Source organism: Ictidomys tridecemlineatus, unplaced genomic scaffold (genome assembly GCF_052094955.1).
Source record: "Ictidomys tridecemlineatus isolate mIctTri1 unplaced genomic scaffold, mIctTri1.hap1 Scaffold_45, whole genome shotgun sequence".
NCBI lineage: Eukaryota > Metazoa > Chordata > Mammalia > Rodentia > Sciuridae > Ictidomys > Ictidomys tridecemlineatus.
The window spans coordinates 1114184-1186272 of NW_027522913.1; the positions used below are offsets into that span (position 1 = coordinate 1114184).

General features: G+C 42.7%; 2 long non-coding RNA genes across 2 annotated transcripts; both read left to right on the plus strand.

The window, feature by feature from the left end:
- The first annotated feature begins 10639 nt into the window (after positions 1–10639).
- LOC144373629 (uncharacterized) lies at positions 10640–12348 on the plus strand. The gene is made up of 2 exons (XR_013433225.1): positions 10640–11302; positions 12014–12348. It is a non-coding gene; the product is annotated as an uncharacterized LOC144373629 (long non-coding RNA).
- Positions 12349–24532: 12184 nt separating this feature from the next.
- On the plus strand, positions 24533–47155 carry LOC144373632 (uncharacterized). The gene is made up of 5 exons (XR_013433227.1): positions 24533–24805; positions 42945–43000; positions 44109–44324; positions 46156–46296; positions 46965–47155. It is a non-coding gene; the product is annotated as an uncharacterized LOC144373632 (long non-coding RNA).
- The last annotated feature ends 24934 nt before the right edge of the window (positions 47156–72089 follow it).

Genomic DNA, 72089 nt, shown 5'->3' on the forward strand with positions numbered 1-72089 from the left:
CTAATCACCTCCCCAAGGCTCACCTCATAATGCCATCACATTAGAGGGTATTATTTCAACATATAGATTTTGGGAGGAGGCAATCCATACAGGTGCCTGTAATAGAAATTCTTATCACATTCAGAGCACACACCAGTCACTGTGCTAGATTCTGCCCCAAATGTCATTCCTGAATTCTCATGATAGGCCTAGGAGGTAGATGGGTATCCCATGGTACATACAAGAATATCACCATTAAAAGCAGTTACATAACTCCCCATGGTCACAGAGCTAATCATTTCTTTGTTCTGATAGACTTAGTTGTAGAGCCTGGCTCTGCTACATCCTAGCTGCATGACCTAAGCCAATGGTTAACTTTTCTATGCTCCAGTTCATTCATTTGTATAATAAGGACATACTACTCACCTAATGGGAGTAATTGGATAGATGTTAGCTCTTATTTTGTATGTGTGTGGTATTGAACCCAGGGGCAATCTATTACTGAACTATATTCTCAGCCATTTTTTATTATTTTTTAATTTTGAGATAGGGCCTTCCTAAATTGCTGAGGCTGGCCTTAAATTTGTGATCCTCCTACCTCAGGCTCCCAAGTCCCTGTGATTACAGGGAGATGCCACCACACCCACTTTAGCTATTACTATTAACTTAGGAAATACAGTAAGTAAAATAATACCAAACATTACACAGTAGTATTTTTAAAGTGCTTTCAGTTTTTCAGATGAGAAAAGTTCAGTGGCTCATTCCAAATCTCCCAGCCTGTACTTGGTAGGAAGGGAACTCAGCCCAGCCTTTTGGCTCCTGGTAGGGCAGAACCGCAAACTTCTCCTTACAGTCACTTCACCAGCCAGTGTACTTAAAATAATTAAGGATCCTGTCTGAGTCTAAAAGTTGTATGTCTATATGAGTTTACATCCTCCCAGAAACATCCAAAATAATGTTTGACAAATATGTAGGCACTTGGGTTCAACACCACCATGTTTTTTGCTCAGCTTCATCAAGAATTTGTTGCAAGATCTTATGCAAGGTGCTGACCCTACCCACTAATCCCTAAGTGCCCTGGAAAGATGAAAAGAGCTGTGGGATGAAGCTGAATCTTTTAACACAGCTCTTTCATCCTTTCTTCTTCAGAAGGAAAATGCTGATATCCAAACAATTTGTTTCATTTTCAGTCTATTCACTTGTTGATATCAGACTACTAAGGTTGTAGGTAAACATTTTTGTCTTTTGTCATTTCTTTTGACATGATTTTAATGTTTTAGTTATATATTAATTGCAAGTTGCATTCAACTTAGCAAATCAGGAAAAATGTGTTTATAATCTTCTCTTTAATTGTACTTGTCTAAGGTTAGGTTAAGTACTACTATTTTTTTTAAAAACTCAATGTCATTGAGGTAAAACTGCTCATTTCGAAAATAGATTTTAAAAACACGTCAAATCTAGCAATGATATATCTAGAAATGATATAAAATCAAAAAGTAAGTTCTCTATAAGAGGAAATATTACCATCTTTAATGTTCGGGAAAGGCACACCTTAGAATCTAGTCTGTGGCACATCACCACCAATTAAGAACTAGGGAAAAATCAACCTCTTAGGCATTGAAACTACAAAACAGAGAGTGTGAGGCAACACATGTGTAAGTATTGATATTATTATAATTATTGGGTAAGTTTTCTAAGATCAATGAGTAGAAATTCTCATCTAGTAACCAATGCAAATAAAAATACTTTAAGTGCTCAGCTGGCCAGATATCTGAAGCACATCAAAGGTAGAATTCTAATAAACTAACCACCTCATATTTATATAGCATGCTAATATTTTAAAAGGTCTTTTATTTATATTAATCCTATCTGATTTGATCTTTAAAACCACCACCCCTATGCCATAGGATAGCCAGATAACATTCTCCCTATTGAGACACAAAGAGGTCCAGAATCACTTATCTGTGCAGGGAACAGAAGAGACAGAGTCAGGTCATCATTCCTTTGCATCACAATCAGTCCTGTGTCTTTGAAGGATGCCTCAGACTCACAGCCAGGGCACAGGGGTGAATGGAGGAGGCAGAAGGACCAAAAGCAGATTACAGCCCTTCTTGATAATTGACCACCTCAAAGAAAAGCAGTCAGTTCGAAACAATATTGTCGGTTTTGAATATGAATTTGGGTTTATATAACTGGGCAGGCTTGACCAGAATTGGTAAAGCTGGAAGATAAAAGAAAGAGGGGATGAACACTTTTAACAATTTATAGATCACTGCCTTTTTTACCCAACAGAATGCCTCCCTAACATTGAAGAATGGGAGTGGAAGAGAGTTAGGGAAGAAGCACTGCTAGGAAGGTTCAGTTCTTTCTGATAGAGGAGGGAGTCATACCATCAGAACTGTGAAAAATGAATCATGTCTTTCTCATCAGAACTTTGCACAGATTTCCTGTAAAACTTGTCACCGAGGATACAATAAAGATGACTGTCCTTTTCGGGAGCTGAGCATTTTCTAGGGAACAACGTAGATCCGTTTGGGGTTGCAAATTAAAATGAACATTAAGGGGCTAGGATGTATCTCAGTGGTAAGGTGCTTGCTTAGCAATAACAAGTTACTTCCCCAGTGTGAGCCTACATGTACACACACACACACACACACACACACACAGATTAGAATAAAGCTGAAAATTGTTGCAACTGTTGTCACATTGTAGCATAATATATTATTCAAGTGTTTGTGGTATTGCTGATGTATACAAACTGCCTATCACATAAAAGAGGCCCTAGGTTCAATCCCCTACACCACCACAACAAAAAAATATATGAAGGAAGGAAGATGGGGGGGCACAAGGAAAGAAGGAAGGAAATTAGATATGTGTCATATGGCTTCTGTGGGCTATGTTCACTTTTCCAGGAAGTCATCGGAATCTGCCTGCTTAAAACATTGAAAGAGCAAATGTCAGACTTGGTTGTGAAAGTACAAAGCCAGTGATGTTTTTGGTTCCACCTTTCATTTCAGAAGTGACACTTCTTGGTTTATAAGGCATTTCCATATGCATCATTACATTTAAGTTTCACTATAGCAGATTTATGGTCCCTATTTTCTAAATGAGATGATAGCTAAAGTGACATATTGGTTAGATTCCAGCTCAAAGCTCATGCCCTCTTCACTGCATCACAAAGTGGATCCACTCAGTTTCCAGGTAGGAGCACAATAGCTAATGTTATCTCTTTTATTTTATTTTATTTTATTTTATTTATTTATTTTTTGCAGCAGCAGCAGTGTTGATTGAAGCCAGGGTCTCATGCACACTAAGCAGATGCTTTACCCTGACATGATCTCTTCTTGACTCTTTCTTATGAAGATGACCAAACACCTAATTGGTCAGCCTGTTCATATATTTCTAATATTTCATGGGAGATTCTCCAAAGACCACATTGAATAATTAGATATTTTTAGGAGAACAGAGCTATATATGCATGAGATTTGTATTCAAATAATATATGTGAACATTTTTAACATTTAGCTATTCTACTAAGATCATCATTTTGAGTTGTTTTTCTTCTTTATTTCTTTTTAGTTTCCATTTTTATTGCTTCAGATCACCAAAAGGGTAGATCAGGAGGAGGGATGAAAGCAGGAAAAAATAAGTGAATAAAGACTTTTAAGTCTAATTTGCAAAATATGGTCTTGGTTGCAATGTGTTGAGGACTGATCTGTAGTAATAATTCTCAAAAGAAAGTGAAGAGGTAGGCAATCTCTACAATGGCATTTTATGAGTTTTGTCTCTCTGTATTATTCTTACTTTTATAATTCTCTTCCCTCCTTTCTTAGGTGGATTTGTGTTGATGGTTCACTTTTATGAACTTGGTCCTACTTCCTCACCCTATTCCCCCTCATTCCTAACTCTGGGAAAGCCAGATGCCGTCCCTATAAAGAGGCTCCTGTGGCAAGAAACAGATGTTTCCAGCCATAACTAGCAAGTACCTGAGACCTGTCAGGGTCCATAGGAGTGAGCTTGGAAGCAGATTCTCTAGCGCCAGTGAAGTCTTGAGATGACTTCGGCCTAAACTAACACCTTGATTGCAGCATCATGGAGGTCCATGAGTCAGAATCATAAAGCTAAATCAGTAAATTTCTCACCCATGGTGGTTTTTAGCTTCAATTTTTAGGGTAATTTGTCCAGAAGCATAGATAATTAATATAAATATGTATTTAAATCACTTATATGACAACTTGAGAAAATGCGTACTGGGGCCCCACCCCAGAGGCATTATTCAGCAGATATAGTCTAGGGTCTTTGCCTTTTCACCAAAAACTACAGGAGAATCAGAACTAAGCAGATTTCTGCTTAATAGTGAGTAGCTTGAATAAACTTTCACCTGGGACCAGGCTTATCCAGAGGGAAGGCTACAAGGGGGATAGAACTGCTGATAAAATAAAAGATGCTCAAATTTATTTAAATTTAGGATAAATCCAAATGTTTTAGTATAAGTATGCTCTCCAGTATTTAGGTCAAATGTATACTGAAAAAGTACCATTTGCTTATCCAAAGTTCAAATTTAAGTGGATGTTTCATATTCCTATTTGCCAAGTACTATCCAGAGAACCCACCAGAAGTGAAAGTCTGACCAGAAGTAAGATGACTTCCATTTCCAGGTGACAAGAAATAGTACCTCCTTACTGGCCCACAGGCCAGGGTTTGTGCTTCCTGTTGGGATGCCTTATTGTCCTTCTGCCTCAGGGGCAGGGGAGCCCACTCCTTATTGTCCAGGTCAGATCCTGCCCCTGCCCACCTGAAGACGGGCCAGCAGACCCACCTGCCCCAGATGCCCGTGAAGTCCCCACACTCTCCTGCCTGACAGGGGCACGAGGTCACCAGTTGCCTTGTGGGGTAAGAGGGCCTGTAGCCCAGAGCCAGAGGAGGTGGGAGGAGTGGATGCTGCTGCCTGGCTAGCTCCTTTTGGCACTGACCGCATAGCCTTTTCCATAACAGTGAACGAAGCCAGTGCTCTCCTATATCCCTCCAGGAGCTCAGACACATGCAGCTGCTCCTAATAAATGTTTGTGTTTTTCATTCTGAGAATCTGAGTCTCTGATGAGTTCTATTTATTGCAGCCCTCAGTCCTTAGAGTAGCATGGTTTTATAGACACCTCTCAGTTCTTGGCTGAAGATTCAAAAATCAGGCTTTTACTTCTTTTGTATGTACTTTCTTGTCTCATGCAATAGCCTTCATTTTGACGTGTTTATTCTGAACTGTGAAATGTCTTTGAAGAATGAGAGAATATGAGTGAGTGTGTGTGAGAGAGAAACAAAGAGAGATGGATTGGCTCTGTAGACTGAAATGCTTATTGCAGGGAAGGAAGATGGACTCAGAAAATATGTGGCTGTGGTAGAATCATAAGCATGCTTTGAAACCAGACCCAAAAGTGAAGTCGCATCAGGGCACTGATGCAAACTGAAAACCCACAGGAGGGGAACTCCGTTCAGTACCTCTCCCTAGAGGAACTGTGGAGGAATCTGAATTCTTGAGAAGGAGGTCTGGAATCAAGTGTTTGTCCTGGAGGATCTCAAAGACTCTAGAACTTCTTGGATTCTGTTTCATAAAATCAGTATGGCTGATACAAAACAAAGTAAACAAAGAAACCAAGAATGATCCTGTTTTCACACCTTCTCCAGGAATCCCACAGTTCTGGACCCCAACCTGGGACTGGCTGACTGGATACAATGGATCTTCATTTATAGAATGGCTTTAGTAATTTAGTCTATTTTCCCCTTTTACAAAGAAGAAGCCAGGCTTTCAGGGTATAATCCCAGAGGCTAGGGAAGCTAAGACAGGAGAATTGGGAGTTCAAAGCCAGCCTCAGCAATTGCGAGGCACTAAGCAACTCAGTGAGACCCTGTCTCCAAATAAAATACAAAATGGTGTTGGAGATGTGGCTCAGTGGCCGAGTGCCCCTGAGTTCAATCCCTGATACCAAAACAACAGAAAAAAGAAGCCAGGCTCTATTTGTCCTCCAACTTGAACTCTCTGGGCAACTGAAAAGTTAATAGCTACTTCACAGATTTATTTTGAGGATTAAGTGCAATGATGTATATAAAACATTCAGCACTTAGCACTCAGTAAATGGGAGCTGTTATTTCACCCCCTTTGTGTGCTTCAGTGGGTGGTAGTAAGACTTGGTTGAGGGAACTGTCTCAGTGAAAAAACCCTAGCTTTTTGAGTCAGACTTCACATCCATTAAGAGTCTTTTTGATAGAAAAGAACAAAAAAGAGCCTTCAATTCAATCTTTTTGTTTTAGAGATAATGAAACAGGTCCAGACAAGTGAAGGCTTGCTCAGGATCCCACAGCAACCTCTTTTCTGGAATCCCACATCCGCCTTACACAGTAGGAAACTGCCACACTTTTAATAGAGGCTTCACTGAGATAGTGTCTCATTCTGCAGATTGGAGTTCCTAATGCACCAGAACCAATGGTCAGTTGTATCTTCCTGGATACCACTGTCACCTCTGTAACCATCATCATGGTGGGTACTTAAACTTTTCATAAATTAATAAAAGCTCTACATTCTCAACTCCTGAGAAAACTAATAATTAACTACAAAGACAAGTCTGAGTTTGAAATTAATGACTGTGGGATCCAGAAATGATTTCATGATAAAATAAGGAGTTTATTTGCATTGCAGTAGACAGCATTGCTTAGGAAAAAATGTTCTATAGAACTTTAAGAGACAAAGATCTTGTCTGTTATTTTAATTAATGGCCTGGGGCAGGGGGACTTGGCTAGAGGAAGAACAGTGAGGGGTTTGAAGCTAAATGCTTGCTCAGCAGAAATATGACTGTTTCTCTTTCTGAAATAGATTTAAATGTGTAGCAATGTCCTGCATGGATTAAGTACTTGTTATATATTTTACTTATATTTATTTGTTTAATCTTTATGACAACTTTAGGAAACAGGTGCTAGAGTTAACTCCATTTTATAGATGAGAAAAACAAGGCCAGAGAGTAGCTTATTCAAGGTCAAATAGCTAGTGAATAGCAGCCTGAGAATCTCATCCTGGTTCTGGCTTCAGAGCTATGTTCTTAACCTGCTGTGTTCTTCTACCTTGGGAGAGTCAAGGGATCAAACCAGTTATACCAGGAAATGTTGAGACATTCCTCATAAATGTATGCTTTCCATCCTAACAATCACTGTCCCAAGATTAGATACTTGGAGCTGAAACATCATGGTTCCCACTATTCTAGTCTGCCTATCAGTGTTGGATTAGAAATTCCCTGGAAACATGAGTGAGATCTTGTATTTTATAATCATCCCTTACTTTATGTAGCTGAAAGAAAATGAGGACCCAGTTCTGCTCTTCAGACCAGAAATGGCATAAGGAGCCAGCATTATTCAACATTATAGATTTTTTTTAAAAAGACACCTACCTCCAACAACATACCAGTACAACCCTAAAGAAAGCAGTATATTTCAGTGAGAAGAATCATGAAGGGATGCCAGGGTAGCAACTCTGTTTCTATGTTTTTTTTACATTATGACATCTATTTTTTATCCCTTTCTCTTTCTCATTTTAATTCAGAAGTGATATCACTCTTGCTTCTTAGAATAACTTAAATTATATAATGAGAATGAGTCTTCTGAAATCTACAATAAACTCAATAGTAAATAAATGTGTGGAGAAGGGGCACTTACCTGTAATTTGATTTTAATAAATAAATGCTTCTGTATCCCTTTTACACCCAAGAAAGAATACTGCACAATACGTATTCTTACACTCTTAAACCCACTCCTCTGGGTTTTTATGTTTTGTAGCACATACCATATTTAGTATTATCACATAAAGAATTACCTCATTTGGGGCTGGGGTTACGGCTCAGTGGTAGAGTGCTCACCTAGCACGTGCAAGGCCTCCTCAGCACCACATAAAAATAAATAAAAGTGTTGTGTCCAACTATAACTAGAAAATAAAGTATCAAAAAGAACCTAACTTAAAAAAAAATAATTACCTCATTTTCTCATGATTTCATCATGAATTTAATTGGATGTATCATAATTTAATTATTACCATTAAAGAATACTTTAATTGGATCTAGCCTTATGCTCTTAAAAATAATGCTGAAATAAATATTTATCTACACATGTAAGTATATTTGTTCCGTCTTTATTATTGTTGTTGCTATTTATTTAAAAAAAAAAACCTAGAAGTGGAACTGTTAGGTCTAAGAATATTTGTATTTTAAATTTTAATCACTTGCAAATGATGCTACAAAGACATTACACCAATTTGTTCTCAATGAGAAGGAACTTTAAATACTTAGTCTAGCTATCCTTTTTATCTGACTAGATTTTCATATACAGCTTTGCTGTATATTGTGATTGAGAAATCACTATGTAACAAATATATTGAACAAATGGGCATATTGATCCAAATATTTTAAACTGCATAGTGGGAGGGAGTGTGGGAGCTGGTGGACCCCTGGCAGTTATACTGTCTTGTCAGAAGAGAAGAATCAGGTGTGATTTTCATATCTGTTGCTTAGAAAATGGTCAGTTGTGCAAAATATTTACCATATTTTATTGGGACCTGCTAACACTATACTCCTTTGATCTAAACGCAGGTTGGTAAAGGAAATATCTGTGATATGAACCTGTACACTTCCCTATATGATAAGATAAGCATATAGAACTCCACTCTATAAAATCCACCTTCCCCCTGAAAGCCACATCTTGAGGTTTCATTCCACCATCAGGCTAAGCTGAAGATACTTACTTTTCTTCATCAAAGCCTCCTGAGAATGCATAATACCTTTACTTGTGGCTTTTACAAACTCCCATCTAGGCTGAAGGATTTAGTGTGTAAGGTAATTAGTGCCTGGGACTTATTTATCTCCATCTGAAGCTGTACAGAGGTAGAGAAAAACTGTTGGCTGCAGACTTATCAGGGGAGAAGATTAATGTTATCATCTATGATAAGCTTTGTAGATTAGCTATGATCTCCCCATGTTAAGTCCTATCCCCATTCTCCATTAGCAAGGATGATAAAAAGCCAACTGTATTATTAACCTAGTCTATATCTATTATGATTTTGCTACTTCTCATCTTTTCAAGGCACACACCAGCAGATAAGACCTAGTCTAATCAAAAATCATATTTAGATGCTTGAAAAATAAATTTCCTATTGAGTCTGGCCCAGACCACTCTATTGACTAAATATCCTGAATCCCTGCCCAAGTCTGGCACTGGACCAGATCAACAGGGGACATAAAGTAAATAGAAAGCAGTCAGACATGGGCAAATTAGAGCAGAAAAGAGTAGACAGGGAATAGCTGGCAAGCAATTGTAGCCATTGAGGAAGAAGGTGGTGAAGGCCTGACCTGGGGTGGTGGTAGAAAAAAGAAGTAGCAAAGTTGGAAGCCACGAAAGAACATTTAGCCATGAAAGGTTAAATGGTCTAGTGTAGTGCACAGAGCACAGGCTGGATTCCCACCTCATATCTGCGTGACCTGAAGGCCCTGAATTGTTGTGAGCCTCCATCTTGCACCTATAGTTAGAAGAGTGACACTGAGCCTACCTCGCAGGATTACTGAGATCAATGAGTTAGCATGCAGCACATGTCTGACTCTTTAGGATGAGCACTAAAAAATGTATATTCCCTTCCTGGTCTCTCCATCTCTGCTCCTGCCTCCTGTCTTGTGGTAAGAAATTGAACATAAAGAACAGAGGAGAGAAGAGTGAACAAGGATGTTTGTTTGGGGGATGGAACCATTAAGCAGATGGAAAAAATGTTAGAAATTCAGAAGGGAAAAATAGGATTGTCTTTGAAATTTGGAGTCTGAGGTGATGGTGGGTTAGTCATGCTGATGGCTGTAAAACAAAGGGCCAGAGTTTCTGAGAGAGAGCAATAGAGGACAGAGAGGCAGGAGTTTTCAGCTGGTTATGTCTGAATTCCTAGGGCACATAGTGTCATGAAGAGAGTAAACAGGAGACCTGGGCTATTGCTCTTTGTTGGGGGTTGTATGATGTCAAATTCACTTGTCCCTAAGTGACAGGTATTTTCATGGGTGCTGCACAAACACATTTGCAGTTGGCCTTCAAGCACTAGTTTTCCCACCAAAGATGCTTGAAATTCACTCTCATCTTCCTTGTGTATAGAGAAGAGGTAGCTACCAGGAAGATCTCAAACCCAGGAAGCTCAGGCAAGAAAGACCCAGAATGAAGGCAGCCACAGTCACATCAGAAATGAACAAGCAAAGCTGGGGCCTTTGGGCTCAGTGATGAAGACCTAGAAATGAAGCATGCATCACATCACTAAACAGACCACACAGAACCCACAGACAGTCAGGCACCCACCTGCAGTAACCGTAGAAATGCCAGTCTTTTTAAGTTGACAAGAACACAGACACTCGAGGACCTACTATCATGACTCCTAACAGCAGCTGACCCAAAAGAAGGGGCAAGAAATTAGAGTGGAAGGGCTGAGTTCAGTCCAGGTTTTACCCCCTTGCTTCTGTGAGCTTGAGTTCCTGAGCCTCAGTACCCCCTTTATGCAACAGCACAGAAACCTCCCAACTCTTTGGCTGGACTTAAATGATCACACAAAGCACTTTATATAACACGGATTTCTGTGAAGACAGTCATTAGTACTATACTCCAAGCCCATCAAAGTTTGCCCTGAAAGAATCAAAGTTACTTTCATAATTCCTTTGCTCAGAATTAACATTAAGACAGGCAGTTGAAGAAAATGAAATTTATTCCCCATTTGAAGTAAAAAAGGTAACATGCAAGTTTTAACCCCCAGTTAGGACCTGTGAATGTGATCTTATTTGGAAATAGGATCTTGGCAGATGTCATTACAATCTCAAAATAACACCATCCTGAATTTAGGTTGGACACTAAACCCAATGATTACTGTCCTTCTAAAAGAAAAGACAAGGGACTTTTTTTTTCCTTATTTTTTCCATTGGTGCATTATAGTTGTACAAAATGGTGGGATCTCTTATTACATATTCACACATGCACACAATGTAAGAATAGAATTTGGCCAGTATCATTCCCCAGGACTTCCCCTTTCTCTCCCCTCTTTCTTCCCTCTGGTCCTTTTGCTCTACTGACTCCATGAAGAAGGCTATGTGAAGATGGAGGCAGAGATTAGAGTGATATCCCTATAAGCCCAGAGAAGCTGGGAGAGAGGTGGGGAGCTCAGACCCTTCAGAAGAAGCAGCCCTGCATCTACCTCGATTTCAGACTTTGATCTTCTACGCCGAGAGAGAATGGATGGCCGGATGGCAGAGAGTCCAAAGAGAGCAATACACCATCCAAGGTGAGAAGCCTTGACTAAAGAGATTGCTGAGTCCCCTCAGCTGTTCACTCTGCCTTCCTGTCCTCAAGGATCATGTTCTCCCTTGGCCAGCAAGACTTTCTGAAGCAGCTCCTGGCACACAGCTGCTGAGTTGTATCATCATAGTTTTATAAGGCCGCTCCCCTTCTCAGGTGCTGCAGTGAATTCCATTTGATCCCAAATTATAATTAAACACTTTCTTATGGGCCTAAATATTTAATTCTTAAGGGACACATGGACAGTCTCATTCCCTGGGTCCATCAAATTTACCTTTGTAATCAATATCACAGTATATGACCGTTGGCAAATCAAACCATGACAGGTGATGATCTCTTTAGTTTTTTGTTTAGAGCAGAGATTCTCAAACTGTAGGATGCAGCAGAATCACGTAAGAAATGCTGGCTCCCTTCTCTTCATCCCCACCTCCATGTTGCTGATTCAGTAGGTCTTGAGTGGGGCAAGAGATTCCTCATTTCCAACAAACTCCCATGTGATGTCATTGGCACCACCCAACAACACTCAGAAACAGCAAGAATGGTGATTCTCAAACTCTGCTGTGCATTAGGGTCACTCCCATGCCAAGGCTGCACCACATACTAGTTAAAGGAGAATTTCTGAGAAAGAGAGGACCTGGAATCAAATGAAAACCCAGTGGCTTAAAGGCACTCTCTCTTTTCTCCTCTCTCTCTCCAGCTGGCTGTGTAAACTGGCAGGCAAGAAGATTCCCTGGCTTGGGGCCCATCTCTTGCACCCAGGCCTGAGGGCTTCATCTAAGAATGGTGTAAAGATGACAGAAACTAGTATCCTACGGAGGCACTTGAATCTCCCACTGCCTAAGAGGTCAATCTGGCAGCCCAGCAAGACAATGATATAGAGCTGGGGTCCTGTGATGCTAGGCCAGAGTGCAAAGCCCTGTTCTGGCACTTGACAATAGTCCTTCCTTATCTTTGATGTCACACTCCATGGTCTCAGTTACCTATAGTCAAATTGTAGTTTAAAAATAATAAATGGAAAATTCCATAAACAAACAGTGCATAAGTTTTAAATTGTGTGCCTCTGAGTGACATGATGAAATATTATGTGGTTCCACTCAGATCATGAATCTTCCCTTTGTCCAGTGATATATATGTTATATATGCTTCCCTCTTGTTACTCACCCAGTAGCTGTCTCAACCATCAGATCCTTTGTCCCTGTATCAAGGTGCTTATGTTCAAGTAAACTTGTCTTGACTAATAAGGACCCCAAAGCCATGAATGCTTCCTTTAAATGAAAAGGTAAAAGATCTCCATTTAATAAGGAAATTAAAGGATGGTATGCCAAACTTGCTAAAATCTACAGGAAGAAAGAACCATCTATTTGTGAAAAAATGTAAAAAATTCATGCATTTTGCTGCTGCGCCTCAAAATGCAAGTGTGCAAAAAAATATGCTTCTTTAAGATGGCAAGTCATTAAACCACAGGGTTTGATACAACCTGAGTTTTCAGGCATCTAATGGGGGTCTTGGAACTTAACCCCCCATAGATAAATGTCCCCTGCTGTACTAGCTTTATGAATTTGATCAAGTTGCTTACCTTCTTGTTTTTATTTATCTATAAAATAGAGATCATAAAAATACCTACCTCAAGTCAAAGGTATAAAAGATTAAAGGAGAAAAAATGCATCTAAAGTACCTAGCTGCATGATTTAAATGGCAGGTGCTCAGTAAATCTTAATGTCCCTTCCCCATCTTCCCCAACCATCTGTCTTCTCCTTTTTTCCTTTCTGCACTGGGCAGGAGAAAGTGGGCAGGAGAAGTAGAGTCAGTCCCTTTGTTTCTAGTTTCACTGCCAGAGTTTGGGACCTGACATCTTAGTCACTCTACTTTTACCAAAAAGAGATGTCACAGGAGCACCTCTTTTTGGTTTGTTTATTCTTCAAGATTTCTTTTAAACAAATGGTAGTGGCACATGCCTATAATCCCAGTGAATTATAAAGCAGAGGCAGGAGGATCATAAGTTCAAGGCCAGCCTCACCAACTTAGTGAAGCCCTAAGAAACTTAGCAAGACCCTGTCTCAAAAAATAAAAATGGCTGGGGATGTGGCTCGGTGGTTGAGCACCCCTGGGTTGAATCCCTGACACACACACAAAAAAGATAATTTTCTTTTAAATATACATACATATCCCCCTTCTTAAACAGCAAGGTGCTTTGTGTCTTTGCCTCTACTTTGCTTTTTGCCACTAGTTAAATATCTTGAGATCACCTCATAGCAGCAGAAGAAAATAGTCTTCTATTCTTTTAGAGAGCTCTTCGGCACTCCACTGTGTGTGTGGACATACCACACTGTGTTTAACCAGTTCACCATTGATGGATAATTAGGTTGTTGTGGTTTTTTGCTGTGAGAGCAGTGTATAGTGAACATGCCTGCGTGTATTTTTTGTATTTTTGCTGGCCTACATATATTTTGGGGGGAGCATTCCTGGGGACTCCACTGATGATGCTCCCTTCACTATAACTGCTCTTCAAGACCCTCATCCTGCTTGTGAGACAAGAATGCTAACTCCAGCCTCCACAGCCTCCTCCCCACACTACTGACCAGCCTTGGCAGCAGACATAGCAACAGGAAGATGGCATCTGCTTCCTGCTTGTCCTCCAAGTTTCATGCCAGTATGTCTTATCAGGGGATTTAATTCATAACAAGAATTCTAGCTGCAAACGGATCTAGAAAACATAGTTTTTAAGCTTTCTTCCTCTGTCATACAGGAAAGCTCACAGGAGGCTGGAGTGCCAATTAGGAAATTCAACTCACCAACTAAATTCCTTTGGTTTACAAATGAGAAAAATGAGGCTTGGGAGGGTTATGTCATTTCTTCAAGATCACAGTAATTGACTCATAGTTGGCAGCCCTGCCTTTGCCACCTTACAGTCCAGGTGGTGGGTCAACAGGAGATTTTGTGAGTTGGACTTTCAACTACTCAGAAAAGCCCTAGCACTTCATACACTTTGAAATTTTAACTTTCTCTGTACAATGAAATAACCCCACCCTCCACAAACATTCCTTTCAGATGTGTTATGCTCATTTAGTACGCATTAAGGGTTGAACTCTGTCCCACCTCTCAAATACATATGCTGAAGTCATAGCGCCCAATACTTCAGAATGTGACTGTATTTGGAGACAGGTTCTTCACAGAGCTCATTCGGAGTGGGCTCTAATCCATTCTGTCTGGTGTCCTTATAAGGAGAGGAAATAAGGACACAGACATGTACAGAGAGAAAACCATGTGAAAACACAGGGGTAAGATGACCATTTATAGGCCAAAGAGAGATGCCTGGGACACATTCTTCACAGCCCTCAGAAGAAACTAACCCTGCGACACCTGGTCTCACACTATAGGCCTCCAAAACTAAGAAATAAATCTCCACTGTTTAAGCCAGCAAGTCTGCAGCCCCTCGTTATGGCAGTCCTGACCATGCATGAAGTAGCGAAGATCTGTGAAGAAAGAAGCAGCACATATTCAGAAGGGGAGTCGTTTAGCCTCTTTAAGTTTCTTTCCATATACTTTTCTCCAGTTGCCTTACCTCTTGCTGTTTCTGGCAAGCCAGACTCCTTCTGGAATCTTCCCTTGTGAGGGGCATTTCTCTCAGAAAATACTTTCTGCCTCTCCCACAGTTCAGAAGTCTCCAGAGTGGTGGATTGGCTGCAGGTTTGAACCGTGATAGTGCCACCAGCCCTCACACAGGCAATCTGACCACCTTGGAGCTTTTGCCTCACTGGGTACCCAATGAGGAGTGTCCCTCCCTTTTCCTAACCCATCCTCTTGGGGGGCTGTGGTAGTCTTGCCCTAAATGCACTTTTCTTCATTTTCAGAGTAGGCAAATGTGGTGTACCAAATGCATTTTTAATGACTGAGATCTGCATTGAAACATACTTTCCATCTTTGCTGGGTCATTAAGTCTTCAAACTCTTCAATATTTTAATGAATTTTATAGTCTGGTGATATGTAGGCTTGTTCATGTTATTATTCCCTTGGTGTTGCCCATGAGATGCTCCGGCAAGCGCTCACCAAAGGGGCATTTAACACATGGCACTGTTCTGAATGGGTTCTTTCCTGGAAGCACAAGCCAGACTAATCCAGTCTAAAACAAGAGGAAGGAAGGTTTCCTTATGGAAAAGCTAAATGAGTGACTAGAAAGTAAAAGAGAGTTGGAAGCAAAATCCATGAGATTTGATTTTTATGGTTTTGTTAAAATTTTTTATAATTGTCTAACCCTAATGCTAACCCTGACCCTGACCCTAACCCTAGCAACCCTTGTTTTGTTAAAATTCTTTGTGCTTTTAGGAATTCAGGAGAGCTGAACATCTTCGTGGAATTAATTGAGGCAAAAGTTGCTGGTCCTAGTACATTCAAGTTACTATAACAAGATACCATAGACTGGGTAGTTTAAAACAACAGAATTTTATTTCTCACAGTTTTGGGGCTAGGAAGTATAAGACCAAAGTGCTGGAAGATTGGATGTCTGGTGAGGTCCTGCTTCCAGTCATGGTGGCACCTTCTTACTGCATCCTCATGTAATAGACAGGGCAAGGCCTCTCTCAAGGGCCTTTTTTTTAAAAGGGCACCAACACCATTCAGGAGTGACCCCATCACCTCCCACTGGCCTCCTTTTTAACACCATCACTCTGCAGGGTTGGGATTTCAACATGTGAATTTGGGAGGTGGGCTACCAACACAAACATTCTTTCTCTAGCATTGCTGGACACTCAGAAAAGGCCTGTTTGGCCAGAATGGTCTCTCTCTTTTTGTCTCAGCCCAAGTCTGTCTCCTTCAGCTCTTCTGGCTATTGGAACTCATGTGCACATTAGCTAATGAGCTAGTTTCCTGCGGGGAGAAAGAGAAGCCTTGGAGTCTTATGCACAAACCACAGGGAGGTGTTGTTGCTTCTGACTTTCAGGGACATCTCCAGAAAGTCAAACCAGTAGAACATTGAGTACTGTTCTCTCCATGGTCTGTTTTAGGTAGTTCTTTCTAAGTCAAACTGGGATCCAAGGCACATATTTTGGTATGTGCCTTAGGTATACTAGTTACAAAGATAGCAACATAGCAGACTATCCCAACAAACCTTAACTGATGTTTTAACCCATAGAGAACCTGTGTTTTGTGTGTGTGTGTGTGTGTGTGTGTGTGTGACTGGGGATTGAATTCAGGGGCTCATGAATGCTAGACAAGTGCTCTACCACTGAGCTACATCCCAGACCTTTTTATTTTTTACTTTTAGGCGGGGTCTTGCTAAATTTCCCAGGCTGACCTTAAACTTGCAATCCCCCTGCTTCAGACTGGTGAGTAGCTGAGATTACAGGTGAGCACTACTGCATCTGGCTAGAATTTGTTTATTGAATGCTCTCTTTATGTATAGATAGGTGCTGCCTAGGAGCACTTTGATCAATGTCAGACTAATATATGACAGCGATTACATGAGATAATTAACAGGAGCTGAAAAATTCATTAGTTTGGAGTGTAGTCTTTGTACTTATATTTTTTAAATTACTGTAAAATAAAATGCCCTGTTACACCAACAGTACCCTCATAAACTTGGTATTTACTGTGTTTGGTTTAGTTTTTCTTTTAAAATGGTGCTGGGAATTAAACCCAGGATCCTGTGCATGCTAGGGAAGTGCTTTACTGCTGAGCTACATCCCCACTTTTACTGTGTTTCTGGATTGGAGTGTATCAAGAGGCCACATTAAGCGATGGACCCTTACCATCAGGTTTGTGTAAATACACTACCTGTGTTCATACGATGGCAAAGCTGCCTAAGGATGCATTTATCAGAAGACATCCCTGCCATTAAGTGACACATGCTTGAATATACACAGTTCACGGCTGGGTTGCTGAGCCTTCTGTTCTGTCCCACTGGTCTATTATACTGTAGCTAAGCCAGTGCCACACTGTTGCTATTGTGGTTTTGTAATATATTTGACTGGGGAATTCATCCCTTTACTCTTCTTTTTAAAAGTTTATTTATTTATTTAGTCCCTCAAAAAGAAATCCAACTGGAATTTTGATTGGCATTGTAATGAGTTTAAAGGTTAATTGTTAATATAATTAGGTCTTTAATAAAGCTATCCAATATGTCATCTTATAAGAGGTTGCCCAATCCAAAAGCATGGAATCTATTTATTCAGATCATTTTCTGTTTCCTTATTAGAGCTTAAAAAAATGTGTTCAGAAGTTTTGTGTATTCTGAGTTAACACCTACATATTTTGTAATTCTTGTTGCTATTGTTAATGATATCTTTGTAGTAATAATTTCTAGCACTATTGTGGGTGAAGAGAGATGCTGTTGATTTTTGCAGGTCGGTCTTGTGTCTGGAAAGCTTGCAGAATCTAACTGGCTCTAATATGCTTGAATCTTTGTTATCTCTGAGTTGGTGGACATTTTGTTTTTCTGCTGCTACAGTAAGAAGCAACCCCTGCCTCTTTAGTCTCTGCAACTGGTGAGTGGTGGGGATGAGGGAAGTGATTCCCTGGGGAGGAGTGGAAATGCCTGGGCCCCTGAGATGCTAATGTCTGGGCTCCCCTAGCTTCAGAGATTTGCTCTCAGGCCACTAGATGAAGAAAAGGTAGCCTAAAGTTTTGTTAAGGGGGAGGGGGTACAAAAAGAGGGGAAGGGATATAGAAAGGAAGAAGAAGACGGAGAAAAGAAAAAGGAATAGGAGCTGAAGGGGCTTTTGCCCAAGTCAGTGGTCAGTATGGGACCAAGAAGAATCAGGGACAGGGCTGGGGATGTGGCTCAAGCGGTAGCGTGCTTGCCTGTCATGCGTGCGGCCCAGGTTCCATCCTCAGCACCACATACAAACAAAGATGTTGTGTCTGCCGAAAACTAAAAAATAAATATTAAAAATTCTCTCTCTCTCTCTCTCAAAAAAAAAAAAAAAAAAAAAAACCTCTCAAGAAAACCTGATTTGCTTGTTTCTCATTTAAAAAAAAAAGAAGAAGAATCAGGGACAGAAAAAGGGCCTTAGGTTTGAGAAGATTGGCTGGACTGAAAGACCCATAGAAGACCTAGACCTTTGGCCTCCTAATATGGGACAGGAGGGAGGAGCTCTAGCCCTGGAGACAGACTTGAACACTGAGGATCCCCTTCCCATGCTGACCAGTTAATGGACTCTCAGCCCATCAGGAGTCATGGCACTGCTATGACCATGACACCCAAAGCTGCCAGAGCCCAAGAACTTCTCAGGGTCCCAACCTCCCACATTCCAGAGCTCCTGGAAGTCAAAGCTGAACTCACAGGGCACACAGAGGTGGGTCCCTGAGCATGGTCCCAAAGAAGTTTGTTGAGGCATGTCAGTAGCACTGGGAATGTATTACTCAGCAGCCAGATTGTTTAATGAAAAGCTATAGCTAAGTAGTTTGGAAACTTCTCTGCACTGCTGAGAGATGAACTAGGCTGCCCTCTGCCCGGCACACTCTGGGGGCGCTGGAGGCAAGATGTGGTTTAACAGCCCTGATTGGTGAACCTGATTTCAGTGGCTGGCTGAGTGGCTGTAAAATCAGGAAGTGAGGAGGGTTTTGTGTTGCCTCCCAGTCCCTCCTTCAAGAGCTTGCTCTGGGTAAAAATGCCAAACACACTGGTTGTGGTTGTACTTTGCTGCCTTCTTCTTTCCTTTTGCCCCTTAACTGTCTGTAATACTGTCCCAGAATCTTCAGGAGAATTTGCTTTTTTGTGGAGACTGGGATGAGCACAGACATCCAGACAGATCTGTTTTTGCAAGGAAATAGATGCCCTTCATCCCACTAGGTGCCTGGCTCCCTAGGTCTCCCATGGAGACAGGCCTGTCACTGCCTGCATGAAGAGGCCAGACTCTCCTTGTCAATGTACAGGAGGGAGAAATAGAGGGGGGTGGGAGAGAAGGGGAGAGAATGAGAGTGAGGGATAGGGGAGAAGGAGAGAGGGAGACAGAGAAACTATTTTGGCACCAAAGAAGACAGAAAAATGGCCAGTGGAGGATGAAATAAATTAACCTGGTCCAGTAACCCAACCCAAGGGCTTGTCAAGGGCTTCAAGGGGCCAGGCAGCCAGGCCCAGGCCAGACCCAGGCATTCCCCAAAGCCTGTGGGTTAGACTGTGTCTCTGTGTGCACTCCTCATTTCCTGCTAGGGCCTGTCTCCATGCACCAAACAACAGTGACTCAGCTTTATAAATAGGACATTTACAGTGAAAATTACAGGAAATTCTCAGAGTCTCCTGCCTGGGTTTATTTTAGGTGTGCAACTTCTCCTGTGACGCCCCAGCTCCCTCCCCCAGCCTCTGCTTCTTGTAGCATCCTTGGATATCAGTGGAGGCAGCTCTGCTCTGTGCCTGGAAACTGCCCCAGGAGGTTTGAGAGGTACAGGACTGGAGGCATCAACCTCAGCTCTGCTCAGACACCCCTGGGTAACAGCAGGTCCCATGTGGCTGGCATTTCCATGTGCCCAGCCCTGCACTCTCTTACTTTACTGACTCCCAGGAAGAAGGAACATTTATGTTGAACACTCTGTGGATGAGGAAATTAGAATTCAAACTCACGTCTGACTTACTCCAGATCTCCAGTAGTCCAGTTATCTTCCCATTTATTCTTTCCCCTATGACACACTTCTTGGCAGGAGGTCTTTTCAGGAAAGCCAGAGTTGACAGCTGACAGCTGCCTACACAGGGTTGACGGCTCTGCAGCTGAGGGGCTCAGTTCATGGCAGGCTTTTAGGAACTCAACGCTCTTCAAATATTTGCTCAACAACTCCCAGTGTGCTCTGGAATGAGCAGTAGGAGCTGCCCTTGCTGAGTCACTGAAGGCTGAGGCATCTGCCCAAAAATGTCTTCCTTGTGACTCCTAGCTTCTACTCCCTCATAATTAGCCAGGGTCTTTCTTGCCAACGGGCCTGGGTGACAAGGGAGGGCTCTGCTGCCAGGCCACAGGACCTGGTGGCATCCTACCACATTCTGCAGAGGAAGCTAGTACTCTCACATCTTGTTCCACCAGTTGGTACTACCAATACTTCTGAGCTACAGAATTGTATTTCCAACAATCTGTGTCTTTTCTCTCCCTTGATGCCCCTAAGTTTCTAAGTTAATCAAGTTCAAAACAGCATCCAAACTGTTTTGTCTTCTTATGTTCTCTTTCAGTTAATGGCTTCACCATGTACATTATAGTCACTCTAGTTGGAATCCTCTACTTCTCTCCTCCTCATATTCCTGTGTGTGATTCTCCCTCCTTGTATCTTTTCTTTCTTTTTTGATACCAGGGTCTCTTAACCACTAAGCCACATCCTCAACCTTTTTTAATGTTTTATTTTGAGACCAGGTCTTACTAAGTCCTTAGGGCCTCTCTAAGTTGCTGAAGCTGGCTTTGAACTTGCAATAGTCCTGCCTCAGCCTCCTGAGTCACTGGGATTACAGGTGTGCACCACCTGTATCTTTAGTTTCATGCGGTCAAATCACTCCTTACCTCCTGAGGCCTATGCTATTTCTTTTTGTTTGTTTATTTCAATGCTGTGTATAAGCACACCTCTTCTCTCTCTGCCCTTTTCTTACTCAAGAGTAGACACATGATCCCAGCTGAGCTATTTAGAGCCATTCCCCAGGATTTTTCAAAAGGAAGCAGAGGTTAGACACCTCTTTCCTTCCCCACCCTCTTTTCTTACAAGAGATTGAACCAAGGGTGCTTTGCCACTGAGCCATATCCCTAGCCCTTTTTATTTATTTATTTTTTATTTTGAGACAGGGTCTCTCCAAGTTGCTGAAGGCCTCACTAAGTGGCTGAGGCTGGCCTCAGACTTGCAATTCTCCTGCCTCAGCTTTCCCCAGTCACTTGAATTGCAAGCCAGTGCCACAGCTGGGCTGACACATCTTTTCTCTCTAGATGCCAGCTGGAATGCTGGGGGGGTCCCAAGAAGCTAGTCCATGTGCCAGGCTGCCCGGGGAAGCCCAACTACAGTGGGGACAGAGGAGGCGCTGTTGCAGGGAGCAACTGTGGTGAGTGATGCAGAAGGTTATCAGGAGACAGAGACCCTAACCCAGTGGTCCAAAGCAGGCTCCATCTTCCCTCCAATCCATCCTCCACAGGGTCCCAGAATTTCCTTCCATTTTCCCTGATTTTTTGTTTTTATAAAGGTGAAATTATAGGGAAGTGCTGACTTTGATCACTTTGTTAAGGTGGATATCTGCCAGCTCTCTCCATTCTAAAGGTCCCATTTTTCCCTGGTCATCTGAGAATATTTAAGTAAACATATATTCCCATGCCCTTTTCTTTAGCAACAATCCCCACAGGTTACTGCAAAGAAGGCCAGGTGACACTTGCCCACACAGGGGTCACACTGGAGAGAGCCCTGAGCTTGGGAAATTAGATTCCTAATGGGCGGTAAGTCTCCTGAGCTGTTCTGTGGGAGACACCATCTTTATGACACTGGACACTAAGCTGCCTGCACTTTGCTCCAGAGGGAGACATTACCTCTGTTTTCTAAGACTATTTGCTATACAAACATTCTTAGAAAGATAGTCCAGGCAGCAAGTACCTCAGTTTGCAAGACATCCACAAATGTGAGAGGCAAAAGAGAGCTGTATTCTGACAGATCCTGAAAAATTATCTTTCTTTCCACCTCACAATCCAATCACAGATCATGTCTGTTGCTCTGCAGTAGTTCTCCATCCTCAGTGGTGGATGCTTCCCAATGTAACTGTGTTTCCCATCTTCTCTCTAGCAAGAGGCTTTCAGTGTAAGCAGTATATGCAGCTTCTGGCAAGTGCCCCTTGAGGATGGACACCATGCCTTTCTCTTTCTTTCTTCCTGTAACATAAATATTCAGCTTCCCTAGGACACTTTCTAATCCTGTCATCTACTTTATTCTTTTCCATACCAGAAAACAGCTCTCGACACATTCTTTATTTTATTTTGTATGTTATCTGTCTCTTATTAAAATTTGAACTCTATGAACAGTGTTGATACATCACAGTAGATTAGTGTCAATGGTTAAAATATTGAAATATTTCTGTACCAGTTTTGGTTACTAGTCACTGCCCCAAAGTCCCATATACCTCCCACGGCACTTTCCAGGTTCTAACTGCCTTAGTCTGTTTGTGATGCCATAAAAAATTACCATAGTCCAGGTGGTTCTTGAGGTTGGGAAGTGTTCCAATTCCCTAAGCTTTCCATCCAGTTCTGGAAGCTAGGGAGTCTAAGGTCAATGCCAACTGATTTTGTCCTGGTAAAATTTCTCTTTCTGGCTGTTTTTCTCCAAGTCTTCTCATGATAGATGAAAGAGAAACAGAGAGAGTGCACACAAGTGCACACTAGTGTCTCTTCTTATAAAAGCACTAATGTCATCAGATCAGATCCCACCCTCATAACCTCATCTAAACCTAAACACCTCCCAAAGCCTTCATTGGAAGTTAGGGATTCAACATTCGAATTTTGAGAGAACATGATTTAGTCCATTGTACCAACTACATAGTCATCGATTTTCACAGCAGGGAGCTCCCAGGACCCCACCTCTCCATTAGGACCAGTGATGTTCTGATTAATCCGAGTTCTGATTAACCTCACATGCCTGGAACATGCTCCTTAAATACTTATTGAGTTAGTGCATGATAGACTCTAGGGTGGCTCCAAGCCTTCCCGTTGTCCATTTCAACAACAGGAGCTAGAATCAGATTTTTCAGTAAATAAAGATCAAAGCTGGAAGGGATGCATGGGTGCCTATAGTCCTAGCTATTCAGGAGACTGAGGCAGAAGGATCATAACTTATGAGGCCAGCCTGGGAAACTTTGCAATACTCTGTCTCAAAATAAAAAATTTAAAGGGCTAGGGGCATAGCTTAGGGGTATATCACCCCTGAGTTCAATCCCCAGAAAATAATAATAATAATAAATAAAAATCAAAGATGGTGGAATGAGATGGACATCATTATCCTAGGTACATATATAATTGCATGAATGGTGTAACTCTACTTCATGCACACCAGAGAAGTGAAAAATTCTTTATATTGTACAATGAATCAAAGAGCTTTCTACTATTATGTATAACTGATTAGAATAAATAAATAAATATAAAGAAAACTCCAAGCAGTATTTCTTTGCTATTTTTTATTCTTAGTTGTTCAAAACATTACAAAGCTCTTGACATATCATATTTCATACATTTGATTCAAGTAGGTTATGAACTCCCATTTTTACCCCATATACAGATAGCAGAATCACATCGATTACACATCCACGTTTTTACATACTGCCATACTAGTGTCTGTTGTATTCTGCTGCATTTCCTATCTTCTACTATCCCCCCTCCCCTCCCCTACCCTCCCATCTTCTCTTTCTACCCCATCTACTGTAATTCATTTCTCTCTCTTGTTTTTTTCCCTTTCCCCTCACTTCCTCTTATATGTAATTTTGTATAACAATGAGGGTCTCCTTCCATTTCCATGCAATTTCCCTTCTCTCTCTCTTTCCCTCCCACCTCTTGTTCCTGTTTAATGGTGGTCTTCTTCTCATGCTCTTCCTCCCTGCTCTGTTCTTAGTTGCCCTTCTTATATCAAAGAAGACATTTGGCATTTGTTTTTTAGGGATTGGCTAGCTTCACTCAGCATAATCTGCTCTAATGCCATCCATTTCCCTGCAAATGCCATGATTTTGTCATTTTTGAGTGCTGAATAATAATTCATTGTGTATAAATGCCACATTTTTTTTTATCCATTCATCTATTGAAGGACATCTAGGTTGGTTCCACAGTCTAGCTATTGTGAATTGTGCTGCTATGAACATCGATGTAGCTGTATCCCTATAGTACACTCTTTTAAGGTCTTTGGGGAATAGTCTGAGAAGGGGAATAGCTGGGTCAAATGGTGGTTCCATTCTCAGCTTTCCAAGGAATCTCCATACTGCTTTCCAAATTGGCCGCACCAATTTGCAGTCCCACCAGCAATGTACAAGTGTACCCTTTTTCCCACATCCTCACCAGCACGTATTGTTGTTTGACTTCATAAGGGCTGCCATTCTTACTGGAGTGAGATGGTATCTTAGGGTGGTTTTAATTTGCATTTCTCTGACTGCTAGAGATGGTGAGCATTTTTTCATGTACTTGATTGATTGTATGTCCTCCTCTGAGAAGTGTCTGTTCAGGTCCTTGGTCTATTTGTTGATTGGGTTATTTGTTTTCTTGTTGTTTAATTTTTGAGTTCTTTATATACTCTGGATTTTTTTTAGAAATATTTAATTTTTTAGTTGTAGTTGGACACAATACCTTTGTCTCACTTATTTAGTTATTCTTTTTAATGTGGTGCTGAGGATCGAACCCAGGATCCTGCACATTCGAGGCGAGCGCTCTACTGCTAAGCCACAACCCAAGCCCCTTTGCTGTTTTTTTCAAAAGAGAGAGAGAGAGAATTTTAATATTTATTTTTTAGTTTTCAGCAGGCACAACATCTTTGTTTGTATGTGGTGCTGAAGATCGAACCTGGGCCACACGCATGCCAGGTGAGCGCGCTACCGCTTGAGCCACATCCCCAGCCCCCTTTGCTATTTTTAAACAAATAATTTCTTATACTTGTGTGTGTGTGTGTGTGTGTGTGTGTGTGTGTGTGTGTGTGTGTGTGTGTGCCAGGAATGCTTAACCACTGAACAACATTCCCAGCCCATTTAATTTTTATTTTGAGACAGGGTCTCACTAAGTTGCTCAAGGCCTTCATTAAGTTGGTGGGGCTGGCCTCAAACTTGTGATCCTCCTGCCTCAACCTTCCAGGTAGCTGGGATTATAAGTGTACACCACCACTCTCAGCTCTTATACCTTTTTCAAGTCCTTCCTGGTCCAATTACATCCTACTCCCATGAAGAAGAGAAAGTTACTGAGTAGAAACATAGAAGGGGAAAACATTTGAGACTAGTCATTGCTAGAACTTTCAATATATTAACCAAGGGAAATGAGAAGGCCAAAGAAGCAACACAGCAACAGTGACAGGGTCAGTCCATCTGTCAACTCAGATCCACACACACCTCGCTGACCTTGCCTTTCAGGGGTTCCAAGGAGATGCAATGGTTCAAAAGCATATATCTATTCTATTTTTTAAAATGTGCAAACCCAGCCAGTCATGGTCGCACACACTTGTAATCCCAGTGGCTTGGGAGGCTGAGGCCAGGAGGATTACGAGTTCAAAGCCAGTCTCAGCAACTTAGTGAGTCCCTGAGCAACTTAGTGAGAACCTGTCTCTAAATAAGATATTTTAAAAAGAGCTGGGATGTGGCTCAGTGGTTAAGCACCCCTGGATTCCATTACCAGTACCCCTCCCACCCACATCCACTCCCCTAAAAACACTATGCAAACTGTGCGAACCAAGCAATTATTTGTTCTGAAATCTACCTTTGAGAAATTCTTACACTTATGCATGGGGAGGCATTGCTTGCAGCAGCAAAAGATTAAATAACGTAGTTGTTCAACAGTAGGAAACAACTCAAATGTGTTGCTACAGCACACTGTGGAAAACCATTTAACAATTAAAAATGATGAATTGATCTATTAGACCAATATGAAAAGATCCTTGCAGATTTGTTTTGGAGAGAAAAAGGGCAACTTAAAAAATAATATTTGCAGAATTTTTTTTTCTAGTACTGGAGTTCAACCCAGTGGTGCTTTACTACTGAACTACATTCACAGCCCTTTTTGTATTTTTTTTTTTATTTTTTGAGATAGGGTCTTGCTGAGTTGTCAGACTGTCTTTGAACTTGTGATTCTCCTGCCTCAGCCTCTTAAATTGCTGAGATTATAGGCATGTGCCATTGTATCCGGCTAGAGGATTTGTATTATTATTTGTGTATAATTGTCCCCAATATTTTCTTTTAAAAAATCTTCCACCATAAAATGTTATTAATTTAAGCATACAGGATGTGTTTGTTATTTATTCTCCATGCAGTATTTGAAATAAATTTATTTATTAATTCAAAAAATATTTGTTGAGCATATACTACATGACAAACACTGTACTGAAGACTGATAAGTGACATGGATCTAACTGAACAAGACAGGTAGCAACCTGCCCTCCTGGAGCTTAATATTTGTGCAGAATACAATACAAGCAACAAAACAAATGCATTATTACAAATTATGATGCACAATATGAAGAAAACAAACACAGAAACAGGTTGGGGCTGCCTTGGATAAGAGCAGGAGGGTAGAACTATCTGAGGAGGTGGGCTGTGCATGGCCCTAAAGATGGGAAAGACAGCCAGGGGAAGAGCATCTGGACGGAGGCCCCAAAACTGTTAGAACAAGTACTGGCTGTAAATTTTGATAAGTCCATTTAATAAACAAATGAAAATGTGACCCTGGCTGGGGTGGGAGAATCAGTTTCCACACCAGGGGCTCATTACCCCTACCCACGGCAGATGGGAAACCCCACAAGATTATGACCTCTGTCCTGGGACGTGCTTAGTATCTGCATTGGGCCAGACAGGATGAGAGACCCTGCCAAAGGAACCAGGGGCTCCCTAGTAGGCAGAGAAGACTCTGCTGTGCCTATACAAGATGCCACCCCAACACGCCTCACTCCAGCCTTCCTTGTCACCCAACCCAAGCCCCTTTCAGGGGTAAAGGACAATGGCAGAATGTGGGCTTCCCTCTGCCAATGTACCTGGCCAGGGAGGAAGGGGATGGCTGGAGGTGGGAATACAGACTTGGTGAGGTTCCCAGTCCAGTACAGATGGCATGTCCCATTTTCCCATCTAACTTCACTTAAAGAACACAGATTCAAGATGGTGACAACAGTGCATTACACCCAGGCACATGGCTCCTTCCGGGAGCTGGGTCCCAGGTGACTGCACTGTCTCAGGCTCCTCAGGCGAGCCCTGCTCAGAACTGACAGGAAGCAAGCCTCTTACAGTGAGCAGAGACAGGGTCTGAGATGGGGCAGGGGCCAGAAAATGGGTCACTGAAAAGACTTTTAGTTCAGGGAAGCCACCAAAGAGAAGAAGGAGAGACATGACTACTGATGGCAGGGGAAAAATAGAGACTCAAACTCTGGCAGAGGCCACAGAAGAGAGACAGATGGATGTGAGACATTGTTTTGGAAATAAGGAGGAAGAAGTGGGAGGTGAGGAGGTCAGGAGGTATGAATCCTGAGAGAGGGAAGGTTGAACTAGGCAGGTGTTGAAGTCACAGGGAAGGAAGACACACACTGTGGGCTGGAGGAAGTGAGGGAAGCTCCAGAAGCCCATCTCAGAGCTGCCTCTCAGCTGGTGTCCTGCCATTGATTCTGCAAACTGTCCTTCTTGGTCACATTGTTTTTGTGTCCTGTGAAGCAGGCAGAGGGAGCTGAGCATCTCTCTGTTGCCCTAGCAAGTCATATCTCACAAGCCCAATCTTACCCAGCAGATAGTAGCCCAGAGGTTCAAGTTGCAGCCTGCGAAGGTTGCACAAATCTGCCAGTCCTTCCTCCTATGGCCCTATCTCTTAAAACTGCGTCAGAGTGGGACAGACGTGAGCCCACAGAAGAGAGTGAGGACCAAGGATGGACAGGAGGGGGAGCAAGTGGGTATGGATGAGAAATCAACCTGCACCTTGGTTACCTTGAGGGCTAAGCCTATCCTTCCTGTTGCCCAAACCCCTCCCCCTTCTTAGTTCTGAGGACTATAGGAGGAGAGTGCATGCACTGTTCTAAGTAAAGAGCTACAGTGTGTTTCCATCTGCATTCAAATACCAATTGAGCAGAACTTCAAGGCCTTCTTTCTGTAAACCATTAAACCAATAAGAAATTTCTAACCAGGGTAGAATCACAGAGAAGTAAGAGGGTAGGGAGACAGGAGGATGAAGGAAGAGGGGGAGGTTGGTGGTAGAGCTCTGGTAAGAGCGGCTGCCAGCTGTCCAGGCTCCTGGCAGGCTCCTGGCTGGGATCAGTGGCCATGGAGAAGCATTCTTACAGGCTTCGCTAATGCACACACAGAAGGGGAGGAAGTGAAGTCCTGATTTGATCTAACCATGGGGCCCTCTCTAATCACTATTAAAAGCAGTCATTTCCACCCTCCCTGGTGGCACTGGAGTGCTGGAAAAGATTAACGGGAAGAAATTCAACTAAAACCAATTCTTCAACCTATTCATTTAGAATAGCCAAAGAGAAAAAAGCCTGCAAAAGAACAAAAACTCTTGCCTTTATTTTTCTTCAAATTATTGAATCATTCTCTTTGTTCCCAGTGTTTTCTAAGAGTAATGTCTGACTCTGGGCCTACGATAAAAAATTCTCTAGACATTTGATGGAGGACAATCAGCCTGATAGGACCCAGCTTTTCTCACAGTGCCTGTGGGAAGTTGATAAGAATGCCAAGAAAAAATAAGTTTGGGAAGCACTGGGTTAGAAGGAATAAAACAGATTTCTTTACTATAAAGCTTTAAACATTTTCATATGCAATGGGACTCTTCAGAAGGGTGTGGAACCTTGGGTTGATTTCCTACTTGACAACATTCTTCACTGAACTTCTTTGCCCAAAGAAGAAACAAACTCAGAAGAGCTGTTCCTTCTGTGATTTCCTCTTATGGCATCCTGAAACAAAGAAGAGTATGATTCATTGGATGGTCCCCAATTCACTGGGCCATAGCAGATCCTCTGGAATAAGTTTCCATGGTATGCTTCTGGAAGGCCTACAGAGGAAGGGGTGGGGAGGTGGCAATCAGAAAGTGCAAGGTTCTACTTCAGGTTCTAAAAGCTACATGAGCTTCTGGGTCTCATTTTCAACTCTGAAGAAGATATGTTCACTAGTACAATGTAAGTCAAGTTTCTAGGGGCTGGAATATAGCTCAGTAGTAGAGCACTCACCCAGCGAGCAGGAGGCCCTGAGTTTAATCTTTAGAAATGCTTTTAAAAAATAAAAAGTCAAACATCTAATACTATTGCATAGCACATGTGATACATGGCCCCTATATGTCATAAACAGTCATATTTTTAAAATGAGGAAGGGAAATATTCCACTATCAAAATCTAGATTATGACAAAGAGTTCTCACCTCATACCCAATAATAGAACCCTCTCGCCTCCATTCAGCCTAAAAAATAAATAAATATACCATAAATGTCCTAGGTGAGCACAGTCACGCCAGGGCCCACAGCCTCGGTTCCTCACTCTTCTTCTAAAGCAACCCAGGACTCAGCTGGGAGCTCCTTGGATGGCCAGTGTCCCCCTGAAGGAGTTAATGGCTCCAGGGAACACTTCAATGAGAACTTCCACATGTGCCAGACACCCAGCCTGCCCCAGACTGGTGATCTCCAGTCTCCATGCTTAGGTAGATGCCAAGAGCATTGAGCTCCTTCTTGCCCAGAGCCCTGGCTGAGACTCAGAGCAGCTGGTAGACAGCTGACCTAGGGCTTCTCTCTCTTATCCACTGAGGCTTTTTTTTTTTTTTTGGTATAGATGCCCTACATCTTAGAAAAGGAATCCAGAACTTTCCCTGGAAATATTTCTACCAAGACAGGGAGGGGCTCAGAACCCACTGAAACTATAAGGTGCTGCTGACCTCACTCCTCCTGCCAGCAGAAAGAGACTAGGCCATTCTGGCTGTTTTCTCAGAAGAAAGGCTGAGAGGGCTGAAAGAGAACCAGAGTAGGCAGGGGGACCCAGCTAGATGACGCACCTCCTGTGGGCTGAGCACCAGCAGAGAGTGGGTAGGAGACAGGCATGGGACCACAGGAAGTAGAGAGGATATTTTCTTGACTTGGGGGCTGCCTAGGGATAAAATATCCCTTGGGCCACTTTAAACCTGACAGTTCTCTGGAACTGAACTATGAAAGTCCTAACTTTTGAGATGTTGCAATTACGGTGGTCACAATTCCTGGTATTGGTTTGGAAGAATGATTACTTGATGAGTGTGTCTGGAATGGCTTCCTGTAGGAGTGGCTCTTGAACCACGTTGTATGTCTGTGCTTCTTATTTGCTGATGTGCACAGGAAGCACTGACAGCCTGCTTCAGCAGGGCTGGGGAAGGGCCTGTGATTCTGCATTTGAAACAAGCTCCCAGGTAATGCTGATACCTTGTATCAGCTATAAAAGATATAGCTAAGAGTTGCCCCATGGACAGGGGGTCAATCAGGAGGACATTCCTGACACAAGGCAAAAAGAGCAAAGGGGAAAATGAGATGTACCTTAGAGAGCAAGGTGTGTGGGGAAAGAGTAGAGGAGGCAGGGAAGATGAGGAGGACCTTGCCTGACAGGGGACAAGGGACACATGAGAAGGGCAGGGAGAGTGAACCACCAAGTTTAACTTTATCCTGTGGATCACAGCTATTCTCCGGGTGCATGTCCAGGCTCTATCAGAATCCTTGGGCACCAATTAAAGGCATGCTTCTGTTGGTCCTCACCCAGCAGAATATCAGATTTATTGGATACGGAAAGGGATTCAGAAATCTGCATTTTTTAAAACAATATTTTTTCTTTTTAAAAGACAAGTTCTTACTGTGTTACCCAGGCTGGCCTCAAACTCCTGGGCTCAAGCAATCCTTCTGCCTCAGCCTTCCGAGTAGCTGGGACTAGAGGCATGTGCTACCAAAACCAGCAGAATCTGCATTTAAAAAACAATAATCTCTATTGATTTTATTTTTTTTATTTTAGAATTGGGCAACACTTTATTCCATGAAAAAGAATAAAGTACAAGAAATCTGTACTTTTAAGAAGCTCTCTACGTGATTCGCATGCAGTTTGGTAACCAGTGGTGGGAATTAACATATTTCAGACAGGGGAAAGACCAAGGTTAGATTAGCATATTGACAGATCCCCTGGAAAGCAGAGGAGGGTAGAAGGTTGGTGGAGGGGACAATGTGGCTATGTAGACCAGAGAAACTAAGGACTTGGACCAGAATTCTGGCAATAGGAATGAAGAGGAGAGTAACCCAAAAAATATCCACCAATGATTCATCCTCTCATTGCTCACTGGTGAACTGCCAGTCAGGGGTATGTGAGGGCAAGAGAGGTGATGAGTGCAATTTTAGATCTGCCAAGTTTGGTGGACATCCAGGTAGGGAAGACCATTGGGCAAATGGCTATGAGAATCTGAAGATCAGAGGCAATGACCAGCTCTGGCTCTGGATTTTAGAGCCTGTGACCTAAAGTATCACATTAAACTTTGCGTTGCCAGCAGTAAGCATTTCAGATTTTCCCAGAAACCATTCCTAGGGGAAAATGGCGATTAGAGTCCTCCTTCTGCCAGGAGTAAATACTGTTACCAGCAGTGATGTTGATTGTCCCAAGTACAGAGGGCAGATGCTTCCTGGAGAAGCTTGAGCAATGGGGAACTTACATAAGTTCTCCCCTGGAGACTTGCAGGCCTCTAAGGTGGTGAGGGTAGCCTCCCAGTATCAGCTGAAAAGAACAGAGGACCTCATAACAGGATCTACAAATATCTCTTTCTGCTATGATTTGATCTTGTAATGTACATTTTCAGACTCCAAGAGCAAACTATGGCAAACATGCTAGTGTCAGCTTCTGGAACACTCCACCAGGTTCCAGTGACTGTCCCTACCCAGTTAACTGGAAAAGACAAACAAGGACTTGGACATCTATGCTGCCGTGCTGCATAACCATCTAAATAAACAAGGCTTAGTGGAAGAGCTGACACTGTTATATTTTAAAGGAGTAATAGAAGTTGGGTATGTGAAATAATGGAATGAGGGAGAAGGATTCTAGGTAGAAGAAACAGCCCATGCCAGGCACAGGCTGATGGGATCAGGGAACGGAAAAATTAGGCATGGCTGGAGCAAAGGGCAGATGGGGGACAAGAACAGGAAATAGATCTAACACATGGGAAGGCAGGGCCTGTCATGAAGGGCTCCCTGATATGCAAAGACAATGAATTTAAAATTATCTAGAAAACTCTAAAATGCCAGTTTAAGGAGGGGCACTAGCTCTGAGGTCTGAGTTTGGGTGAGGAATGTGCAGGAGTTTTGATCGTCCAGGCATGAAGGAGACTGAACCAAGACAAAACAGGCTCAGTCCTCAGGACTGCCTGCTGGTCCATTTCCCAAATTTATCTCTGCTTTTCCTCCTCCTGGCAGCCAGCACCCAGAGCAAGCCACCATGTCCTCTGTCCTGGGCTCCTGCTGCCACCCCCTGACAGGTCTTGCTATTTCCATACTTTTCTTCACAGCCTGTTGTCTATGAGGCAGCCAGAGGGACCTTTTAATAATGTAAGTTGTACTGTGTCCCTTGTCTGCTTGAAACCCTTCAGTGGCTTTCATGAGCTGGGCTGGGAGTATGGTCCAATCTTCTTCCCCTAGTTCACTTGATATGGCCCCTCCTGCCTGTCTACCCTCTTCCTAACCCTCCTGCTCTGTCTTTGTCTAAACCCCTAACATACACTCATTTCTAGTTCTTAAACATGCTCAGCTCATCCCCCTTTTAGAGCTTTTACTAGATCTTCCTCCTGCCTAGACCTTACACAGCTGGACATTTCTTGCCTTTTAGGATATTTAAATATCATTTTCTCAGAGAGATTTTCCCTGACAACTCCCTCAATCTATAGGTCATTTTCTGTCAAGTCATCCTGTTTCAATTCTCTGAGCAGCTCTTATTACCTAGTATTTTCCCGTTTTGTATATTTAATGTCTCTCTCCTCTTAAGGAGATAATCTTCAAAATGGCCACCCTTACCTTCTCCTCTCACTGTACATTTACGTTACTCTACTTGTCAAGAAGCGAGGCTTATTTCTTCTTCCGCTGAATCTGGACTGGACTTACTATTTCTTATTACTTGCTCTGAATGACAGAATGAGGCAGAAAGGATGCTGGGTCTAACTTTTACCTGGCCTGTTCACTTTCGATTTTACTCTTGGAAACTAGCTACCATGTAACGAGTCTGACTACTTTAAGACCGCCATGTTGTAAGAAATTGCAGGCTTTCCATGGAGTCAGAGAGGACATGTTTAAGAGCATATAAAAGAGACATGAGTGATGGACCCATCAGCCCACACCAGCTATCCACTGCCTGTAGATGAGTGAATGACCCCAGATGATGCCAATGACACAGTTCAGCAGAAGAGTTGCCTAACCTGGTCCTGACCCAATTCTGGAAGAGATTTTTGAAGCTTAATAAATTCTTATTATTTAAAGACACTATGTTTTGGAGAGGTTCATTACACAGCAATAGGTCACTGCAACCTCCTCCCAATACAGTGAAGGTTTATGTGCGGTGCCAGGCACTGCTGGGCACACGTGTGGAGTCAATAGATATTTGTTGAATATGATTTTGTTGTTGTTGTTTTTGTTTTTTTTGGTTTGTCTTGGGAATGAAATCCAGGGCCTCACACTTGCTAGGCAAGTGCTCTGTCACTAAGCTACACTCCTGGCTCTGAATGTGTGAATTCAGGGAAAATGGATTTGTCCATTGTCCATGGGTCTTTATAAACAAAAATGCTAAATGTCTTACAGTATTAATGCCAGAAACCAAGGAACTGAAGGGAATTGAAGTTAGGAAATGGGATTTGAGGCCAGGCACAATGGCCCACACCTACAATCCCAGAGACTCAGGAGACTGAGGCAGGATGATCACAAGTTCAAGGGTAGTCTCAGAAATTTAGCAAAACCCTGCCTAGAAAAAATAAATAAATAAAAGGAGCTAGGGATATAACTCAGTGGTATAAATGCCCTGGGTTGAATCCCCTATACCAAAAGAAGAAAGAAAAGAAAAGGAGAGGGTGTGGTTTGGAGCTTAACATTTCAGTTCTGAGTTTTGAGAATGCATAAGACATAGTCATAGCTGAAGTGGTGGAGAGACGGAGGTCACTGAAGTTGAGGAGGTAAACAAATTTGAGGTTAGGATACTGGCTGAGACAAAAAAAATATTCAGCTTATCCAGGAAGATGGCAGGACTGGTGCTGGGGAGAGGTACTGGAAGGTTCTACCTGAGAGCCATGAGAGGGCATAGGACAGGTGGAATCCATGGAATTATCAAGCTTCAAAAAGGCAAAAAGGATACAGTGAAGGATCTGTGGGAGCAGATAGAACAGGAAACTCAGGGGGAAAGAGGACAACCCAGCACCATCCTCAGCAATGGCTATCAGGTCACCTTCAGGGGCAGATGAATGAGGTGGGGCTTTCACAGCATTGCAGCCAAGCACAGATTAGGCTCCATTCTGGGCAGATGAGAAGCATACTCAGATGACATCACCAGGAAGATTAACTGGCCTCTGATTTTGGCTGGCCCCGAAGGGTAAAACAAAACAAAACAAAAAAATGGTTTTCTTGTCAGCATATCCAGAAGATAGATAATGTTTGCTGTTGGCAGTGGAATCAGCAAACTGAGACCTTGGCTCAAGAGTCCAAATGAAACTATGGTGAAAGGATGCAGGCAGGGCTGTGGGTAGGCCCAAGTCAGTAAGCCCCCAACTGGCCTGCAGATGGTAGACGCTGAGCAGAGAGGGAGGAGCAGCAGGCTGAGTCCTGGGGTGAGAAAGAATGGGGCTCACCTGGACTGCTGTGTACCCCTAAACTTGTCCTCACAGGAAGGGTTGGCATGGCTGGTCAGAGTTAGCTATCTGGAACCAGTGCTCGGTCTGGAAAGGCAAGATGGTCTGAGTTGATTCTCTTCAAATCCTATGAAAAAATAAACTTAATAATGATCCTTTCATATTATAAAAAGTAGACACATTTAATGTTAAAAACTGTTTTCAAATCCCCAAAGCAGAAAGGCCTTCCCCTTCTGTCTCCCTCTACACACATAAAAAATGAGCATGGATAAGAAATAATCCTTAACATACTATTAAATTCTCATTTTAATAACCCAGTCACAGCTTTTAGGCTATTCTATTTCCTGCCTTGATATTCCAGTCCGAAGAAACCAAGCAGAGAACGGTGACAGAACTAGAACTAAAAAATGGACTCCTTCAAGTCCTTGCAGTATATCATTCAAACTGAAAGGCATTTATTAAGCTCCAACCCATTAGTCAGGTCTCTCTCAGTTTCAAGTGAGTGAAACCAACATAAGCTGGCTTAGGCCAAGTAGGAAATTTATTGGTTCATATTTTAAAAGAACAAGAAGAGGAATGAAAGAAAGAACAGAAACAAATAGAAGATCAGCTCAATCAGATGTTGGCAGGAATCTCATCTCATCATTTCAGCCCTGCTTTTTCAGTATCAGTTTTTTTTCAGTTTCCCAACTGATGACCAAGTTAACAGCACAAGAAAAAAGTACCTCCTTTTTGAAGCAAAATTCTGAGGCATATTCTCATTGGTTATGCTTGAGTCGCATGCCCATCCTTGAACCAATCATGGCCAGGAGGATGCAGTTCTCTCATTGACCAGGCCAGATCACACATCCACACCTGGAATAGTGAGGTGATGTTAGTCCCATTCAAGCTACATACATAGTTGGGTCCTCAAATAAAAGTTGCAGTTACCAGATGGAAGGGCATGGCATGCAGTGTAATTTCAAATAGGTGGCTAGACACAGCAGACTTCATGGACCTGCAACCATGGACCATGGGCCAGACTCATGGCCTGGCTCTTAGAAAGGATTAATGCAGCTCTGTTTTGAAATTCTTAATACTTCTTAATAATTTAATATTTTTTAAAACTTTTTTTAGTTGTAGGTGGATACAATACTTTTATTTTTTATTTTTATATGTGGTGCTGAGGTTCAAATCCAGTGCCTCAAGCACAGTAGGTGTGTGCTGTACCGCTGAGCCACAACCCCAGTCCTAATAATTTAAGTTTGTGAATTTTAAAGAATTTTTAAGCTTCAAAATTATTAGAATAATAATTAGAAGTAGGAGCCTTGCGTTTTCATTTTTCAGTGGGCCCTACAAATTAGGTAGCTGATCTTGTGGTTACACTACTGTGTGCCTGGGAAGAATTCAAGAAACCCATGAAACAGTCCCCTCAGGGAGAAGAAACAAAGGACACTTTTGGGGAAAAGAACAAGTGATTTGTGCTGACTTAGGCCTGTAAGGAAGGAAAATGTACTCATTCATTCATTCTTTCTTTCGTTTATTCATTTAAAACTTTATTAAGGGGCTGGGCAACTACTATTGCCAGGGTATAGAGGAAAAAAATGACTGTCACAGTCCTAAGGAAGCCCCTGCTCTGCTGGAGTGGGGGAAGGATCACAAGCACAGCAGAGTAAGGGTTGGGATGTAAAGAAACACCCATAGCTGTGGAGTGCAGGGCAGATATTGTGAGCAGTCCAGCCTGGAGATGGGATCCAGCCTGGAGGTGGGTATATGCTGTTGTCCTAAGAGTCAGGCATGTGATTGATTGGTCAATAGAAGCCAATAGTTGCAAAGCCTGGTAAGCTTTTCCACCTGTAGAGATAGTTTCACAGTGCAGAAAAAATCATGCCAGGTACTTCAGGCAGAAGCTTGTGTCTGAGCCATGATATAGACTGAATGAAACTTCTCAGGGTGTCAGCCCTAGCCACAAACTTAAACACTAGATAACCTTGGACATGAATATACCTGCAATACAGTGCCCTATTTAAGTGTCAAGAAAGGAGAAGTATCCCAGTGGCTCAGGAGGCTGAGGCAGAAGGATCACAAGTTCAAAACCAGTCTCAGCAACTTAGCGAGGCCCTAATCATCTTAGTAAGACCCTGTCTCTAAATAGAATATAAAAAAGTAACAGGAAGAGAGAGTCTCCAGAATGGGAGAAAATCTTTACTACATGTACCTGAGATAGAGCATTAATCTCCAGGATATGTAAAGAACTCAAAAAAACTTAATAATAATAATAATAATAATAATACAAATAACCCCAATCAATAAATGGGCTAAGAACTGAACAGACACTTCACAGAAGAAGAAATACAATTGATCAACAAATACATGGAAAAATGTTCAACCTCTTTAGCAATTAGAGAAATGAAAATCAAAACAGAAAGCAGTATGGAGATTCCTCAAAAAACTTGGAATGGAATCACCATTTGACCCAGCTATCTCACCTCTCAGTTTATACTCAAAGGACTTAAAATCATCATATTACAGTGATGCAGCCACATCAATGTTTATCGCAGTTCAACTCACAATAGCTAAACTATGGAACCAACCTAGGTGCCCTTCAACAGATGAATGGATAAAAAAAATGTGGTATATACAATGGAATATTACTCAGCCTTAAAGAAGAATGAAATTCTGGTATTTTCTGGTAAATGAATGGAGCTGGAGAATATCATGCTCAGTGAAATAAGCCAATCCCAAAAAACCAAAGGCTGAATGTTTTCTCTGATATACGGATGCTGATTCACAATGGGGCAGGGAGCTAGGGAAGAATAGAATTACTTTAGATTAGGTAGAGGGGAATGAAGGGAGGGGAAGGGGTATAGGGGTAGGAAAGATAATAGAATGAATCAGTAAACATTATTACTCTCTCTATATAACTGTATAACCAGTGGGATTCTACGAATAAAAAAAATATTATTAAAAAAAAAGAGGCCAAGGATGTGGCACAGTGGTTAACTCCTGGGTTCAATCCTTGTAACCAAAAAAAATAAAATAAAATAAGAAAGGGGAAGTAGCATCAAATCAATTGGGAGAAATTTACTTCTGATCCCTGGACTTTTCATTTATATGAACCATTTTCATGTTGTTTTCACAGTAGAATCATTTGTCCCCACACACTTTGTTTGTTTATAATGGGAGTTTGGGCAACAAATAACTCACACCCAGCGGTGTGGTTTTTTCCCCTAGTGTAATTGCAATTATTTTTTTCTTCATAGTTTCATCATGGGCTTAGCTTTTCATAAACTCAAATGGTTGCAATTAACTATAATCACTGCTTTCTTTTTTACTTGTACATGGACACAGTACAATTATTTATTTATTTTTATGTGGTACTTTACCTGGGTACTGATGGAACCCAGGGCCTCACTTGTGCCAGGTGAGCGCTCTACCACTGAGCCCCAACCCCAACTCTCTGCTTTCTTTTTGATACTCAAAAAAGGTAAGATAGGTCACTGCCCTCAGGAAACTTCAATTCTTTTTGGATAAACAAGATCTAACATATATGAGAAACACAGTGAGCAGAGCGATGCAGAACGTGTAACAGGCTATTCTGATCCCTATAGCCATGGGTGACAGGTAGCACTCTCTTCCCCCCACATGATTCTTTGCATGCACTGATTTTCATGGGAGATAAGAAATCTCCTCTGGAGTGAAAGCTTGAATTCAATCTACAGTTGGACTCGGATACTACAAGCATGTCTGAATGGGAAGGGCACAATTCACTGTGCAAAGCTGGGGAGGAAGAGTCAGCACGGATAGTCTCTACACAAGGTGTGGGTAGACTGGTCCCAGAAAACTTTATATGTATTTTTTTTTTTTGGCTGGGTCTGAAGGGCAGGTAGGACCTGAGTCATGGAGAGGAATGGAGAAAGAATAACCAAGTTTTTCTTGTAGGCTCTCTCCAGAGTCCTGGGGCAAGGCCAGGCTTGGTTTTTCATTTGTTCCAGAGAAGCCTCTTAGCAAAAGAGGTCGACCACATGCAGGACCTTGTGTTAAAAACAAGTTCTTCCTTCCCTGCATTTCTTCATTTTTATTTGCTGAAAAGACAGCAAGTTAAATTAAAATGGCACCATCACACTATACACAAAATTTATATGTGACCGGGCACAGTGGCACATGCCTTTCATCCCTCTGGAGGCTGAGGCAGGAGGATAACAGTTTTGAAGCCAGCCTCAACAATTTAGCTAGACTGTCTCAAAATAAAAAGAGCTGGGGATGTAGTTCAGTAGGCACTCCTGGGTCCAATCCCAGTACAAAAACAACAACAACAACAACACACACACACACACACACACAAACTTATACATAGTTGGTGTTAATATATGGTCTTCTCACAGAACACAAAATAACTTTCCTCAAAATGTAACCTCAGTGGCTTGTTTCCCCCCAACACACATGAGGGTGTGCTGAGGAGAGCAGGGAGTGGATTTGGCAGGGAAAAAATGGAGTTTCAATTTAATTTTGGCATGACCATGTATTTGGAAGGTCAAAATAACTGGCAACGCTACATTTGTTAAAAGTTCACTTGGAGAGATGCCACGCGAAGCTTTGATCTTGTGGGTCAGAGCACTGAGGTTCCAGGGCTCTCAAGTTTGTGGTGAGGTTGCTGGATTTCTGAATAAAAAGCTACAGTTAGAATGTAATTTCCTGCCCTGACTCTGTGGTACAGCCGTGGTCTGCGTCACTCAGCTCTTGCAGAGTGGGAGGGGTCTTGTGGCACAGTTTTCCAAAATTACCCAAATTAAGACCCCAAGAGAAGAGACTTGTTAAGCCCAGCAACTCTGAGAAAATTCTGAAAAACACTATAGTGAAAAGCACTTCCTTTCTTAAAGCCAGAGCGCTTGTCCCTGGTGCCGAGCTTTCAGCTGTGTGAAGGGCTGGAGAGCTACTCTTAATGGTGAGAATTTAACCGTATGGGTGGTGGAATTGGAGCCCAGAAGACCAGCAAGGGACCTGGGATTCCACTTAACACTCAGGAAGAGAAAGTCCAGCCTTCAAGTTCAAAGAAGACCCATCCCTTTGCAGCAGGCTACTTATAAAACCATTTTTAACTGAAGATATACATGCTCATTATAGAAAACATGTAAAACTGCAAGACACAGGGCTACATGCCTTTAATCCCAGCTACTCAGGAGGCTGAGGCAGGAGGATCACAAGTTTGAGACATTGTCAAGAAAGGAAGAAAGGGAGGGAAGGATGGAGGGAAGGAAGGAAGAGGAAGGAAGGACAGACTCATCAGAATGTAGCTCAGTTGGAGAGCACTTGCCTAGCATGTGCAAGGTTCCTGGGTTCAATCCCCATCAATGCAAAAAGAAAAGAAAGAAAGAAAAAGCATAAAACTGCAGAATAGAAATACTTTTTTACAAAGCCACCTGTAATCCTATTAATAGAAATAATCCCTGTTTCTGGTATAGATGGAGACTTTTTCTATTTATACATTGACATACATAAATAAATACAGATTCATACTCTCTAAGCTGTTTTGATACTTGCCCTTTTTCAAGTAATGCTATAGCATGACATGTCAATAAATACATTATATTAAGTGTGATATTAAGTATCTGAATAATATTCCTGTACAGGGCTGTATTATTTATTTAATTAATCTTCTATGATTGGAAATTCATGTTGTTGGATTTTTATTTATTTATTTATTTATTTACTTTTGCTGTTATAATCAATACAGTAATGAGTACCCTTAATTATTTTCTTAGAGTATGTTTCAAAGAATGTTTATTGCTAGGGCAAAACTTATGACATTTGTAAGAATTGTGATACTACACCATTCAGGATAGTCTAAATGTTATAATAAAAACCTCCAGACCTCAGTGGTTTAACATAATAAAGACTTATTTCTCTATTATAGCTCAAATGAAGGTCACCTGGTTGGGAGGGGAGAGTGCTCTGCACATCTCTCTGGAACCAGGGATTGGTCATAGAATGGCTTCCCATTTGCCAAAGCCCTGGAATGCTCCACTGGATCATCTGATTTCAGCTGTTATGTAAAGGGAGAAAGAGTGTGAAGATTCTAAGCTGGTTTTAAAGCCAGGCCTGGAAGTGACTCACATCACTTCTCTGCCCACTTTCCAACTGTCTGGAACTCAGTAACATGACCACTGCTAACCTTAAGGGAGGCTGGGAAATGTAGTCTTTTTTGTGTATGCACAAGAAGGGTTTGGTGAACACAGAGCCAGCATTGTCCATTGTCTGCTTCAAACATAAGCAAGTCCCAACCAGCAAAGTGTTTCCAATTTACATTCCTACCAGCAGGGTATGAGAACTCCTATTTCCCTACACTCTCAATAGTTAAGAGGATGAGAAGAGTGTGTGTGTGTGTGTGTGTGTGTGTGTGTGTGTGCGCGCGCGCGCGCGCGCACGCGCATGCTTTCCACAGATTTGCACATAACATTGTTACTTCAAGTGGACACAGCATCTGCTTCTGTCTGTAGTTAATCTTACTGGAAAGTCAGGCTCTAATTCCTGATTGCTTTCAGAACAGCCACACCTTTCAACTGTCTCCCAACCTAGCCTGAGTTTCTGCACCTTTCTCTGCCTATTCTTTCCTCTCTCTTCCTTTCTCACTTATCCCCCAACCCCACTAAAACAAAGGTGTTATATATAGGTGTCTGCAAAATGGGTCAGGGTTACAGGGATCTTACCCAAACCCACTGCCCCAAACCTATCCCCAAATACAAGGCTTACTTAGAGGCCCAAGGAGATTAGAGCTCTGCATTTTCTATGCCATCTCAGGTATAGAAAATACCTGACATTTACGTAAAACAAAAGTTCAAGAACAGAATTTGGAGGCTGCCTTGGGCACATAGGAATTTGTTAAGCAGAAGTGAGGTCACAGTTGCTGCAAGCATCATGCTTCAGAACACTTTCTGTTCTGCAAATAGTTTTTCATTTTTACTATTTTCTCCTCACCATAACCAGATCTTAACTTGTTTTAAGAGGTTGAATCCAAAGCCCAGCAATTTACTCTGGGGAACCCGAATAAGAGGCTTGGAGCCCAGGCTATAGCAATTCTGAAAGTTCACTCGGTGCCCATGATTGACACCATAGCAATTAAGAAGGTCCTAGAAGTTTGTGCCAAGTGGGCATAGGGACTATTTCCTGAGTAAGGATATTGCTATTTTCTCTCTCATTTGTCCAATAATAATGCTTCAGGTTGATTTTCTAGACTTGACTACAAAGAGGAGGAGGAAGATGATAATGAAACAAACCTATGTGAATTTGGCAGTAAGCCATCTGCAGGTTGTTTATTGTGGCTCCCACCATGCTAGGTTCATGGAGAAGACAAACAGGAGCTTTGCTTTCTAGGAGACTAAAGTCTAAATGGAAAGGTCAAACTAAACTCATGAAGCAGGTAGGCAACTGATTTGCCTCTAAACAGAGTGGTTTTATTCAGGATTTGCTGATTATATATACAGAGAGATCTCTCAAATTATCTAGGATAGTATGGATTTATTCTAAGAGTCCACATGGCTGGTCCTAGAATTGAGACTGCTCTGGAGCCTGATGAGTCCTCTCCATCTCTCTTCTGGAAGGCCTAGCTCCTCCCTCATGGTGTCTCTGCCCTCTTTCTCTTTGTGCACCTGTTTCCTGCTCTTCTTACTAATGATGCTTCCTCTGCTCACTCAACTTCTGTTCTTTCCTAACCCCAACTTGCATGTTACTTCCACCTGCTAAGATTTTGACTCCACATTTAGGCATCCTTTCAACCTCAACTACCACCCCACAATGTAAGTTCTTTCTGTATTTGGTAGTTGTTACTTCCAGGAGAGCTTCTGATTGACCCAGCTCCTATGCCTCTGTGAACCTATATTGGCTGACCTTAGGTCATTTGCCCATCCCAGTAGTCTAGTCGGGTATGGCCAGGAGTAGTTGATCACAAGTCACGTAAAGGACTACAAGCCAGTAGACCCCTTTACAATTCCTGTGTAAGGTTATTTAATTATAGTCAACCAATGGTCACAAAAAAAAAAAGAAATCCCTGTGAACTGGAGAAAGTGGACTTCATAATCATAAGATGATTGGGGTTTTATCATATGGTGTTTAAGTCACAGCAGAGAAGAGGAAGCTGAAATCCTGGAATCAGTATGATGGTAAATTATTTTAGTGTTCACAATGATTTGCTTCCCTTTCTTGTGGACAGATTCTAGACATCGATGCCCAGACGACATCAGAGGATGAAGCTTTTGTCAATGAAATGTAAGAGGATCATATATCAATTTTATGCAAACACTTTGATAACTTTCGCATAGTTCAACAAGTACTCATTTCTCTCTGCCATGAGAACATCAATGTCCCAAATAGGGACCATTTCATCAGCTTGGGTCCCAGAATGAAAACAACCTGGAGCAGAGCCAGAGCCTGTCCATGAAGGATATGTCATGAAAATAAGTAAACTTTCTCTGTGCATTAAGCCACTAAGGTTTAGGGGTCATTTGTTACTGTTGCATAACTTACCTTATCCTAACTGATAAAAAGATCAAGTTATATTTTTTTAGAATATCAGATAAATTGGAGACAAGGATGGAAGTTAAGAAGTAATGAACAAATAGTAATGAATATAGATGTCAAGGAGAAAGGACTGGAAGCAGAGCAGCAAGACAAGATATGGAAAGAATGAGACTTCAAGAGTCATTTTGAAGAAAGCTATACCAGATTTTGGTAACAGGTTGTGAATATTTTTTTAGACTGTTTCAACAGAATACTATAGACTGAGTCCCTTAAACATGACACTTATTTCCTGACAGTTCTAGAGACTAAAAGTCCAAAATCAAGGTACCAGCAGAGCTGGTTTCTTTTGAGTCTTCTCTTCTGGCTTGTATATGGTCACCTTCTCTGTGTCTCATCAGAGTCAGTTCTCTGATGTTGCTTCCTCTTTTTATAAGGTTACCAGTATTACATATTAGGGCTCCACCTACATGACCTCACTTAGCCTAATTACTCATTTAAGGCCCTGTCTCCAAATACAACTGTCAAAGGGGGCATTAGGGTTTCAACATAAGAATTCTAGGGCAGAGGATACAATTTAGTCCATAGCAAATTGGAATAAGAAATGAAAGATAAAGCATAACAAATGTTCCTTATTTAATAGCTTGTCATCATTGGGAGTTGGAATCATTTTGAGAGAAAGATTTACTTCTCCACAAATTGAATCTAAGGTGCTGCAGCTAGTGATTTCCTAAAGGTCCTTGGAACTGGGCGCAGGGCCAGGGAAGGAGATTTGAGAGTCATCAGCAGGGGGCCAGGGGTTTGGTCAGTGAGTTTATGAAAACTGTCTTTTGGTTTGTTTTAAAACACAAACAAATAGGTTGTGACAAATGGAATACAGAAACTACATTTGAGGAGAGAAGGCCAGGGAGAGGACCAGCAGGCAGCACTGATGGATGAAAAGAAGAGGAAGGAATAAAACAAAGAGCTCCCGGTAGCATTGCTTCACTGTGTGGGACAAGTTTGTCTGCCCACCTGAGCTTTGGGCTTCTCTGATGGAGCAGGAACAGCAGGCAGCCACCCTGGGTTTCCCAAGGTATGAGACTCATTGGCAAGTCCCCTTCAGCTGATCTTGGATGTTTGGGTTATTAAAGTAGCAGATCAGGCATTATAAAATGCAATCGAGAGGTTATTTTTCAGGGTTCAAACCTTATTCACACACATCCTTCCATTAAAATTTGACAAAAACAAAACAACCCTCCCCCCATGAGATAGGTGTTATCTCCCTTGTAAAGAGGTTGAAACAACTGCTCAGAGATCCTAAGGAAGTTTCTGGAGGTGGACAGCAGTAGGCCTCTGAGGCAGGACTCAGCCCTCATAAACATACCTTGTCACTCTGTAGTTCCACCTGCACCTTCCCTCTGAGAAATCCTCCCTTTGAAGACTCATCAGAGTATGGCTCCAGCACACTTCTCTTGCTTGGAGAGGTCTGCTGACACTCTCTGACATTTCCATAAAAATCTCTCTTTTTCTGAAACGGTCTTCCCAGAACCCTCAGATTCCAAAAGAACACATGCGGAAGTTCCCATGGTGAGGTTATCATGGTAGTAAGAGCGTGTGCATAATTTTATTGAATGCTCCTTAAGAGCAGTTGCTGCTGTGTGAGAAACACAATTGCACCCATTGTTACTGTTGGTGGAAATTGACTTCTGGCTCCATTTTCTTCTGCAGCTTGGTCTCCTTTAGGAGACAAAAAAAAAACAAAACAGCTGGAGAGATGAGGTGGTTGGCTCACACACAATAGACCCTGAAAGTGCCTCTAGTCCTTCTCCAGCTATACTAAATTAACTTGGCATCCATCTTTACAGTGGGACTCTGTGGCATTACAGAGCATCATCAACCCGCTGTTGGTCTCAACTTGACCTGAGAGACCCCATCAGTCCCACCTCTCTGCTTGTCTGTCCCCAGTGTGTTCAACTGAAATCCTTCTGGAAAGGAAGGCTGTATTCTTGTTGGATCTTTAACATAAGAAGCCAGGAAGTTTCCCAGAGGCTCTGAATCTATACTTCAAGTCAAGAGGGGAGAAAAAAAAGTATTAACCTAATTTAGCTGTATTTTAGGACACAAATACTGGGACCCTAAAAGCCCAAATTATGCTTCTGACTATAGGTTTTCTGGAGAAAACAAGACAGCTCAACCTAGGCACATGTGCAAGAAGGGCACAGTCTGTTCCTTAAGAACCCGGTAGCTCCGGACCCTTCAATGAGCAAGTCTGTCAGAAAAAGCACATGTGACCATATTCTGTGAGACGTATACATTTGTAGGATGCTTTTGGCTCAGGAACTTTGCAAAGAGTTTTCTGTCTTGGAGGCATTGGGATGGTAGATAGGGCAGGACCAAAGGTGTGGGGAGAGGGGACCATTGAGTGCAGACCCTGCCTTTCTCCAGCCTCCAAAACACCTCATGTGGAAACACCATCCCCTACTTCAAAGCCAGAGTTATGGAAAGCCACTCCACAGTCACTCACAAGGGACTCCATTTCTAAAGCATTATAAGGCTTATATATTATGCATTTCATTTGATTAACATTGATACTGGACACAGGCTCACAACTTCTGTAAAGGAAGCTGGAATATTTTACCAGTATACCAACTGGAATTCTTTCCCACAGGCCCAGGAAGATATCTTAGTCCTCTGCAAATGAGCATCTCTCCAGGCCTAGAGAAAGCCTGCTCTATTCTTATTGGCCACAGTTTTATCCCTTATAGTGGGGTACAGGACAAAGTCTTTCTGGCTGGCTATGGTGGAAACAGGGACTTTCTTTCTTTTTCTATAAAAAATAAAAAGCCAAAGGGGAAAAACACTAATTTTTTTTCTCTGTTGCTATATAACAAATTACTCTTTTAAAAAAAAATTCTCTTTTTTAGGTAACATAGATTGAACCCAGGGGCACTTAACCACTGAGCCACATCCCCAGTCCTTCCCGAGTGTCTCTGCTGTCTTCAGAACATGGCAGTGAGATTCCTCCAGAGTGATCTGGGAGCAAGAAGAGACACACATGGTCTTCTGTATCCTAATATCAGGATTCCATTCTATCACTCTGCTGTGTGCTATTGGTCACATAGACAAACCCTAGTGAAATGAGGGAGGGGACTATGCAAAGGTGTGAATACAGAGAGGCAGAAATTTGGGGGGTCACCTTGGAGGCTGGCTACCATACCCCATTTTGAAAAGGATAGAAGAGAGAGAAGGTCATGTGCTCAAGAGAATAATGCTTTAAAAAGCTGGTTCATGAATAGCTCTTTTGTTGTCCTTCAGGAATCATTTTCGGGCTTCATCTCTGAGCATGGCCTGTACCATCAGATATTCAGATTAGCATGATCTCAAAGTTCTTTATGGTCCACAGTATTGCCAATTAGAAGTTGGTGAGGAAAGGAGATAGAAAGCATGGAGTAGGGAGAGGAAAGAACCTGGGCCTCATGAAGCAGCCCCAAAGCCTGAGCCTATAACCCCGAGTTTGCTCTCAAGGCCCCAGACACAGTATGTTGTATAGCCCTGGGTTCAGGCTGGATATAAATCCTGCCATTTGCTGAAGTAGGAAATGGAAATGGGAAGCTTTGATTTAATAGCTATTGCCCTATTTTCCTGAGCCTGAGACAGGGCTTCCTTGTGTATGGAGCTGGTACCAGTCTGTGTATAAATTGATGATGTTTCCTTACTATCTAAATGTTTTCAGAGTGCAGTACAGCTGAGACCAGAGATGATACTCGTGTTGAAAATAAGGACCTGGGTCCCTGTTCCCATGGTGTTAAAGACTAAACACCTGAGAAACTTCAAGGCAAAACCAAAACCTTTTATTTAAATAAAAACTTTTATTTAAATAAAATACATACAAGAGGAAGTGAGGGGAAAGGGGAAAATAATACAAGGGGAAGAAATAAATTACAGTAGAGGGGGTAGAGAGAGAAGAGGGGAGGGGAGGGGAGGGGAGTGGGGATAGTAGAGGATAGGAAAGGCAGCAGATTACAACAGACACTAGTATGGCAATATGTAAATAAGTGGAAGTGTAACTGATGTGATTCTGCAATCTGTATACTGGGTAAAAATGGGAGTTCATAACCCACTTGAATCAAAGTGTGAAATATGATATGTCAAGAACTATGTAATGTTTTGAACAACCAACAATAAAAAAATGATAGAATATGGCAGGATGGGGGTGGCGGGAAGTGGGGTGGGGGGAGGGGTTGGGGTGTTGGGGGGTGTCAGGGGTAGGGGGGTATCAGGGATGGGGGAGACAGGACTCCTCTCAGAGGAAGGGGTCCAAAACTGGTGCCTAAGGGAGTGGAGGTGTCCTGCCTCTTTTATAGATTTCAGATTTCCTTTGTTCTCATGACCCCTCTCCCATCCTGCCCACAAGACCAAAGGTGGAGAGATTCAAGGACTGAACAAGTCATCCAGGGGTTCAGGCAGGAAGAGAGCCACCCAGGGAATACACATTAACAACTCCTCCTTGGGAGGAAAAATTCCCTGGAGGCAGGTGACCTTGGCCACAGGTTGGAGGAGGGGGAAGTGCTCTGGAGGTATTAGCATTTTATTTCCTTTTGAACCAGCCCCCTTCCTGACCCAATCATTCATTACCTACACTGACTATCCTTTTGCCCCATCCCCTCACAACTATGCACCTGCCTCCAGGGAGCAGTTCTTGAGACTGTCATTGCTTCTTATCTCACACTCTCTCCAGACCATTCAGACCCTCTACCCACCTGTGACCCAGATCCACTGGACCCCATGGATCACATTTTTCAATGGGCCCAGAGAAATCCCAGTGTTAAAGTGCCTTTGGAAAACCTTTGATGGGGCTCTCTTGGTCCATTTTCTATTGCTATAACAGAATTCTGTGGAATCAGTTATGTATAAAGAAAAGAAATTTATTTCTCACAGAGTTCTGGAGGCTGTGAAGTCCAAGAGCCTGACACCAGCATCTGTGAGAGCCTCTATGACCTCATAATGAGGACAGAGGGTCAGCATGTGAGCTTGGCTCTCTTCCTCTTTTTATAAAGCCACTAATCCTATTTGGGGGCCCCACCTGCATGACCTTCCCAAAGCCCTACCTCCAAATTCCAAATGTATGTAAGTTTTCAATGCATGAACTTTTGGGGACCATATTTAAACCACAGCAGGCTGATTCCAATACCATAGAAAAGCAGGGAGCGGAAACTCCAAACCTTGGTTTTTGTGTTCTGGAAAAGAAAATTTAAAGTCAACCACCAAAAGCCATGCAAGAGAACTGTATTATTATAGGTGAAAGTAAAGTGAAAGCAAAATGAGGCTTCAGCAGAGGGTACTCTTAAGAAAGAGAGTGGGCCATCTCCGAGCAGAGAATGACAAAGGAGACAATGCTGTCACCAAGTTTATTGCTGTTTGATGTTTACCAGGAAAACTGGGACCACCTTCTGTACTCTTCACTAATCAGGTGTTCAATTCCTCCTTCACATCAGGCGGTGGAGTTTTTGACCTTAGTTCATCCTCTCTGGAACTGTCATGGTGGCCATCCTATTCAGGGGGAGCTTCATCTACAAGTCAATCTCTTGTCAATGTGGGCACTGGGGTCAATAGCTGGTCAGAAGTTACCTTAGTGTACCTGTGCTAATAAAGGAATATTCCTTCCCAGACAATTGGAGACACTTACAGCCATAATTCCTAGCTTTACATCAACATCAATGGAGCCTGTCAAGAGTTAGTCCCTTAATCCTTTTTTCTTGACATGATTTCTAACTAGCTCCCTTGCTTCTTCTTCTTCTTCTTCTTCTTCTTCTTCTTCTTATTATTATTATTATTATTATTATTATTATTATTATTACACAAATTAACTACTACTCTTTGCTTTCTCATCTACTTTGGAAGTAGTTTAAAGACTCTAAAGTAATTTAAAGAACACTTGTGACCTCACCTATATCTTGCTGCTCATTGCTGGCTACTACTAACACCAGTTGTGAATACTGACTGATGAAATTACAGAACCAGGCTTCCAGGAACCAACCTGACTGCCCTCAGAACCTGAGAAAATGCCAGATCCTTAGAATCAAAGGTGCATGGGCTTCCACAATTTTCGAGGTGAACAACTTTATTCTGAGTTATCTACTTCAGTGACCATTCTGAGCATTTCCTGAAGGCTCCAAGACCCTCTGATGCCTCCCTATAAATCTTTGGCTGGGCCAGGGGGCCCGAGCCATTCCAGGAAACATCCTGGTGTTGATTCCCAAAAGTTTTGAGCTGCTCCTTCAGGAAAGCCTCCAGTTATGTGGTTCTCATTATAAAACAATAACCTTCAACTGCTTCAGGATGCCTCCAAGGATTGGGGGAATGTGTCCAAGATCTGCATCAAGCAGATCACTGAATACCACTGCAGAGCTACAGAGACGCAGTCGCAAGAGAGAGGAGAATTGGATTCCTGTTGAGCCAAAGAGACTACATGCTAAACCCCTAGCAAATTTGCCTTCTAGGAAAAATAAAAGAAGCCCACTTGGAAAAAAAGAGGATTGTCTAAAAGCTAGCTAAGATCAATGGTTGCATTCTGCTACACTGAGAACATCTAAACATTTCAGACACTAGAGCTGGAGCCATCTGCTGTCATTTGAACTGACTTGGGATAAAATAAAAGTTGTTCTTTCATATCAAATATTCTGGTTGTGGGATTGGACTCATCTGACCAAGCTCAGACCAGAATTTAACACTCACCGTTCCTTCTTACTCTCCTTTCTCTTTCCCCTTGCCTGCTTTGATTTCAAAAAGATGTTAAATGACTCCAGATTTGGGAGTTCAGAACATTCTTACAACCAGAATTTAAGAGATAATTGGAACCTTAGAGGCTGTCTAGTTCAACCTCTCCCCCAGTTCAGAAATCTGCAAAGGCTTGGCCTCTGACAGACACTTTTATGATGAAAAGAACACTGGCACCAAGCAATATATTCTCTTTGGATGACTCTATTATCATAAACCCTATTTTCTTATGGTGAAATCTGCATCTCTGAAACTTGCACTAACTCTTATTTTGCATTTTAGGGTAACCTACAATATGGCTACTTCAGGGATTTGAGGAAAATTGCTATGAGGTAGGGTGATACTATAGCCAAAGCATGCACTTTGGGTCTTGGCTGAGTCCCAGATCTGCCACTATTGGTCATGTGTGGTTTTGAGAAAGGCCCATGATCTCATCTGCAAGTAGAGATAATACCCACTGGATACAGTGCTGTGCTGGGGCCAGGTGTTGACTGCATCTCCTCCACCTCTGCACCCAGGGACCTCATGATGATGACTTGATGTGGACTACAGGACCATTTACACCATGGAAATTGGCAAATGCAACAAATCAGGAGCTGTTTTTATTTTACCAGCACAGCACGAACCACATCTCAGTTTAGTTGGAAGGATCAAATAAGTTAGTGCAAGTCCTTTGTGAATTTGCACAGTGTCCTTTGTGAACTTGCACAATATCTTTTGTGAACTGTAAAGGCTATAAATATCGATTATAAAATAATATATGTTGGTTATTTTGATAGACTGCCACAAACCAGTCCTCCATCAGTCATCCTCCTAAATTCACACATGTGGACAATCACTTTCCATATTGTAATTGAGTTGGTCTTATGACTTGCATGATCCCATAGAAGGTGCCAGGAATTCTGTCCCAGGGCACTAGAAAGGAGTTCTATAGCAGCACCTTTCACTGTCCTGCTTTCTTAAAATCATGAAGCCTGGGCTGCCCTTTTACTGAAGAAGCAGCCATGTGGAAGAAGATGACAGAACATGAGGTAAGTGGTACAGGTGGTCCCCAGGCATTTTGACCACCCCAGCTAAAGCAGCAGACTTGAGGGAAGCCACCACAGATCCTCTAGCCATAGTCAACCTACCAGTTAGTCCTACATGGATCAGTGAGTCCAGCCCACACCACTCTATCACATGGAACAGAGAAAAGTCCCCAGGCCAGATTGCAGAATTGTGAGCAAATGAAGGATTATTGTTGGTTTAAGACACTAAGTTTAAGGTGTGGTTTTTATACAATAGTAGATGACTATTATAGTTATTATCAAGCCTATCCAAGTCTTCTCTTGTCCAAGTGAAACTTGCCCAGATCTCTGACTGGCAACCCATCTTCTTGAGGATGCATCCTGTTCACCATCTGGGGATGAACATGGCATGGCTGCTAGTGCCTGGACTGTGCAGAGCTGAGGGATGCCTGTCCGGGTCTAGATCCTGGCTGATCATTGCCATCATAGGCCAAGTGAGAGCTCGGTAGCCCCTGACCTGAACACATTCCTGGCACTCAGGGCTCCCTCTCTGAGCTCATGCTTAGCCCTTATAGTCAACTCAAATAAAAAAATAAAAAGAGAATTAGGAGAGGGCTGAGGTTGTAGCTCAGTGGTAGAGCATTTGCCTTGTAAGTGTGAGACATGAGGTTCGATCCTCAGCACCACATAAAAATAAATAAATAAAATAAAGGCATTGTGCCCATCTACAACTAAAAATATTTTAAAAGAAGAAGAAAGAAAGGAAGAAAAAAGAAAGAAAGAAAAGAAAAGAAAATGAGGAGAAATAGTAGGTTGCAAAAAAAAAAACAGCCATACATTTCTCTCATTCATGTATGAACAACTCTTTTCCATGTGACTTTGATATTCCACCAAGGGTCTATTTATTCACCCCTTAAATCTGAGTTGCTTTGGCCAGGAGAATGTGGCAAAAGTGATGTTGGATGGCTTCCCATCTCACACCTGAAAAGGACTTTCACCTTCCAGTCCTGTCCTCTTAGAATTCAGTGCCATCTGTGAAGAATTCCAGAATAGCCAACTTGAGGAAAGGGACCAAGTATACAGAGAGACATCAGCATGAACTACCAGATGTGAGAGTGGAGCCAGTTTAGCTAATCCAGCCCCATTCCTGTCTCTAGCAACCCTGGGGAAAACCACCCTTCTGAGCCCAGCCCACAGAATCATAAACAAATAAAATGGCTATTGTTTTAAAACACTACATTTTGAGGTGGATAATGCAATAGATCATTCATTTGAGGAGTGCAGCAGAGTGTGCTATAATCATGGAGCCTGGATTGACCCAGATCTAGTTTTCAAACTTTGTTCTTAGGAGCCCTATGTGGAGGGCAACAGGAAAGCCAAACTAATAGCTTCCCAGCCCCTGTCCTTGCTCTGTGCCTTTATTTATTTGTAGTATTTTGTTTCTACTTATGATTTCATTTTTTTAAAAAAGGCTGATTTCTAGGCTTTAATGACCAGTCAGAACTTTACCAAGTTTGTTTCTCCCCATCTCTCTTTTTCTTCCCTTTCTTCTCTGCATTTCATCTCATTCAGCACCATTGCAACTTGTCATGAGCACTTGGTATTCTTCAAACGACTTATACCTCCAACAACCTACCCACCTACATACTCAGCACCTAGCCCTGTCTCCTCCCTTTGCAACCTTCCTTAATGGGTCAGGGGTCTTAGTTTTTACCCTGAAAAACCAAAGCAAAGCTAGGAGAGCAGGTGGGGGGTGGGATGCTGTGTAACTCTCAGAAGGATAGACTAGACCAGATACAGTCCAAAGCAAGAGCAGTGGGCTGTGAGTGACCCTTGCCCAATGAGAGCCAGGGTGAATGTTAAGTCTTAAATGGCTGACATATTCTAGAGCTCTCCATCTGTCATAAGCCATGCTAGCTGGTTACTGATCTCACTAAATCCTGAAAACCTCCGGAGATAAGCCTTGTCCTCTCGCTTCACAGAATAGAAAGATTCAGAAAAGAGACTCTGAGCCAGAACATCCTTCCCAGAGGCCCTTTCAGATCTCAGAGGTCTATGAGAGAACATAAAGATGGGCAGATGCTATAAGCCATGGCTGATGCTTCTGAGATGGTCAGACATTATTGCTGTCTGCTTGGGTTTCTTTCTCTGGGAATTCACTCTTTTTCAAGTAGATGCATACAGGTGGGGCTGTCAGTCATGGTTCCCACTCCCCCCCCACCACAAATCCTACCAAAAACAATCCATCATCAGCATCACCTCTCATTCACCCTAACAATGATTTGCCTAAGGGGTAAGCACGTGAGGGTTTTTCTCTGTGGAAGTCCTGTAGTTGCTTCACTAGAGTTTTCAGTACAACCCTTACAACCATACCATAGGGGTACAAGCATGGGCTCTGGAGACAGACTCTCTGGGTTCAATTTCCAACTCCATCAGTTAATAGCTATATAGCCTTGAGAAATCCTCTTAACTTCTTTAATAATTTAAATAAGTTAGTATTTGTGACCTGCTTAAATAGTGATCAGCTATACAAGTTTGTGGTTTGAAAAGAAAATAGTCTGCAGCTGTAAGGTTTAGGACCCAAGCAGGGTCAGCATCCTTTCCTGAGATTGATTTTCAGAAGTGGAGAAAGTGAATGCCTTTATCCTACTGGGATTTCTAAATTAGGGTTTGGGTTGGCCATGATCCTTAGCATGTGGCAAAGGCATCTCTGCTGAGAGAATGAGGCCAGCATGCAAAGACAGGCAGAGATGAGCAGCAAGGAGAACTGGAGGGAAACCTGGCAGGGATGAGTGGCCATTTTCTGTGATTCCTGAAGTCCTTCCTCCAATCCTGTCACCCCCCAGGGGTTCCTCCCAGCTGCATGAGCCAGTCAGCCACTCTTTTTATTTTTGTTGACATTAAGTGGGGTTTTCAGTCCTGTGCAGTGGAACCAATGCTGGCTAATCCAGGTGCTTTGAAAGGGGTTATAAATTCTAAAGTCCATAAGAGTCATGGGGGTCAAGTGTGGAAAATCACTTTTGATGACAATGATATAGAAAAATCTTTCTCTGCTATAAGAAAAACAGCTTTGCAAGTGGAAGGTCTGTAGCACCTAATCCTCAGTGTAAGAGCTGTCACAGGGAGTGGTAGAGAGAATGGAGAACCATTAGATGCACATGCTCTGTCTAAATGGCAAATCCATTTGGCCATGAAAGCCCAATTTAGCACTATCTTCTAATTTTGTTCCACCCAAATAAGCCATAAATCTGGAATTCTCCCAACATATAAATGTTGGATCAAAATTTTCTCTGATATTGTTTAACACATCTACAGATCAAATATGCCCTCAGGTTGCCAGTCATCACCATAGTCAAGCTAGGTATCTATGTTAGTCAGTTTTCTGTCACTGTGATAAACACCTGAGACAAACCACATAATGAGAAGCTGAGCACTGTGGGACATGCCTATAATCATGACTACTAGGAAGGCTGAGGCAGGAGAATTGCAAGTTCAAAGCCAGCCTAGGCAACTTGACAAGACCCTGTCTCAAAATTTTAAAAATAAAATAAAATAAAAAGGACTAGGGAGGTAGCTCAGTGGTAGAGTGTCCCTGGGTTCAAAAAAAATCAGGAAATGTTTATTTTGGTTCATGGTTTCAGTCCATGGTTAGTTGACTCTATTGCTCTGGGCCTGTGCTGAAGCAGTACATCAGAGCAGGAGCCCATGGCCAAGAAAGCTACCCATCTCATGGCAGCCAGGAAGCAAAAACAGAGAGAGGAAGGAGTTGGGGTTCCTATTCCCCTTCAAGGGCACACCCCCAGACCTAACTTCCTCCCACTAGGCCTCACCTCTTAAAGGTTCCACCATTTACCAATAGAACCATAGGCTGATGACAAAGCTGTCAACACAGGGGCCTCTCCAGAGGACTCTCCAGATCTACACTATATCAGGGTTTCAAGAAAATTATAGTCCTGCTCTCTGGTTCTTAGATTCAGGTTCTGGAGAGGACTTCTGGTTTCCTAGCTTGACCTCCCACATCAAAGCTGGTCCCTATGTAAAGAGATTTCCCCACTGCATGGTGGACCAGTACCCTCCTCACCAGTGCTCTAGGTTCCTATTTGACTTTTTAATCCACAAGATGTATTTTTCCATATGTGTGTTGTGTGCGTGTATGCACACGTGTGCGATTATGATAGATGAGGCCTGCCAGCCAAAATTGAACCCACAGCAATTTGATGTTCCAGTTCTGCTTAGGTTTTTATAGCTCATATAGCAGCCACCTGGGCACCCAGGCCCCACATAAGAAATGTTAATGGCCATTCAGGCAAGGAAAGAGAGAGAGAGGCTCTCCAGGAAGTCTCTGAGGGCAGATCCAGGTGGCAGCCATCCAAGACCTTTCCTTCTGTCTTGCTGAATCTTCAGTCCTGCTCTACTGAAGCATCACAGCCTGAAACAGAACAAAGGAAGGAGGATCATCAACTTTCATACGAGAGCAGCAAGGAGGGATGTGAGGCTCACTTTGTAGGCTCTTTTCCTGCCTCTTCTTTTGGAAATTAGAAGGAACACTTGTGCTGCTCTAGCGCTTCTTAATGTAGAGTCAAGACATAATTTTCTGAGAAACATACCTCAGGTTTTGGAGGCAGCAGTTGTTTCCATGTGAAAATGAAAAAAGAGATCCTCAGATTCCCTTCAGAACAAAATGAAATGGGAGATGGAATGCAGGGAGGAGCAGCAGATGAGGCTCCCCCTCCACTGGAGAACAGGAGAGAAAACCAGAAGGTCTGCCCTGGAGGACCCTGAAGCAGCTCTATCTACTAATGATTGTGCATTTCCACTTTGCTCACCTGGTAACTTGATGTGGGTGGTGAAATCAGTACCTTAGAGAGGCCACCAAAATTGTTGTACTCTCATTTATCAAGCTAAAGAGTTTCTAGAATTCCAAAGGAGATTTGCAAATGCTGAGCCCAGAATAGAGAGCTTAAGACTACATCTGGAACTCTCCACTGCCTTCTGACCTGCTAGCTTCCTCTGATTTTTGAAACAATCCTCATCCTCATCCCTAGCCACTTTATTTTTGCCCTATAGCTTCTTGCGCCCTTTATACAACTTCACCAATACTGGTATGAGAACAGTTGGATCATTGGAACTGACCCTAAAACTTACCCTCATCTTAGTCTGTGCTGCTATAACAAAATACCACATAATTTAACAAGAACAGAAATTTATTTTCTCTCATTTCTGGAAGCTGGGAAGTCCTAGAACAAGGCACTGGCAGATATGGCATCTGGTGAGGTCCTGTTCCTCCTGTGGGGACTTGCATCTTCACAGGGAGGTGAAGAAAAAGGGAGACACAGGCTCTGTCCTCACTTGGCAGAAGTGATGAGAGGGCAAAAGGGAGGAACAGCTCCCTAAACACCTGTTTCATGAGGTCATTTATGAAGTCTCTTCCCGAAATCACCTCCCAAAGGCAGGGGATATATTAATATATTACATTAGGGGTTAAGCTTCAACATATGAGTGTGAGTGGGATCTATTCAGACAGTTGCACCCCTACAACACACCAAGGAAGCCCCCCCTTGTATCCTTGATTTCCAACTCCAGCTGAGTCCTCAGATATTTTTAAATGGCTACTGACATTTGAAGTGGGACTTGGGATGGGAGAGAGGTAAATTGGCAGGTTCAGCCAGTTGCAGGAAGGTGTCAATGCCAATGTCACAGATGCGTCTGTGGAGTGAGCGCTGAGGAAGGGATTTGGGGATTGGGATTAACTATTAGGACCCCATTGAACCTCTGTTTCTGCAGAGTCAGCAGAAAGCAGACTGCAGCTGTCTGGATGAATGAGTGAGAGGAGGTAAACCTGTGCAAGGAGTCACCATTCGAGACATTGGCTGCTAATTAGAAAGGAGTGTTTAACAGACTGAAGAGAGGCTAGGGTTCTAGAGGCAGATGGACCTGAAATTGAGTCCTAGTTCTCCCACCTGGCAGCTGTGTGGGCTGGGAAATGTCATCAAACTCCTTTGAGCTTCATTTAGGAATGGAGAAGACATGATCTACTTTATTGGATTGATGTGAGGATTAATCAAGATAAAACATATTAGTCACTATGCACCTGGCATATAAAAAGTGCCCAAATTTAATTATGTCAAAATGGATTCTACTGCTATGTATAACTAAAAGAATAAACAAATAAATAAACAAACAAACAAACAAGATATATTTGCTCTGAAAAAAATGCCCAAATTATCATCTCTCTCATATTTGCAGCTTATGGGAAGGACAAATGAAATATCCTAAAGGAGGTGGTAATTACCACTGGTATGTGCTACAGAAGGGAGAAGATGAGGTTCACCTCTGGAAGGAGGAGAAACAATTCTTCCTCTGAGTCAGGCAGTCATGAAGGGATAAAAGAAGACACAGGTCAAATTTTGAGGGGAAGAGGCCAGAAGTTGTGGAAGTTCACAATCTGAGAACAATGAAACCATTCTCCAGGCTCCCTTTTCCATCTGACCAATTTGAAGAAGGTTGTCATGTCTATAAATTATTTTTATAGGCTGGAAATCAAAGGTTTCTCATGTGGTGTGGTCTCCTCATTTATACTACCCTCCCCTGGGGATCCTTCTCTATGTTAAAGTGTCTCTTAACATGGAACTACATACTTCAGGTATGGCTTGGTCTGTGACAAAATCAAGGACCATCCTTCTCCCTAGACAGCTGTGATGCCATCAACATAGTCAAGGGTTGTCTAGGTTTCCATCTGCCACATCAGTCCTTTGTGCACCCTGAGCTTGCAGTCAACCAAAATCTCTGAACAGCTTCACTTACGCCATCATCAAATAAGATTCCTTCTGCCTTCCTCGTTTTCTTCCCTCATTTAATCACTAGGCACAGAATTCTACTTCTATTCCTTTTAAATCTTATCTTTGTTTTTAACCCATCCTTCTATCCTTTCAGTTTCCTTTTCCTGCGCCCCAGGGGAGGAAACTACATTTCAAGCCTGTCGGTAACTCAGCCCTACCAACACAAAGAGTCTTTGTTTGCTATATCCAGGCATCTCTGATTTCCCTGGAGACAATCGGGGACTGCACAAAGTTGCTATGGTCCTTTGGAATGCCCCCGTGAGGATGTGCAGGAAGATGGGTGTTAACCTGGGCCAAGGACGCTCGCTGGAGGCTTATTTGGAGAAGTAGGTGTCTCCTTAAGGAACTGAGACACTGCTTTTAGGAAAGCTTCTGAGTAACATCTCCTTTCAAGTCCAAAACCACTTGGGGAATGAAACAAATTGTACAGAAAAGGAGATGCAAATACAAACCCTTCCTGACGGCAAACAGAGATAAGATTTCCAGGCAGTGCCTATAAACATTGAATGAATATAGAATGAGTAAATGAATGAGTGAATGAAATGTGGATGGTTTTGAGGGCTCCGTGTGGCTGTGGAGTGTGGAGGACTGTGACCCTGGAGCAGGGGCAGTGGCTGCTGAAGACACTGATTGGAGGACAAAGACACCCAGAGATGAAAGAGCTGCCTTAGCATCTGGTGGCAGAAGACAGGGCTCTGGAAATCAGCAATCTTCTCCCAGGGGATTCTGGTATCTTATTTTACTCTCCCATGGGCATTTTATCTGCTCTCTGACCCTCACTTATTACTTCTCCTGAGAAATGTTTATTTGAAGATGAATTCAAAACAAAATAGCCATTTTGAAAAGCCAGCTGTTTCACTCCCACATTCCCAAGAAAGATGTAAAATTGGTTCTCAGAAAGCTCCATGTGATTCACAGACATTATCACTTCTATGGGCACAGAGTGCAAGACAGGGAGGGAGCCAGGAAGAAATGAAATCCGTTGTCTCACCTTGGAGAGGGGATAACCTGAGGCAGGCTCAGCCAGGAGGCAGGAGGTGATAGGAATCAATGGGAGGCTCTGCTGCTGCTTCTGAGGACCCATTCAGCCTTAGCCCACGTGAGCCACATCACATCCTCCCCATCTCTTCCCAGAGACAGATACAAGGATTTAGAAACCACCCTCTTCAAAACACTTAGTATTGTAAATATAAGAAGAAGGACACCCAGCTTCTTCCCTTGTTTGTATTTTACTTTGCTTTTGGAAACAGACATTTAAAAAATGGTCTTTCAAAATAACTCGTTTTTTTTCTGTTAGATTATAAACTCCCTGTGGCAGAGACAGTGCCTTTTTCATCTCTGTGATCTTTCCACAGTACTTATAGCAGTGCTTGATACATAGTGAATATATAATATAATAAGCACTTGATGATGATGATGGTGGTGGTGGTGGTGGTGGTGTTGGTGGTGGTAGTGGTGGTGGTGATAACGATTTTTCTCATCCAGAATGCTTAGGCCCATATCCTGAGCTGACCAACATTTTAAGCACTTTCCAAGTGTTGATCAGTGAAGCAGGAGGTTAGGTTTCTTTCCTCAGTTGTTTGTCACATGGTTGTTGATGACCTGCCAAGGTGGTGTTTGGAGAATCCAGTTACAGTTCTCCTGAGCTGCAGAAGAAGCTAAAGGGTCTTGTTTGGAAGTCCACAGTTCACTTCCTCACAAGCAGACCCTGGGTCTCAGTGAAGCATATCAAGAAACACTTCCCACTTTACTTCTTCTTGAAGAAAGCTGCTATTGTTTAATCTCAGCTGAGACAGGGTCAAGTAGGGACGAGGTTCCTTTGCCTGGCCTCTGGCTCCCTGGAAGTTTTCTCCACGGTTTCTTCAGGCCAAATACTATTGTAGATCCAGCTGTTCTTAGAGAATTGAAATGGGATTGGAGGCCTTACCCCCAAAGGGTTCTGATCTCTGAATGGTCAGGATAGATGATGAAGTAGGTTTTCCCTGGTGGGCTCAAGCCATTCTCTTGGCATTTGTAGGATGAGGATATATTTCCTAATGTTTCTGCAAATAACTATCCCTTTCCCCAGTGGACTTCATTGGCTACCATGCACTGAATTTGTGTGAGGATTTTCCTGTGGCATTCAGGAACCTTTTTTGGCAGAGACTCCTAGTGTTCCCCAGTATCCATCCTACCTATTTTCCTTAAGAATGGGCCCCCAACATTTATTTGGAAACAGAAGAGCTGCCTTTCCCTTGCTATTATGTCTCTGTGCTGTGTCCAATGATGTCAGTGAAAGTGGTGTGGAGGTGGGAAGAGGGGTTAGGGCAGGGAATGCTGGGATGTATATCCCCCCCACCCCCTGAGGACGGTGAGAAAGACACTGGGTTCTTGATAATGCCAAGAAACCTAAGACCAGGCTCATTTACTTGAGAAAAAGTAGATTTCTATCTTGTTTAAACCATTTGGGGGTGGAGGGTGGGGCGATAAGAGATTAATCTAATTTTCACTGGCACCTGGGTAGGGCATGAAGTTGCTTGCCCCATGGAAGTCAACATGTACTCCATGGATGTTTCCCAAGCTGTGGGCTGGAGGTCAAGATGGACAATCCCTGTAGCCACTGCAGGAGCAGGCAGGGCTTGGGGGAGGAGCCAGAACATGCCAGGCTGGGGGAGGTTTCAAACAAGGAGGGATCCTTGGGAGAAAACCTCACTGAAAGCTCTGCCTAGCCAAAGCAAGTCTCTCAGAGTCTCTTTTCCAAGGAAGGGTTGCTAAAAGCACAGTGGTGACAGATTATGCAGTTTGGATGGAGGGAGGAGAATGGATTTAATAAAGAATAAGCAAGTTTAGGTAGCATTTTGCAGACTCTGGATTTTTCTGCCCTTCTTGCCCCCTGACTCCTCACTCTTCCTTCCCCCATTCTCTCTTTCTCCCCCAGTGCCCCTTCTTCTCTTCTTCACCTAAAAAAAACGCACTCCTTTTGATTTCTGAAAATGAGTTTATACTTCAGCCAGCCTGTGATCAGCTCTCTTTCAAATACAAGTGATATAAAATCCTATTCAAATGGACCTAAAGATCATCTGTCGGCTCATATAACCAGGACTTCAGGAGCTTCAGCAGTGTCATCAGGTGGCAATCTCTCAGAGTTGTTTTCCACTATATGCCTCTCCAGCCCCAAACAGCCTCCAGCAACCTCAGGGTTCACCCGGCCAGATTAGCAAGCCCTGTGGAAAGCTAGACCCTCTTTTCCATAATTATAGCAAAAATATGGGGACTATTATCTGTACCCTGCCTTGACCACATTGTGGATTGGCTAGGCTGGGTCAGTGTCAGTCCTGAGGCTGGGTGGCGTCAGCCTCACCAGAACCACCACACAGTGGGGAAGTGAGTAGGGGAAGAAGGGTGAAGATGCCAAGAAAAAACAGGACAATGCTGAGCAGCTGAGACAAAGGGCCTTTCCCCTAATACAGCCAAGGGCACCTGGATTTCATAAATGCTGTGCAGGAGGCAAACCTGGTTTACTAATTCTAATGGAAGAGACAACCAGGGGGAGTGTGGATGGAGTCTTTAGGGTAGAAATTCATTTGTTTCCAAGCTGAGTGCTAGAAGGGTCTGGGTCAGGCAGTAGAGGAGGGCATGAGCTTTATAAATCTATAGAAGAATGTCTTCTGAATCACAATACATTATTTGAAATCATGAAGAATCTTCCTGGTCACAGGGAGATGTAAAGAGCAATTAGACCAAGCACAGGGTTACACACTTGTAATCCCAGTGACTCTGGAGGCTAAGGCAAGAAGATCACAAGTTCAAAGTCAGGCTGGGCAATTTAGCAAGACCCTGTCTCAAAATAAAATAAAAAGGTCTGTGGGTATAGCTCAGTGGTAGAGTGTTTGCCTAACATGTGCAAGACCCTGGGTTCAATCCCCGCCACAGGGAAGGGGGAAAAAAGCAGTTAAGGCAGGGGAGGAAGGTCCTGTACTGGATGAGTCTAAGAAGCTTAGATCCCTGCAAATCTGGTGCCGTGGATTCTCCAGCACTCAGATGGGTGGGTAGCACAGCAGTCAGCATGAACCCCACACAACCCTGCCTTGGAGAAATGACTGGATGCCCTGCCTGGAGGAAAACATTGGGGTCACACAGCCAGGAAGTCTTTGTGTTTGAAAGTGGCCCCAGCCTAAATGTACATTTATGAGGATCAGAAGGGTAAGTCTCTGCTCCATCCCCAAAGGAAATGATCCCTCATCCCTTAGGAAGCAGGCACTGTCATTGTGCACACTGCAGAGAAAGGAGCTAAGACAGACCTGCAGTTCAGGGGACTTGCCCAAGGTCATAGGGACTCCCCATCACTATAACCTTCCCTCCCCCTAACCTGCCATGACATTCCACCATTGGTGCTGATCTTTCTGAGAGAAGGGAAATGGATCAGGGCTGCTGCATCAGGGTGTCTGTAAAGCTCTGCAACCTAAGGAACACTATTCAGTTCGCTTGCATAGTACAGTTGCCAGCCAACGCTGTATACCTCAGTGCAGCACTAGGCGTGGCCCCTGGGAAGAGGAAAAACTGAGCCAAACCTCAAATTCCTGTCCCTTTTCCTGCCATCCTGCGTGCCTGGACACTTGGGATTAGAAATTGGGACTTTATTGCACATCCCTTTTTTTTTTAACACCATTTCCTAAAATCAGTTAAGATGACTGTCATCTCTGAGAAAAATCAAGACTGGACTCTCATTGGCCCAAACTTAGAAGAGAGAAGATACATTTTCATGAAATAAACCAAAAACAATCCTTATGTTTAAAAATCAAGTCCAGAAGTCTCTCAACATTTAGACTTTACAGACCAATAGAACCCAAGCTACAAGGTTAACTATAACAAATATCTCACAGTAACGAATATTGAAGGCATTGCAACACAAAAGCATCAGAAGGAGAACCATAAATTTTGCTGAGGCCACTATTTAATTAATCCAAGTTGAACATATGGCTTTGGCTATGTGGTTCCAGGCTAGAAGCATGAAAGCCAATGTTTATGGGAAAGCTAGGAAGAAAAGCTGCCAAAATAGGCCATGGAGCCAGGGAGTGCCCTTCCCATCCCACCCTGAGCATCAGGTTCTGGCACCCCCGCCTCCAGAGGCACCTAGGCCAACCCTCCTACTTCCCTCCTGCACCAGCCCCCTTTTGTAACACTGCATTGGCAAGATTGTGAGCTTCTTCAATGTGTGATGTTGCCTCACTCATTTAGAATCCGTGGTGTGCTTCTGGGGAGAATAAATGATCCAATAGAAATGAATGGAGAGAGATGGAGGGAAGACAGGTCTAACCAAGGAAACTTATTTTCCTTAGAAAATTCTTGACAACCCTGGAAACAGTAGACTGAACAAAAGGAAATAATACTTTTTAAATGTCTAAAAGTTTTTTACATTGACACATAATAATTGTACTATTATGGGGGATGGTGTGATTATTTCAATATATGTAAATAATGCGTGGTGATTATATCAGAGTGATGGACATATCCGTCACCTCAAACATTTATCATTTCTTTGTGTCAGGAGCACTCAAAATCCCCTCTACTAACTATTTTGAAGTATTTAATTGTTGTCAACCATAATTATCCATGTGTGATATAGAACACATTAGAAGTTTTTTCTCCTAACTGCACCCCTATATCCATTAAGATCCTCTCTTCTTCTCTCCTCCACACCCTTCTTAGCCTCTGGTCACTACTATTCTATTCTCTACATCTATGAAATCAGCTTTTTTTTTTCAGCTTCCATATATAAGTGAGAATATATGATATTTGTCTTTCTGGGTCTGGTTTATTGAACTTATCATAATATCCTCCAATTCTAGCCATGTTAGGGAAAATGTCAGGATTTTCTTCTTTTTATGGCTAAATAATATTCCATTGTGCATATATAATGTATTTTCCTCATCCATTCATCCATTGATGGTGAGCAGGTTGATTGTATATGTTGTGTATGGTGGTAATGCTGCAATGGACATGACAGAGTAGATGTCTCTTCAATATACTGATTTCATTTTGTTTGGATAAATACCCAGGAATGGGATTGCTGGATCATATGGTCATTCTATTTGCAGATTTTTGAAGAACTTCCATGCTGGTTAGATTTTATTATTCTTATAATACATTGATTGTTACTTAACCTACTGAGTTATAAGAAAATGTGAGAGAACAAGTCAGGGTCTTTTAAGAGAAAGAAGCAAAGACCTATAAATTTCCCTCGAGTATTGTGGGGTTTCTTTGATGGACACACATGGATAAGACAGTAAGAGCTGTAGACCAAATAATGAGTCAGATGGCAACCCAGGATACACCACACCACTTGGCTTTGGGGAGGAATAGGAGCAGCAGAATAGTCATAGAGTCTGACAGAATCAAGGACATAGCTGGAGAACCTAGAGTCTTTCAAGATCAAACACAGCTCTAAAAAGCAAACACCGACCTTGCCAGCTCAGCAGTAGAGTCCATGCCTCTATGTTTCCATGCTCAGCCACCGGAGCAACTTGGGCATTCCACACCTGCTGAAGCTCTTCCTGCTAATGATTGGCCTGTTGATTTGTGATTTCAAATACCTGCTTGATTTTGGCTCTTGCACTACCAAATATTAACTCCAAGTTTTCTTGTCAAATTTGCCCAGTCAGGTATCTCATTGGGCCTGGCCTTCCTTCCCTGATTGTCCAACCAGTAGGTAGGCAGCTACATGGATCAGGTGCGTGGCCACAGTTTATTCAACTTAGCTGGGCCCTGGAGTTACATGTATGACTGTGTGTGGGCAGAGGCTCTTAGTAGGACTGAGAGGATAGCAGGTATACTGAGGACCAGAGCCCCAGTCCCAGATCATGGATATAGATTGAACAAAATGTGAACAAAGAAGGGCAGATTACTTGGAGTAACATGTTGAGTTTGTACATTTTTTTAAAACCTTTTTTGTTTTTTAGAGAGATAAAGAGAATTTATTTATTTATTTTTTTAGTTTTCGGCAGACACAACATCTTTGTTTGTCTGAGGATCGAACCCTGGCCACATGCATGCCAGGCAATCGCGCTACCGCTTGAGCCACAACCCCAGCCCTAGTTTGTACATTTCGACAATTCTAGCATTGTTCTGGTGATTTATTTTACTTGCAAAGGTGGGGAGTATATGTATCTCTAGTGGTGTTTATTTTCCTGATGTCATGAGAATGCTCCAGAGAAACACTTGGGTCAGAAAATCAACGATAGTTGTTAAGTGCATTTCAAGGTGATATTAAATTGGTGGGGACTACAGAAGCAGAGGTATATGAGGCCTTGACAAGAAGCGGTGAATATGTGTTAATCACTTTTCATTAAGGAGGGAATCTGCAGGGTGACAAACCTGGTTCAAAGAGAAGGGGAAAAAAAGGTGCATTCAGAGAATAAAAATGAATGCTAAAGATTGCAAAGTTAGATACAAAATCAGTTGATGTCCTGCAGGGCAACAAAACTAAAACCTTTGGAGTTATTTTCCTAGTTCATAGAAATAATTTGCATCTCTATTGAACAGAAAAGTCCATTTACATTTTAACAGTTTCCACACAGTATAATCTAATTTTACAGAGTTATAAATGTCTAGACTCTAATTAATAATAAATAGTAGAGTCAGTGGTGCATACCTGTAATCCTAGCTACTTGGGAGGCTGAGATGGGAGGATCAAAAGTGCAAGGCCTGCCTGGGCAATTTAATGAGACCCTCTCTCAAAAACTAAAAAGGTCTGTGGATATAGCTTCTTGGTAAAGCATTCCTGGGTTTGATCCCCAGTACTACTATGACTACTACTGATGATGATAACAATAATAATAGATAGCAAGCCAAGAGCTGGGGTTGTAGCTCTGTGGTAGAGTGATCGCCTAGCTTGTGTGAGGAACTGGGTTTGATCCTCAGTTTATTAAATAAATAAATATATTTCTAAAAACATAGCAAGTCAAAGTTCCATTCTCTAAGAAAGCCAGATGACCCTCAGGTGGGCTTTATGGACAGTAATCTGAGAAGAGTTTTGCATTTTCCTCTAGTTGTTACAATTCTTTAAAAAAATATATTTATTTTTTAGTTGTAGTTGAACACAATACCTTTATTTATTTATATTTTTTTAATGTGGTGCTGAGGATAAAACCCAGGGCCTCCTACGTGCTAGGTGAGTGCGCTACCGCAGAGCCACAACCCCAGTTACAATTCTTAACAGAGAAAAATCAACAGAAATTTGCTTCCACTGGCAACAAGGGAAAACAAGGGCCAATGTGGGAGGCATCTGCCCAAGGAGTGAAGACTCCACTCCTGTTCTGACACCTTACCTACAGTGTGACCTGAAAACTGATATCCATAGTCAAAACCCGGGCTATTGAGCACCTTGGCCAGGACTTTGCCATAAAGGTCATTTTCAAGAATAATAATAAAAAACAAATCCTGCGTTCCTTTTCCCCATACAATTCCTGAGACACAAAGAGGAAGGAGGAAACTAGCACCAAAGTAATTTATATTCAAACGTTTTGGGCGAGGGGATTTTTTTTTTTTTTTTTTTTTTTAGGCTCCGCAGACCAACACCCAATTGTGCATCTTGACCAACCCAAGCCATGGGAAGGAAACGGGGCTCGGCCTGCTCGGAGCTCTGTGGTATTCGCCGGCCGCGCTCTCTTAGCTGAATGCAGGACAAGATTCACCAAAAGGCTGATGAGTTTCTTCACCAACGTCACCTTTCTGTGTCTAAAGCCAGATCACTCATTTCTCGGCCGGCGCAGCAGCGGAGCTGATGTGGGGCGGATGGGCGTCTCCATATCGACTTGGTACCCGCGGAGCCTCTCCACCCTGCAGCGGTCCCCCACCAAAGTGCGCAGCGCGGGAAGCAGAGCCAGCCCCTCCTAGGACCCGCGCCCAGTGGGCTCCGGGCCAGGCGTGGGGCCAGACGCGGGGCCAGGATCTCCCTGGGGTGGCTGCCGCCAGGAGCCACCCACCCACCACTTGTTTTGTCAAACACACGCGGCTGCTTCAGGCCGTAATCGCCGGTTGCCATGGGCGTTTTCTGTTTTGAGAGAAGCAGGGACACACGGAAACAAGTGACTTTGAGTTGCATACTGTGGTTTGTGGCTCTGCTGCTGCGTTACCTCCCTCCCTCCCAAGAAGGCGGAAGGCTTTCACTCTGCGTGCTCATTTTTCTTTCCAAAGTCACTGGCCTTGTCTAGGCACCAGGTGTTGTCTCTTAGGTTTGAACTCTTTCTCCTGAGACGTGGAAAGAGGTGGTCAACTTCCTCTTCATCCTCCAGGGACCACCTGAACTGCACCCTTTCTTCATCTCCAGAATTGATGGAAACATGAATCTCTGCCCTCTTGTTGCTCTGTGAACTCCAAAGGCGACCACACACACACACACACACACACACACACACACACACACCAAAAAAAAAAAAAACCCAAAAACTAAAAACAAAACAAAACCCTAAGAATGAACTTTCTCAAGTAAGGAGGTTGGGGGGTGGGGAGCAGGGGATGTCCAGGCAAACAACCTAACAAGAGGCAACAAGGAGCCACAAAACCCAGAGGACAGTAAGAAGTGAGTGCTGAGCACATGTCCCACCACTGCTTCTCATTCGGGGTGTGGAACCCAGTAGGAAGTGCTATGGGCACCTGGCTCAGAACCAGGCTGCACTACAAGAAGATTATTAGCATCTTCCATTCCCCATGCATTAAATGCCAATGGCAACCTTCCCTTCTTTATGACAACAAATGTCACCAACTACGTCCATTCACCCTCTGAAGAGTAAGATGCCTCCTTAGATTGGAAACTATGTTAGATCATTTCCTAATGTATATTCCAAAAGACATGAATTATTGTCAGTATCATGCTGAGAAAAATTTACTTACAGAACTTCTTAGACCTTTAATATATATGTGAATCACCAAGAGGGGGAATCAGGTATGCAAAATTCAATTGACTATGATATTTTTTTTCCCTTGGGACTTCCATTAGATGGAACACATCCACCTTGCATGACTCTTAATTACACTGTAGCCTCCGGAGCACTCCCCAGAGACTTCAGTATTCTCCACAGTGCAAAGTGTGAAAGTGAGCAGTCAAAAGTCCCTTTCGTTTTTTTATTGAACTGAAACACGTCCAGAATGTGTGAAGATACCAGGAAGGAGTCCAGAGCTAAGGCAACTTCTGAAAAGATGACCTCACACAGAAACCAGTATGGTGGGCTCTTGGCTTGCTGGAGGTAATCCCACGCAATGGGTCCTACTCCACAGAGGGAGCAGCCCTGCCGATGCCTTTGGCTTGCATGGTTCTGGGAAACAAAAATAGTTCAGGTGGTTGGAAGAGATGTGTGTGGATGAAATTATTCAAATGTTGACAGATTTGGAGGTTTCCTCTCCTGCTGGCCTGGCAGCCTCCGTGTGGAAAGTCTTGCCTAGGAGATGGGTCACAGCAGTGAGATGCTAGAAATATAAGTCCAAATAGATATAATGGCAGTGAGTCATAATAAACCAACAGCTATCAGGTGCTCAGGAGGGAAGCTGAAGCCAAGAGACAGAGCTGAGCTGAGTGACTGAACAGGACTTTCCTGTTGTGCAAAGCACAAAGAGCAGAGTGTTCAAGTCAAAGGATCGGGTTTCTCAAGATGGAAGCCAGAACTCTGCACTCTGAACACAGCCTTGCTTCAAGGTCAGGAGTACAAAAACCTGTATATTCCCATCCAGGTAGTAACACCTCAGCACACCCATTCTCCCAGGGTTCAGGGTCCAGAGTCCAGGGGTGACCGGGTTCTGATGCTTCCCAGGTAAACTGGGTGAGCAATCTCATAACTTCAAGTTCCAGCACTCACACAAACCGCCTCAGGCCTGTACTCTGGACTTGGCCTACAGGCACTCTGTACTAGTGAAACTTCTCTCTGAGCAGTTTATAAACTGTTGGTGCTTAAATTTTTCCAATTTAACCTGACTGGCCACTGCCTGAGGCTCTAGCTTCAGGATTACAGTTCCAAAAAGGAAAGAGAAAAGAAAAAAAGTGGGTAATCCCCAATTTTCCAGGGCTAATGGGCTCTGGGATTCTGCCTCAGACTGTTGTACAGTCCAGAGAGGCAATAAACAGAAAAATCTGGACACTATTTTTCCTCCTCATAGGTCGCAGTCAAGCTTATTAAACTTGGATGACAGTAAAATAGTGACTTAACAGGATAATTAAAACCACAACTCTGAAGGCCTGGGCAGTTTCCTCTTTTGGACTTTCCAGTGGCCTGTTCTATAGGCAAATGCCCCTCATTGTCCCCACTCAAGAATGCTTTGTGAATTTGAAACCCTCTGTGGTGACCTCCACCTCCCCTCAAGGTCTGTTCTCCACTCTTCCTTGGCTTCATCCCTTCTCCCCACCATCCCTGTCCACTGCAAGGATGGAGGAAATCTAACCACTGGCCACAGCACAGCCCACACTCACCAGCCTGTCCTGACAGGAACAGGACAGAAGGTTTCCAAGGAAAACCAAAGCTACTCAGCAGAGCTTCCTGCCAGGCAGCCCTGGAGGGCACAGCGTGGGGCCCTTGGCTCTCTTTCTGTTCTATGAAATTTCTCTGCTTCAATTACTTGGAGCCTCCCAATTTCCTTGGGATAATGAGCTGAGAACTTCAAAGTGACAAGGCTGCAGCTGAAAAACCCCTGGGTTGTTACAAATACTGTCTCTCCTCCTCCTTGAATCTTCTGGGGAATGTTTCTTCCCCCTTTCTGAAACAACAATACGCAATTGCTGAGTTTACAAAGGCCCTCAAGGCATTGTGTGTTTCTACCTTTAATCTAAAGCCTCTGGGCCTCCACAGGAATGCCCCTGGCCCTACAGGCCTTGGCGATGCTCTCTGCAGTTTATACATCACAGAGATGCCTCCCCAGTCTCTCCAGCCTGATACTCTGGCTGCCCCTGCTTCCTCCCTCCTCATAAACTGCCTTTATTCCTTTCCAACTGAGGGTGGAGGACAAGCTGCAGTTGGGGTGGGCATGGTGCTATAGTTTGAATGTGTCTCCCAACATTCATGTGTTGCAAACTTAATCCCCAATGCCACACACACTGTTGAAAAATGGGACCATTAAAAGGTGATTCTATAATGAATCACCCTGTGCTTCCATGAATGGATTAATGATGTTATCCTGCGAGTTGATTTGTTATAAATTGGGTTTGCCTCCTCTATGCTTCTCTAACATGTATTCTCTCACCAGGTGATTCTTTCAGCCCATACAGTGATGCAGCAAGTAGGCCCTCACTAGATGCAGCCCTTTGATCTTGAACTTCCTGGCCTCCAGAATCATGAGCCAAATAAACCTCTGTTCTTCATAAACTACCCAGTCTGTGGTATTGTGTTTATAGCAGCACAAAATGGACTAAAACTGGTGGGCTATGTGATTTTTGTACACTGTTCCAGAATGTTTGTGATTATTTTAATTTTAAACAATAAAGTTCCCTCCAAATCTTTGAAGACCTTGGATTTCAAGATATTATGAGCTGTGTTTAGGCAATGGTTCAGTGTGCCCTTGGACATGCTGCTGCTTACTCCTGGATAGAAGTTCCCTAACATGAGAAGCAAGAGTGATTTGGATTTGAACTTCAAGCAAAAATCTCTTTCCTCTTTCTGGAGTGTGGGAGTTCTCTGGTATTGAACCTTATTGTCTTACAACAATGCTTGGAAAACACTCAGTATTCTCAGGAGATGGCATTTATTGAATTACAATCATTCCCTAGAAGAAAAAAAAGTCACTTTCTGTGCATAAGATGGTGTACGTGAAAGAGTTTCAGCCAAATGCATGTTGAGAAATAGCATACAGATGGTGTACATCTCATGTCACCAGAATCTGAGGTTAATCAGATCTCATGCTCATCTATCATCTTAAAATTTATGTTGAACAGAGAGACATAGGAGCTCAGATGAACCTTTAGGAAAACTACAGACTGATACAGGCATTTGAGACAAAGAAGTCCTGCAGAGTTCTGAAACAAAATGAAAAGTCTAAAGATGGTGGTCCTGTGATGTGGCCAAAAGCCTCAGACCTGCTTGAACTGTCAGTCTCCATGTCTAGTGCCATTGAAGATGCTTGGTGCAGAGTCTCTGCCATGGCTGTGACTTCCTGACCAACCAGGCCCCAGGGGTGGACAAAGGTGAAAGGATGCACTGTCTGCATGTGGGGAGACTGAAGGGAGGTGGCCTAGGACAGACAAAACCGTAGGGGGGCCACCTCCTCTGCAGAAGTGGTTTTCTTGTCTCCTCTCATCCAAATGCACACGCCTAATTTAAAAAAGAATCATTATGCATAATTTTGAAGGCAGACCCATACTGTATGCATGTGCCCTGCCAAAATTCTCTGCTCTTGGGGGGAAGGATAAGCTATAAACACCACATTCCTTTTCAGTGTTGAATTGCCATGGCTTAAAAGTCAAAGAGAAAAAGTTGCAGTCAAACCATCTATTAACAGATAAATTTAAGTGAGAACAGCACGAGTTCCTGCCAGTAGTTGATGACGGGTTTTCCTAAAGAAAATGACGTGCCTACCAGGCAGTTATTAAGTATGATGACAACCATTCATTTAATGAAGGGTCAGTGGTTTGTTGGCTTACTTATTTTAAAGATTGAAACCCCCCTGATCACGTACTTGAAATAATACCAAACAGTAGCATTATGGTAACAGAAAGAATTCAGCCACTTCCTGGCAAGTGATGGGTATTTCATTTGACATTTTTCTTTTATTTTACTTTATTCTAGAGTTTAGACATCACTTAGAATAAATCTGTAAGTTGGGTCTACCCAGAACTAAGGATGTCCCTTGAGCATGCTAATCCTAAGAATGTCTCTAGGATACATTCTGAGCAATGAGGCTAAGCTACTGTGACCAAGTCACCTACTGCCACCAGAACCAGATGTCATAATGAGCCATTGGACAAATGAAGGAGCCCATGAGGGCAGGAATCTGGGATGTTCTGACATTTCCACTGACCTTTGCCAAGAAGCAGCTTTGGAATAGCCTAGTCGGGTGGTGAGAATGGACCTCTGGGCCAAAGACACTTTCAAGAACTAGATTCACAATTCTCAACCTGAAAATTAAATTTTTTTTTCATGGAGCACCATGGGGCATGCCTGTAATCCCAGCAATTTGGGAGGCTGAGGCAGGAGGACCACAAGTTCAAAGCCAGCCTCGGCAACTTAGGGAGGCCCTCCACATAATAAAATATAAAAAGTGCTGGGGATATAGCTCAGT